This window comes from Chelonia mydas, chromosome 1 (assembly GCF_015237465.2).
Source record: "Chelonia mydas isolate rCheMyd1 chromosome 1, rCheMyd1.pri.v2, whole genome shotgun sequence".
NCBI lineage: Eukaryota > Metazoa > Chordata > Testudines > Cheloniidae > Chelonia > Chelonia mydas.
In genome coordinates this window covers 345,511,583-345,572,450 of record NC_057849.1, presented here as the reverse complement: position 1 = coordinate 345,572,450, position 60,868 = coordinate 345,511,583, and the positions used below count along the sequence as shown (strand labels likewise).

At 55.3% G+C, this 60,868-nt stretch overlaps 1 protein-coding gene and 1 long non-coding RNA gene across 2 annotated transcripts; one reads left to right on the top strand and one right to left on the bottom strand.

Annotated features, from left to right (window-relative positions):
• Nucleotides 1-28,806: 28,806 nt before the first annotated feature.
• Nucleotides 28,807-31,114, bottom strand: LOC122462513. The gene is made up of 3 exons (XR_006285078.1): nt 31,104-31,114; nt 29,453-29,531; nt 28,807-28,865 (listed from the first exon to the last, which is right to left on the bottom strand). It is a non-coding gene; the product is annotated as an uncharacterized LOC122462513 (long non-coding RNA).
• Nucleotides 31,115-40,862: 9,748 nt separating this feature from the next.
• On the top strand, nt 40,863-58,640 carry PAX4 (paired box 4). The gene is made up of 10 exons (XM_043547403.1): nt 40,863-41,005; nt 41,522-41,608; nt 50,467-50,593; nt 51,251-51,466; nt 52,810-52,900; nt 53,812-53,976; nt 54,392-54,474; nt 56,978-57,047; nt 58,095-58,192; nt 58,515-58,640. Exons 1-10 carry the CDS (start codon nt 40,863-40,865, stop codon nt 58,638-58,640), a joined length of 1,206 nt encoding a protein of 401 aa, XP_043403338.1.
• Nucleotides 58,641-60,868: the final 2,228 nt, after the last annotated feature.

Genomic DNA, 60,868 nt, shown 5'->3' with positions numbered 1-60,868 from the left:
ATTGCAATAATAATAAAGCGGCTCTCCCTTCCTCCTTATCAGCGTACAATGCTCAGAGGCATTTTAAACCGGAGTTCAGTGGCTCCAGCCTCCAGCAAATGACCCCTAGTCCATTCCGTCCTTCAAGGACAAGCACATAGGCCCTTAGCTAATGTTTGTTAAATGCTGTGGAAGTTAGAAAGCGCTGTAGGAATGCCAAGCGTTGTTAACCCATTGGAGTTGTGAGCATTACTCCTTGCTGTTGACCAGCGCTGTGGCTTGGTTCTGTGACCGGTACAGAGTTGTCCCTCAGAGCAGTTAATAACATTTAATGCTTGATTTAAAGCATCCCACATCCCCTGCCACAGTGCTCGCGTGATGCGCCATGAAGGAGGAAAATGCATTCCTACAGTTAAATCAGTGGCTCAGATCAGCAATCGCATTCTCTTTTTAACAGATAGCAAGCCTTGGAAGCTGTCAGGCTAATACTGAATCGTGTCACTTGTGGGTGGTAGAAAACTATTATCTTTTCGCTGGTAAGTGGTCACACAGAAAACCTAGGCAATTTTACAGCTGAGCGTAATGCCGATGACACGTTCTTTCCTGCGGTAGCTAGGACAGAGTGACACCTACTCTAATGATCGGGGTGTCAAAGTGACTGATTACTGCCGCCATGATTACTTCCATGACAGGAGCAGCCAGAGTCTCCAGTCGGGATCAGAACCCCGTTCTGCTGGGTGTGGCCCAAACACCCTGGAAGGCTCCAGCCCTGTCCTGTGTCTGGGTTACTGAAGTAACAACAGTGGTAGGGCCTGGTTATTCCTGGATGCCACAGAGGACAGTTTGCTTCATCGAACAGCCACTGAACCAAGAGGCGATGCCTTCTTAGCGTCGGTTCTGTGGGGTGTGAGGACAGGGTCGAAGAGCTGGTTGTGTGATCATGAGTTAATTCAGTTTAAATTAAACAGAAGGATCATCAAACCCAGGTCACCAACTATGGGCAGGGCCGGCTCAAGGCACCAGCAAAGCAAGCAGGAGCTTGGGGTGACACATTTGCAGGGGCGCCATTGGGGCCATCTCTTTTTTTTTGGCTTGCTTGGGGGTGCCTGGGGTGCTGCCATGCAGGGCCCGTGTCCCACTCTCCGGGGCTCCGCTCCTTGCCGGCTGCTCCCTCTGGGGCTGCCGTGCCCCGGCTGCTCAGCCCCCTGCAGGGGCGGTCCCCCCGGTTCTGCCCTCCCGATTCCCGGACAGTCCTGGAGGCGGGAGTCCCGGCTGGAGGGACCTTGGGCTGAGGCGAGGCCCGAGAGCCCCGCTGCTTACCCCGACCTTGCCAGCACTGGACCGGCTGGAGGCGAGGGGGGAGCGGGTGGAGGCAGGGCCCCCTGGGTACTGGGAAGGAGTCGGGTGGATGCAGCCTCCGCCCCTGCTAGTGTCATGAGCGGGATGCTGATGACCCGCCCTGGGAGTGAGTTACCAGTGACCCAGGGCTGGGGCGGCAGGGCATGTGGGTGTGGGGGAGGGCACTGGTGGGGGGGAAGTGTGGAACCCAGAGCTGGGGCGGCAGGGGGTGCAGGTGGAGGGGGAGAGCCCAGGGCTGGGGCAGCAGGGAAGAAGGGGGGGAGTCTAGGGCTGGGGTGGGGGACAGTCAAAAAATTTTTTGCTTGGGGCGGCAAAAAACCTAGAGCCAACCCTGACTATGGGGTTTTATTACAAAGGAAAATGAAGGGAATTAGTTATCAAAGTCAACTGGACTGAAGAGCTCAAGGACATAAATGTGGAGGAGGCTTGGAACGTCTTTAAATTGATAGTACAAAAACTATCTGCAACTTGCATCCCTACTAAAGGAGGAACTTGTAGGGAAAGGCTCCTGACCCAGATGCCTGAATAACCACTTCAGAAGGGTTATTACAAATAAGCAGAGAGCCTATGAGAAATGAGAAACGGGATTGATCAGCAAAGAAAGCTACATTTTAGAGGTCAGAAAATGTTGGAATAAAGTGAGAATTGCTAACAGTCATGTTGGATTAGCTCTTGCCAAGGGAATTAAAATAAATAATAAAAGTGTTTTAGCTATATAAATAAAAAGAGAATTTGGAAGGATGAGTTTGGGCCACCAAGCGGTGTGGATGGAGAGGAGCTTAAAGATAATCTAGGTATGGCTCAAAAACTAAATGAGTATTTTGTCTTGGTTTTCAGCAGGGACGACAATATAGAACATGGGCGAGTGCAGAGAAATAGAAATGACCATGTCTGAAGTGAAAGAACTTTTGCAGACAAAATACTTCCAGCCCCACGAGCGACGGTAGCTTTGTCGGCAGGCAGAGCTGCGTTCACACTGCCACTTCTGTCAGCAAAACTTTTGTCTTTCCCGGGGGGCTTTTTAAAGTACCCGTGAAATACAAAAGTTTTGTTGACAACGTCCCAGTGTAGACAAGCCCTTTAAGGTTAATGTGATTAAATCATGGGGACTAGATAATTTCCAGCCCAGAGTACTGAAGGAACTGGCACATGAGATTGCTAGTCCAGTAGCAAGGAGTTTTAATACATTTACCTATTCAAGGGTAATACCATATGACTGGGGACTAGCTAACATTGCATCTATATATAAGAAAGGGGAAAAAGGGGGTCTGGGCAATTGCAGACCTGTTAGTCTGACCTTGTTCATATGAAAGGCTTTAGAACAAACACTGAGGGAAAGAAGTAAATTCCTGGAGGTAAACAGGAAAGGGGATGTAATGCAGCATGGGTTTACCAAAGATAAATTCTGCCAGACTAACCTGCTTTCCTTCTTTGAGAAGACAACTGATTTCTTTAGATGGGGAAATGCAGTAGATTTAATATACTTGGACTTCAGTAAAGCTTTTGAGATGATAATACATGGAAGCTGTTAGTTAAATGAGAGAAGATGGGGATTAGTACCAGCATTGTAAGGTGGGTAGACAACTGGTTAAAAAGGAAGACGGCGGCAATCGGTTGTGCTGAAAGGGGAACTATCAGATGGCCGGGAGGTCGCCAGTGGCATTCCTCAAAGATCAGTCTTGGGACCAATCTTATTTAACATTTTTATTAATGATCTTGGCACAAGCAGGAGTGCGCTAACAAAACGTGTTCACGACCCCATGTTGGGAGACATCGTCGATACAGAGGAGGATCAGAATGTTGTACAGGAAGGGCTGGCTGACCTTGAAAACTGGAGTAACAGAAATGGGATGAAGTTTTATAGTACAAAGTCCAAGGTCCTGTACTTGGCATGGGAGCAGTGGGGGGCCAGCACCCCCACAATGGAAATATTGCTGGAGCTGATCTGTGTTTCCATCCACAGCGCATCATTCCCTGTAACCTGCGCATGAATGCTGGGGGGGAGGGAGGAGAGGGGAGAGTGGAACCCAGAGGGCTAGAAATGCTGCCACACTGCATGTAGGAACTGCTCCCCCTTCGGTCCCTGACCCCCAACTGTCCCCTGCAGAGCATCTCCAGCCCCCCATTCATAGCGAGCTTCCGCCGCCTCTGCATTTAGGGGCTGACAGTAAGAATTTCTGCTATGAGCTGGGGGCTCATCAGTTAGTAATGACAAAGGAGGAGAGAGACATGGGTGTGCGGGTCAATCAGAGAAGGATGGTAAGCCACAGGTGCGATGTGGCTGTGAAAAAGGCAAAGAAGATCCCAGGATACATCAGGCAAGGCATTGTCCAGTACAATATTAATGCCATTGTTACAAAGCATTGCTCAGACCCCTCTGGAATGCCGGGTGCAATTCTGGTCACCCATGTTCCAGGAAGATGAGTTCAAACTGGAACATGGGCAGAGAAGAGCAGGAGAAGGGAGGCTGATCATACGAGAGGAGACAAAGAGCTTCGCTCATCTAGCTTGGCAAAACCCAGGCTGGGAGGGGATCTGATAGCCAGGGAGAAAGCCCCGGGAGAGGGAACACCAATTTAAGCTGAAGGACAATGTTGGCACAAGAGCCTATGGGGATAAACTGGCCATGGCCACATTTAGGATGGAAGTGAGAAGCAGGTTTCTATCCATCACAGGAAGGAGGCTCTGGAACAGCCTCCATTAGGAGTTGTGGGGCTGTCAAGGCTGATTCCCCGCTCTGGCACTCCGAATGCAGAAGGGGAGGGCCTGCAAGGATTCTAAAAATGAATACTGGCCACTCCAGGCTTGTATTAAACTTCCAAGGTTACAGTTTCTCTCTGGCCTTGAATGGGTAGATGCTGCCACCACCCAAATACAAAAAAACCCTTTGAAACCAGAAAAGGGCACTTGGGAATTCCTTCCTGTGGGGTACCCTCAAGCCCTTTCACACACACACCCACACAAACACACACCCACCCCCCGGGGAAAAGCTGAGAAAATAAAAACAAAGGAAATCAGCTGTTGTCACCAGCTAATTTAACAACATGCACAAATCTCTTAGGACACCAAAAATCCAATCCTGTTCTTAAGAAAGGTAAATTTTATTAAAAACAAAAAGAAAGAAAATACATCTGGAACTTTGGCTTTTGCTAGATTTTAAAAGAGCAATTCCAAAAATTTTGCACCCAAAATAGCTTTCTTGGGGTTCAGCTTAAAGGTTACAAGCAAACAAAAACATCTGGAGTTAGCACAGAGGAGTCCACTAGCCATAAGAAATAAACAGAAATAAACCTAATTGCATCTTTCTAAACATTCCTGATCTACTTACACATCTGGAGGTTCCAAATAAGTAATTCTAGGTATGATCTGATGATCTACGATCAAATCTGTCTTAAAGCTTCTCATAGCATAACTGCTCCCTGTTCCCTTCTTTCCCGGAGAACAACACCCAGACAAAGGGAAGTTTTTTCCCAATTTTAAGAAGTTCTAGCCCTCCCATGGGCTCTTTTGGTCAGGTGCCCACTCCTTTCCTTTTACCTGTGTGCTTGTTAACCCTTTACAGGTCAAGCAAGTAGAGAACAACCACCAAGAGGGATTCCATAGCCAACTGGCTGTCTGGGAGTCCACAAAAGGGAGCTATCCCCCCATCTCATTTATCACACGCCCCCCAAATTACAGATGGTGTTGGCCAGCCTGGTTCAGGTCGGGTCCACACCAGCTAGGATTTCTTCCTGGAGGTTTAGGAAAACAGAGTTAATAAGATACCTGCACCTCTAATTTTATTGCTAATTACATGAAGAACTAAACAGTATTTTTCACATTTCAAGGACTACAATGACTTCGAATGAAGGGACATTTTCACCCAGCTGATTCTGGGAAACCTTCCCGGGAGAGTGGGTCAGCCACTTTGTTAGAGGCTCCTGAAATGTGTTGTATTTCAAAATCAAAGTCTTGAAGAGCTAAACTCCACCGAAGAAGTTTTTTCTTTGTCTGTTTAACTGTATGAAGTCACTTCAGTGCAGCATGGTCAGACCGCCATCCCCAAACGTATGGGCGTAGCTTGTCCAGAGCATACACAATGGCATAACATTCTTTTTCTCAGACTGACCAGTGGCTTTCTCTCAGAAAGTTTTTTGCTGAGAAACACGACAGGATGGAATTGTTGATTTAGTCCTTCCTGCATTAAAACTGCTCCTACACCATGCTTGGATGCCTCGGTGGTTACAACGAACCGTTGGTTGAAGTCCAGGGCCCTTAGTACAGGGTTAGACGTAAGGGCCGCCTTAAGCTGGTTAAAGGCTGCCTGACACGTCTGAGTCCACTGAACGGCATTTGGTTGTTTTTTCCTGGTCAGGTCTGCCAGTGGGGTGGCAATTTCGCTCTTCCACGCCACTGTTGCTTTTTCCGTCCTAGTAGACTCCTTCAGGCCACTCAGCGTCGTCTCTCTCCTGGGCTGTGAACTGGAGAACCTTGATTTCTCAGGAATAAAAGGGCTTTAGAGAATTAACATGTGTGACGGGGCAAGGCCAGATGGCTATAGAAAAGTAGTGGGAGATAGATATATTAGCTCCAGGCTAAACAAATCCCTGGTACCAGGTTAAGTGAAATGGAAGCGGCTCCAGGTCAATTAAGATACCTGGGGCCAATTAAGAACTTTTCAGAAGGCAGGGAGAATGCTAGGTTGATTGGGACACCTGAAGCCAATCAGGGGCTGGCTGAAACTAGTTAAAAGCCTCCCGGTTGGTCAGGTGGGTGTGCATGTCAGGAGCTGTGGGAGGAAGTTGCGCTGTTGGAGAGACTGAGTAGTACACACCATATCTGGCACAAGGAAGGAGGCCCTGAGGTAAGGGGGAAGTGGAGCTTGAGGAAGTGAGGGCTGCTGTGGGGGAAGTAGCCCAGGGAATTGTACATGTCATGTTTCTAAAAGGTCAGCTACCATAGCTGACACTATTAGGGTCCCTGGCCTGGAGCCCGGAGTAGAGGGTGGGCCCGGGCTCCCCCCACACCTTTGCCCCCTGATTAATCACTGAGACTGGGAGACAACAGAGACTGTGCAAGGAAGGCTAACTTCTCCTCACCTCCCTCGCTGGCTTGTGATGAAAATGGCTCAGTAGACTGTGACCCTTGTCTCTAGAAAAAGAAGGGTTACGTGGAGGGTCAGAGTGAGCTTCTGAGGCTAGCAAAATCCGCCAGGAAACGCGGGACCCACAGAGACAAGGACAGAGCTTTGTCACACATGGTATACTTTAGGTTTTAGGGTAGGGTCTGGGAATGATATGAGGTAATTAACAGCTCTCAGGTGCCCTCGGACCATAACTGACCCCTCCCATGATGCTTCCTTCTTATTGGCCTGGAGCGCTTTCAGGACCATGACTTGGTCACCTACTCTGAAGGAACGCTCTCTGGCATGTTTACCATACCAGGCCTTTTGCTCTTGTTGAGCATTCTGTAGCTTCTCTCGAGCAAGGACTAGAGAGTCTTTGAGGGTGTTTTATAGGTTGGTTACAAAGTCCAAAATGTTCAAGTTCCTGGAGAAGATGTAACTCCCTCCCACTCCTGTAATGGCCCCTTAACTTCATGGCCATAAACTAGTTCAAAAGGGTGAAAATCCCAAACTGGGATGTGGTACAGTCCTGTAGGCAAAGAGCAACTGCTGCAACACTAGGTCCCCATCATTGGAGTTCTCATTCACGAATTTACGTAGTATGGCCCCCAAAGTTCCATTAAACTTCTCCACTAGGCCATTTGTTTGATGGTGGTAAGGGGTGGCAACCGAGTGGTTCACCCCATGAGCTTCCCAAAGATGTTTCATGCTCCCTGCCTGGAATTTAGTTCCCGAATCCATAAGGATGTCTGAGGGCCAACCTACCCTGGCAAAAATGTCTGTCAATGCCTGGCTCACGCTTTTAGCCCTGGTGTTGCTGAGAGCTACTGTTTCCAGCCATCGGGTGGCAAAATCCATTAAAGTTAGTATGTACTGCTTTCCTCTGGGTGTCTTCTTAGGGGAAGGACCCAGAATATCCACAGCTACACGCTGAAAGGAAACCTCATTGATGGGGAGTGGCTGGAGAGGGGCCTTGACCTGGTCTTGGGGCTTTCCAACCCTCTGGCACACCTCACAAGACCGGACATAGGTAGAAACATCCTTGCCCATTCCCTCCCAGTGGAATGACTTCCCCAAATGGCCTTTGGTCCTGTTAACCCCAGCATGACCACTAGGGTGATCGTGGGCTAAACTCAAGAGCTTATCCCTATACTTAGTTGGAACTACCAACTGTCTCTGAGGATGCCAGTCCTCCTTGTGTCCGCCAGAGAGTGTTTCCTTGTATAAGAGTCATCCTTCTACACCAACCCTGGACCTATTGGAAGAGCTGAGAGGCGGTGGGTCACTCCGTGCCGCTATCCAAACTCCCTTGAGGCTTTCATCTGCTCCCTGCTCAGCCTGGAACTGTTCCCTTGATGCTGGAGACATTAGTTCCTCGCTGGGTTGTGGACTTGGGCTTGGTCCCACTGGAAGCGACGTAGGTGATGGGGTTGTCTCCGTTGACTGTGAACCGCTCTCTGCTGGGGCACTAGGTTGTATTTCAGGCTCCAGTTGAGCCTCTTGCACTGGTTTAGCTGCTGGTGCAGGCTCTGTGGTGCCCTTTGGCGCTGGCTCCCCTGACTCTGGTGGGGTTGCAAGCATGGGCTCTGGTGCTGACTGCTGCGCCAGTTCCAATCCTCAGGTTGGTTCTGGCTGGGTCCCAGGAACTGGATCTACAACTGCTGCCATAGACTCTGGTCTGGGGTCTTGTTTCCCCACCTCTGGCTGGGTCTCTGTAGGAGGCTCAGGAATGGAGTTAGGTGTGGAGGCCTGTTTAGCCTGGCTGCGGGTGACCATCCCCACCCTTTCTGTTAGCCTCATGTGGTTGGCTAAGTCTTCTCCCAGCAGCTTGGGAATGGGATAATCGTCATAGACTGCAAAAGTCCACATTCCTGACCAGCCCTTGTACTGGACAGGCAACCTGGCTGTAGGCAAGTTAAAAGAGTTGGCCTTAAAGGGTTGCACTGTCACTTGGGCCTCTGCGTCGATGAATTTGGGGTCCACCAGGGATTGGTGGATAGCTGACACCTGTGCTCCAGTGTCTCTCCATGCAGTAATCTTCCTCCCGCCCACACTCACAGTTTCCCTTCGCTCTGGGGGTATTGGCGAGGCATCTGGGTCTGAAGGCTCTTGTTGGGACCCAGGGTGATGAGTTGCAGTTGGCTGGTGCTCTTGGGGTGGTTGGCCTTCACATGTCACAACTCATTACATTTAAAGCATCGCCCAGTTGACTGTGGGCTGGGGCGAGGTGGGTGGTTGGAGAATGGGGTGGTGGGACGAGAGGGCATCAGGGGTCTCCCTGGCTGTGTGGAGGGCTCCTCCTTGCGAGGTGGGGCTTTGGGCTGTTTGTCTCGGGTTGTCCCTTCTGGTATCCTCACCGACTGCTACTAGCTTTTTTCTTCTCCGCCACCTCCACCCATTTGGCTCCGATCTCCCCTGCGTCAATTGCAGGTTTGGGCTTCCCATCGAGGATGTACCTTTCTATTTCCTCAGGAACACCGTCTAGGAACAGCTCCATTTGCATTAGGAGAGACCGATCCTCCAGAGACTCAACATGTGCTCCTGATATCCAGGCACTCCAATGTTTCACAATGTGGTCGGCATGTCGGGAAAATGCCACGTCTGGTTTCCACCGTAGGGCTCTGACCCGCTGACGGGCCTGCTCGGGGGTTAGCCCCATTCTGACTCCGGCCTTTTGTTTAAAAAGGTCGTACTCGTTCATGTGTTCTTTAGGCATTTCAGCTGCCACCTCTGCTAAGGGTCCACTGAGTTGCAGCCTCAGCTCCACCATATACTGGTCTGCAGGGGTGTTGTACCCAAGGCAGGCCCTTTCGAAATTTTCTAAGAAGGCCTCTGTATCATCACCTAGCTTGTATGTGGGGAATTTCTTGGAATGGGGAGCGGTACCTGGAGAAGGACCGTGAGGGCTACCTGGTTGACCCAGCTTAGCCTTTTCCAGCTCTAAGCGCTTCATCTCTAACTCCACCTCCAAGCGCTTCGCCTGTCTCCTCTCCTCCGCTTCCAACTCCAAGCACATCGCCTGTAGGACAAAATTCCTGTCTTCTGCAGTCAGAAGTTGGTCTGGGTTAAGGGCATCCCTCCATCTTGGCACCTGGATCTCAGGTTGGGGAGGGCTGATCATTCCCTCTGGGGAAATCTCCGGTCCCCCATCCCCTTCCTACACTTCCCTCACGGAACTGGATGTTTGGGCTTGATCCGGGTCTGTCTTCTCCGTGATGTGCCGCTTTAGGAAGACTGGTTTCTCTAGGGTTTCAGTGCCTGATCTCAACCTCATGCATAGGTTGCCCACTGTAGCCTAACTATTTTGTTACCACGAAGCTAGGGAAAAAAAACAAACAAACAGCTTGTTGGACTCCCTGGCTTTGCAGGCCAAATCCTTTGTGTGCCTGTTCCACCTCAGGCAGCAAAGGAAAAACAAGAAAGAGAAAAATCTCCCTGGCTTTGCAGGCTGCCAAAAGGAAAAATGTTTCCTTTTAAAATCCTGAGGTCTGTGCTTCTGGTTCAAAATGATCCCACTGCTTTGTTACCATGTCAAGGCTGATTCCCCACTCTGGCACTTTGAGCGCAGAAGGTGGGGGCCCGCAAGGATTCTAAAAATGAATACTGGCCACTCCAGGCTTGTATTAAACTTCCAAGGTTACAGTTTCTCTCTGACCTTGGATGGGTAGATGCTGCGACCACCCAAATACAAAAAAACCCTTTGAAACCAGAAAGGGGCACTTGGGAATTCCTTCCTGTGGGGTACCCTCAAGCCCTTTCAAACCCCCCTCCAGGGAAGAGCTGCGAAAGGAAAAACAAAGGAAATCAGCCGTTGTCACCAGTTAATTCAACAATATGCACAAATCTCTTAGAACACCAAAAATCCAATTCTGTTCTTAAAAAAGGTAAATTTTATTAAAAACAAAAAGAAAATACATCTGGAACTTTGGCTTTTGCTAGATTTTAAAAGAGCAATTCCAAAAATTTAGCACCCAAAATAGCTTTCTTGAGGTTCAGCTTAAAGGTTACAAGCAAAGAAAAACATCTGGAGTTAGCACAGAGGAGTCCACTAGCCATAAGAAATAAACAGAAATAACTCTTATAGCATCTTTCTAAACATTTCTGATCTACTTACGCGTCTGGAGGTTCCAAATAAGTAGTTCTAGATATGATCTGATGCTCTATGATTAAACCTGGCTTATAGCTTCTCATAACTGCTCCCTGTTCCCCTCTTTTCCAGAGAACCACAACACTCAAACAAAGGGAAGTTTTTTCCCAATTTTAAGAAGTTCTAGCCCTCCCATTGGCTGTTTTGGTCAGGTGCCCACTCCTTTCCTTTTACCTGTGTGCTTGTTAACCCTTTACAGGTAAAGCAAGTAGAGAACCACCACCAAGAGGGATCCCATAGCCAATTGCTTGGTGTCCACAAAAGGGAGCTATCCCCCCTCTCATTTATCACAGGGGCTAATGACCCAGCTAGATTTAAAATGGAGCTTGATCAATTTATGAAGAGGATTGCATGATGGGGTTGCTTGTGATGATGGGGGCAGCCCAGAGGGTCCCTCCTGGTTCATGTCAGATGTTCCTAAAAAAATCTCATGTTTCAAGGCTTCTGCTGGTCACCTGCAGGGGCTGGGAAGGGTTCCCCCCACAGTGCATTCTGGGGTTGGGGTTTTTGTTTCCTTCCTCTGAAGCATGAGGGATGGCCATGGCTGGAGATGGGACAATGGGCGAGGTAGGGCAGGGATCTGAGGGGGCACGGAGCATTCTCTCTCTCAGGGCTTGGCTGGCTGGTTCTTGCTCACAGGCTCAGGGTCTAACGGATCATTACATGTGGGATAGGAAGGAATTTTCCCCCAGGTCAGATTGCCCCTGGGGACGGGTTTCACCTTCCTCTGCAATGTGGGGCACAGGGCACCTACCAGGATCATCTGGGCATATCTCATTTAATCAATTTCCTGCCATTGCAGGGGCCATGGGCACTGGGGCCCCTCGGTCCCTCCTTCTCCGACTGTGGCACATGCTAGTTTAGCCTCCTGAGGGCTGCAATACCTTGGTCTGTTTCAGTTGTTGAGTTTAGTGTGCGGGTGCTGGGGTCCTGGATAGACTGCATGTAAGGGGACTGTTGCCCCCTTACTAACATTCAGTGGGGGTGTTTTAGTTGCTGGCTCCCAGTACTCAAAGGGGAAGGGTCGATAGGGAATCAGGACCCTGAGACTGACAGCCCCCAGGAACAATGGGGAGAGGCCAATGCTCCAGGTCAGCCTGAATGACAGGGCGGGCAGGCTAATCAGGGAGTCAGGAGGCCAGGGAGGTGCCATCCTCCGTGTGAGCTGGATTTGCCTGGGTGAGACAGAGTGGGGCTGAGCTAAGGAGAAAGCAGGGGCCCGAGCTGAGCTGGGGAGCAGAGCTGGGCCAGATCCCGAGAGAGCAGACCTGTCCTGGGAGCAGAGCTGCAGCCCCAAAGCCAGAGGCACAGCCCAGCGAGAGCAGACCTGCCCTGGGAGCAGAGCTGCAGCAACCAGAGCCAGAGGGGCCAGAAAAGCAGCCCAGGAAGCAGGTCAGTGCTGGAAGCAGAGTCACAGAAGCAGCCGGCAGAGCAGACCTGCCCTGGGAGCAGAGCTGCAGCAACCAGAGCCAGAGGGGCCAGAAAAGCAGCCCAGGAAGCAGGTCAGTGCTGGGAGCAGAGTCACAGAAGCAGCCTGCAGAGCAGACCTGCCCTGGGAGCAGAGCTGCAGCAACCAGAGCCAGAGGGGCCAGAAAAGCAGCCCAGGAAGCAGGTCAGTGCTGGGAGCAGAGTCACAGAAGCAGCCGGCAGAGCAGACCTGTCCTGGGAGCAGAGCTGCAGCAACCAGAGGCAGAGGGGTCAGCAAAGCAGCCCAGGGAGCTGGAGGCAGAGCAGCAGCCGTGCTGAGGCAGAGTGGAGCTGGAGCTGAGACCGAGTGGGGCTGGGGCTGGAGCTGGAGCTGTCCGGAGCTGGATGCGGTGAGCAGCTGGGAAGGGCGAGGGGGACCCTGGGCAGTGGGCCCAGCACAGGGGGATGCCTCAGCCAAGGGGCTCTGCAGGCCAGGCTTGGATCGTAACCCCGACAGTGCGGGGGTGACGCTGGGAAGAAGAGTCCTACCACTTAGAGCGTGTGGCCACCACCAGAGTGAGTGTCCGACCCACAGAATCCCTGCAGCACGGCCAGGGCCGGAGCAGGGGGCCTGGGACTTACAGGGAACAGACTGTGAACTGCCCTGATGTTCCAGAGACACTGTTTGTGACGTTCCCTGCCACAGAGCGGGCTGATGTGTTTCCTTTAACCTTTCCCATTTTTCCTTATTCTTTTTAAAATTAATTGTTGATTAATTAACTTGCATTTGCTACAAATTGTATGTAATAATCAGTGGGTCAGAGAAGTGCCCAGTGCAGAGAGAGTACCCCGGAGTGGGGACACCCTAGCCCCTATCCTAGGTGACGGCAGCAGGGTTGGGGGTCAAGCCCCCCAGGAATCCTGGGCCCAGCCTTGTTGGGGTTACAAGGACTCTGCCACACAGGAGAGTGGAAGGGGAGTCCTCAAGGGCAGGGGGGCCACTGGGTAAAGGAAGTGGGAGCGAGGACTCAGATCCTTTCGCTACCCACTTCACCGGGGTAGTGCAGAAGCCAGGAAAGTTCCCCACAATAGTGGGATTATTCCCCTGCTTACATGTAGGTCAGACTGGACCTGGTCCCTTCTGGCCTTTAAATTCTATGAGATGGCAACAAAAAACTTGTCAACCTTTGGGCTGTTGTGTTATGAACCGGGATGTAGGCAGTCTGGCCTAGTAGTCAGAGCAGGAGTCTGGTCTAGTGGGCAGAGCAGGCATCCAGGTTGGAGAACGAAGCCAAGTGTCCGCTCCAGAATCAACTGCCAGTTAGCAGAGCCAGAGCCAGAACCAGGCATCGCAGCTGAGGGTCAAAGCTGAGGTCAGATGCAAATGCCAGAGCCAGGGGTCAAGCCTGAGGCAAGGTCAGAGGCTGGGGTGGGAGCCAGGATTGGAGATGAGGCATAAAGGCAGGAGGAGAGGCAGGCTCAAGCACAGAACAGGAGCGAAGGCGGGAGTAGGGCAGGATCCGAGCAGGAACAGGGCTGGGTGCCGCAGAGGCACAAGCAGGGTCCGATGCAGCCACAACAGGAAACCACCCAGTTACTCAGACAAACGTCCTGTTCCAGCCGCCTCCTGGCTTAAATAGCAGAGTTGGACCAATCGGTGGAGCCAGGCAATCCTCCAATCAGAGCTCCCATGAGTGGGGTCTTGGCTGGGGCAGCTTCCCAGTCCCCTGGTTTCACTAGCCATTGGGTGGTGCTCAGGATGTAGCAGCTGTCTAGGGACTCCCAGGCCTGGGTTCAAGAACCAGGCCATCACCTCTTGCTGTGGGGAGCCCAGTGCTGATCGTGCTAACCAGCAGAGTCTCATTGTTTACTTCTTGCCCCCGGACTGCCCTGGGTTTTGATTTTGAAAACACGGTCACCTTAAATTAGAGAATCACCAGGAGCTGCCCTTGTCTTTCCAGGGAGTTTTGTTCACTGTCTCTGCTCTGTTGTCCTGGGTCCTTCTATTAGTTTCTTCTTTTGAACCATCCCTTTTTATTTCTTCACCTCCCTTTGCTGTCCTGCACAGTGTTCTTCTCAGATACTACCTGGCTTCCTTGTAACTCCCCGCTGCCACGGATCTGTTCCCTCCACAAAGGGGCTCCTGCTGACCACCACTGTCTCCTTCTCTTGCCACTCCTACCCAGTTCCCAAATTCCCCCGTCCCCAGACACTCCATCTCCTCTTCTGGTCAACGGATACCATCCAAAGCACTCAGTGCACGTTGGGCGAAAGTCACCTCTTGGCAGAGAGCCAATACAGGGCCTAGGCCCTGCTATAATCTCACAAGGTCCATGCACATCTTAAGAGGTGCATAGACCTTATGCTAGACCTATGGATGAGGAATGAATCTCCGTCCCCCCCCATCCCCCCCCAAATCTGAATAGCCATCGAGCAGGTATGACTGTTACCCTTCCTTGATGCAGGAACACAACAAACCATAGCGCATGGGGGAACCGCTGCTGAAATTCAAGGCCTGTTTGCCAGATAGAGGAAAGGACAAAAATTACTCCGGGAGGAAATCTTACATCTGAGCTCCTAAAGAGTGATCAGAGCCAGCGTCTGTCAGTGTCCCCTCGATACTGCGACCATGGTTCATTATGTGCATCGTCACTTTGTTATGAAGAGCGTGCCTCGAGGGCTGAATTCAGACAGGAGTGTAAGAGAGAGTGTTGATTTATACTGTCTCAGCAGCTCTCACCAATCTTAGACACCAACAGATTCATCTCAGCGTCTCTCTAGCTTAGCCGAGAGAAGGTCAAGAGGGGTCATAGATCCATAGGTTTTAAGGCCAGAAGGGGTCATTATGAGCACCTCATCTGACCTCCTGCACTGCACCACACAGGCCAGAGAATCTCACCCAGTAAATCCTGCATCAAGTCCATAATTGCTGTTTGACGTAGGAGGACATCCATCCTGGCTTTACAGACTACAATCCACTGTAGGCTCTAGATAGGTTGTGCCAGTGGTTAACTGGACAGTCTATAAGTACCTACGTGGGGAGGAGACTTCAGAGACCAGAGGGGGCTTCAATCTAGCAGAGAAAGGCAAAACGGCTGGGCGCTGAAGTTAGAGGGATTTAGACTAGGAACAAGGCACAGATTTTTAACAGTGAGGATGATTAACCACTGGAACAATTTACAGCCTTGGGATGTGGTGGATTCTCTCTCACTTGCTACCTTTAAATTAAGACTGGATGTCTCTTTCTAAACGACCTGCTCTAGCTCAGCCAGAAGTTCTGGGCTTGATACGGGAACCCCAGGGTGAAATTCTCTGGCCTGTGCAAGGCAGGATGTCGGACGAGATGATCAGAATGGTCCTTTCTCACCTTAAAATCCAACAATCTGGCTCATGCTCTCTAAACCCGATGACTTCTAAACCATGGGTATTCAGGACCCAGACTGCCAGCGTCTTCTGCCTAGAGAGGGGTGCGCTAGAAATACACAGGCAGGGCCAGATGTTCAGAAGAGCTGAAGACCAGATTTCCAGTCGCTCAGCGCTCACCATTGGAGCTGTATTGTCACAAGAGCCCAGCTCCTGTTTAGACACCTAAATAAGGCCTGGATTTTCAAAAGGGCTCAGCAGCCAACATGACGAGCTCTTTGGATGGTCTGGCCATAGAAACGCAGACTGGATACATAGAGAATAGTGTACTTATTAGCATGGACACAGAGCTGCCTGCCCCAGCCCATGCAGTGAGTAATCAGGTCCTCCCAGCTCACTCCTTGCCAGCCTGGTGCCTGGCACAGATGTCACACTTCCGAATCACGCACACACACAGCCCTGTAGGGTTTAATACACTTTACTTTGTATCCGTGCAACCTCTTGCATCCAAGTATCTCAGAGCACTCCCTGCTACCCCAGGAGGTACAACAGTCACAGTATTTCCATACTACATCCAGGGGAACTGAGGCACAGAGAGGGTGAAGGAACTTGCCCAAGGCCACATTCAATGGCAGAGTGAATAATAGAAGCTAGCAGTCCTGACTTTCAGCTTGTCCCCGCCTGGGATAGAACCCAGAAGTCCTGAGCCCCCAGCCCTGTGCGCTGACCTCTGGACATCACTTGTCTCCCAGAGCTGGGTCCAGAACGCAGCAGTCCTGACTCCCAGCCCTGTGCTTTGACCACTAGACATCACTCTCCTCCCACATAATTGTATAGTGGGATTTTTCAGTGATGTGCACCCCTGTTCACCAGGGATTTCGCTGAAGGACAGCCTGGTTCTCCCCCACTTGTGAGCCAGTCTGGATTTGAACTGAGGCCCCCAGACAGAGAAAGCTTTCTGTGTTAACCCCCCATACTTATCCTCTTCCCCATGTCCCTGCAGCCCCCACTAGCCCCTGGCTTGCCCTATGGGCTACAGAACTCACCTGCCCCGAATGCCCACCCCAGTGGCAGGTCGAGCCCTTGTAGACGTCACCGTGGACAAGAACATTCTTCTTCATGGAACCTTGCAGAGCTGGAGGTGAGCTGTCGCTGCGTCCAGCATCCTTTATATGCTGGGTAATACATGAAGCTTGTTTATGAGGCTTCATTTCAGCACATTACTAAACCAGGGGGCATAAATATGATTGAGGTCTATAAAATCATTACTGGTGTGGAGAAAATAAATAAGGAAGTGTTATTTACTCCTTCTCGTAACACAAGAACTAGGGGTCACCCAATGAAATTAATAGGTAATAGGTTTAAAACAAACAAAAGGAAATATTTCTTCATACAACGCACAGTCAACCTGTGGAACTCTTTGCCAGAGGATGTTGTGTAGGCATAGACTATAACAGCCTTCAAAAAAGATAAATTCATGGAGGATTGGTCCATCAATGGCTATTAGCCAGGACGGACAGGGATGGTGTTCCTAGCCTCTGTTTGCCAGAAGCTGGGAATGGGCAACATTCTCTCTGGTCACTTGGTGATTACCTGTTCTGTTCATTCCCTTTGCAGCACCTGGCATGGCCATTGTTGGAAAACAGCATAAGGGGCTAGATGGACCATTGGTCTGGCCCAGTGTGGCCGTTCTTATGAGAATCTGGATTTCTGTTGGGCAGAAAACTGGCATCTTTTCCTGAGATCTGCCAAGGATCCTGGCAGAAACAAAGATGCATCTTCAGGTCTTTATAGTGGAAAGAGGGGTGAGCTCTGTGGTGACTGGGGATAGGAGTGAGGGGGTGGAGCCGAGCAATGGACATGAATATCAGGTCAGGTGAATATCGCGAACCATTTCCTAATGGTGAGACCTGTTGGGCTGTGGCTTCACATCCAGGGGTATGATGGGACCCCTATTGCTAGAGTAACTGCAGTGCACTGGGGAAGGAGGTGCTGTAAATACACCTGCACTGGTTTTGGGGGATGGGTGGGGAAGGACTCTAGATCTGATTCACAGATGCCCTGCACCTTGCACCATCATTTACACCTGTATAAAGTGGGTGTGAAACTATCAAATCAGAACGGTAGCATTTTACATACTTTGCTCTGCTGCAAATAATGCAAAGCAATAGGGCATCAGATTTGCATCCCCACCGCCACGCCCCCAACACACTTCATCTCTGATCCATGCGCCTGCGGGGTGTGCCAAGCAGGGATGATACGGTTTTGAAAAGGCTATTTGTTCTCTTCTGGAAAGTGAAGCTTTGAATTCCTGATCATATCCCCATTCAGAAGCACCAGAGACTGCTCTGGGGAGAATTCTTCCTGCAGGGCAAGGAGGAAGCTTTAGGACTACAGAAGCATCTCCTGTTTGCAAGAGAATTCAGAAAATCCCTCTAAAATTACTCCCCATCCCCTCTCCAGTGCAAAGGAGAGGAGACTGCAGTGATTGGTAACAGCACCCAAGGGAGCTAAAGAAATAGCTGCTCACCCTGAATTCAGCCAGTGCCCTGGGATGGTGGCTTGGAGCGGTCAGACTCCTGTGGGCTCCCCCCCGTGCAGGTGCAATTTGTCATGGAAAAGCTCTCCCCAGGAATCAAGTCCCATTCCACAAACACAGAGCCAGTGACCCCTTTGGTGGCTTTTTCAAAGAAACTCAATTAAAAGGAGCAGATGCTCTCTTCCTGGGCCCATGCGTATCAGAGGCCCTGGATTCTGTTATTGTGTCTGGCACGATGGAGTCTGAATAGCCAGCAATCTGTAACAGGGGGAAGAGTTGTACCATCTGCACTCAAGTGCCCTGCATCAGAGCAGCCGACCCTGGAGCTCTGAGCTTGCAGAATTGCTACATCGAACAAGCTTCTTGCCCAAGCAGGATGCATAGGGCTGGACTGCACTGACCTCGCTCACGCGGAATACTACCCTGAACCTGGAGTCAAATCCCATGGAAGTAGACGGACATGCAGGAGCAAGGCCTTATCCCACACGAGGATCGCCATCTGCCCTGCAGTGAAGGAGGTGGGCCAGATGTACTGCGGGTGCATTCCAGCACAGCTGCAGGCAAATCGGTGGAGCTCCGCCAGTTTGCACCAGGGGAGGGTCTGGGCCTGGGTTCTAATTTTTCCCTTTCGAATTGCAGCAGCCACCTCTGGCCTGAGGAAGGGGTCGCCTGTGTTGTTCTTGCTGGTTACCGCTGTTACCGTTCTGCGCCTGGCATCTCGGGTTCTGACCCACAGCCTGTCACGGAGTGTGGGGGAGTCCAGGCCCTGCACCCCTCTTCCTGGGATTCACTGAGACTCTCAGCCAGCCAGTAAAACAGAAGGTTTATTGGACAACAGGAACACAGTCCAAAACAGAGCTTGTGGGTACACCCAGGACCCCTCAGTGAAGTCCTTCTGGGGGAGCAGGGAGCTTAGACCCCAGCCCTGGGGTTCCCTGTGTTCCTCCACCCAGCCCCAAACTGAAACTAAACCCCCCCAGCAGGCTCCCTCCTGCAGCCTCTGTCCACATTCCTGGGCAGAGGTGTTACCTCCCCCTCCCCCTCCTGGCTCAGGTAACAGGCTCTCAGGTCTCCCGTCCCCAGGGCACATTCCCAGGGCAACACTCCCCCCTCCCTGCTGCGTCACATCCTCACACAGCCACAGTACAAATATTCCATACTAACAACTGTGTAGTTCACGTGCCCTCCTTTGATTGTTGAACGAATGCCCAGGTGCCCGGCTCATCCTGTTCCCGCGCTCACTGAGCGGAGGCATCATTCACCTTTTCTCCAACCCCGTCAAACTGTGGATGGGTTGTGGGGGGGAAGAGCAGGATTCCTTATCTCTCTGTTCACGCCAGGACCCTGGGCTAGCTGGACCGCTGTTCGGACCCAGTGTGGCCATTCTTATGTCTTTGTGTTCCTGATTCAGTGCATTGCAAAAAGGCTCTGCACCTACACAACTTCAATGTAGGCAATGCTCATGGACCACAGAGGTTGTTGTGGTGCGGAAAGGTTTGTGGGGAAGGGAACGGGGGCGGGGCTGGGGGTTATATGGAGGCAGAGGGGGAAGGGCTGTGAGGGGGCAGGGCAGGGGGTTATATGGAGGCAGAGGGGGAAGGGCTGTGAGGGGGCAGGGCAGGGGGTTATATGGAGGCAGAGGGGGAAGGGCTATGAGGAGGTGCGGGGGGTTATATGGAGGCAGAGGGGGAAGGGCTGTGAGGAGGTGCGGGGGGTTATATGGAGGCAGAGGGGGAAGGGCTGAGAGGAGGTGCGGGGGGTTACATGGAGGCAGAGGGGGAAGGGCTGAGAGGGGGTGTGGGGCAGGGCGTTATATGGAGGCAGAGGGGGAAGGGCTGTGAGGAGGCAGGGCAGGGCGTTATATGGAGGCAGAGGGGGAAGGGCCGTGAGGGGGCGGGGCAGGGGGTTACATGGAGGCAGAGGGAGAAGGGCTGTGAGGGGGTATGGGGGGTTATATGGAGGCAGAGGGAAGGGGCTGTGAGGGGGCAGGGCAGGGCGTTATATGGAGGCAGAGGGGGAAGGGCTGTGAGGGGGCGGGGCAGGGGGTTATATGGAGGCAGAGGGGGAAGGGCTGTGAGGAGGTGCGGGGGGGTTTATGGAGGCAGAGGGGGAAGGTCTGTGAGGGGGCGGGGCAGGGGGTTTTATGGAGGCAGAGGGGGAAGGGCTGTGAGGGGGTATGGGGGGTTATATGGAGGCAGAGGGAAGGGGCTGTGAGGGGGCAGGGCAGGGGGTTATATGGAAGCAGAGGGGGAAGGGCTGTGAGGGGGCAGGGCAGGGGGTTATATGGAGGCAGAGGAGGAAGGGCCGTGAGGAGGTGCGGGGGGTTATATGGAGGCAGAGGGGGAAGGGCTGAGAGGAGGTGCGGGGGGTTACATGGAGGCAGAGGGGGAAGGGCTGAGAGGGGGTGTGGGGCAGGGCGTTATATGGAGGCAGAGGGGGAAGGGCTATGAGGAGGTGCGGGGGGGTTTTATGGAGGCAGAGGGAGAAGGGCTGTGAGGGGGTATGGGGGGTTATATGGAGGCAGAGGGGGAAGGGCTAAGAGGAGGTGCGGGGGGTTATATGGAGGCAGAGGGGGAAGGGCTGAGAGGGGGTGTGGGACAAGGCGTTATATGGAGGCAGAGGGGGAAGGGCTGTGAGGGGGCGGGGCAGGGGGTTATATGAGGCAGAGGGGGAAGGGCTGTGAGGGGCTATGGGGGGTTATATGGAAGCAGAAGGGGAAGGGCTGTGAGGGGGCAGGGCAGGGGGTTATATGGAGGCAGAGGGGGAAGGGCTATGAGGAGGTGCGGGGGGTTTTATGGAGGCAGAGGGGAAAGGGCTGTGAGGAGATGCGGGGGGGTTACATGGAGGTAGAGGGGGAAGGGCTGAGAGGGGGTGTGGGGCAGGGCGTTATATGGAGGCAGAGGGGGAAGGGCCGTGAGGGGGTGGGGCAGGGGGTTATATGGAGGCAGAGGGGGAAGGGCTGTGAGGGGGCAGGGCAGGGGGTTTTATGGAGGCAGAGGGGGAAGGGCTGTGAGGGGGTATGGGGGGTTATATGGAGGCAGAGGGAAGGGGCTGTGAGGGGGCAGGGCAGGGGGTTATATGGAAGCAGAGGGGGAAGGGCTGTGAGGGGGCAGGGCAGGGGGTTATATGGAGGCAGAGGGGGAAGGGCCGTGAGGAGGTGCGGGGGGTTATATGGAGGCAGAGGGGGAAGAGCTGAGAGGAGGTGCGGGGGGTTACATGGAGGCAGAGGGGGAAGGGCTGAGAGGGGGTGTGGGGCAGGGCGTTATATGGAGGCAGAGGGGGAAGGGCTGTGAGGAGGTGCGGGGGGTTATATGGAGGCAGAGGGGGAAGGGCTGTGAGGAGGTGCGGGGGGTTATATGGAGGCAGAGGGGGAAGGGCTGAGAGGGGGTGTGGGGCAGGGCGTTATATGGAGGCAGAGGGGGAAGGGCTGTGAGGAGGCAGGGCAGGGCGTTATATGGAGGCAGAGGGGGAAGGGCCATGAGGGGGCGGGGCAGGGGGTTATATGAGGCAGAGGGGGAAGGGCTGTGAGGGGGCAGGGCAGGGGGTTATATGGAGGCAGAGGGGGAAGGGCTGTGAGGAGGTGCGGGGGGTTACATGGAGGCAGAGGGGGAAGGGCTGAGAGGGGGTGTGGGGCAGGGCGTTATATGGAGGCAGAGGGGGAAGGGCTGTGAGGAGGTGCGGGGGGTTATATGGAGGCAGAGGGGGAAGGGCTGTGAGGAGGTGCGGGGGGTTATATGGAGGCAGAGGGGGAAGGGCTGAGAGGGGGTGTGGGGCAGGGCGTTATATGGAGGCAGAGGGGGAAGGGCTGTGAGGAGGCAGGGCAGGGCGTTATATGGAGGCAGAGGGGGAAGGGCTGTGAGGAGGCAGGGCAGGGCGTTATATGGAGGCAGAGGGGGAAGGGCCATGAGGGGGCGGGGCAGGGGGTTATATGAGGCAGAGGGGGAAGGGCTGTGAGGGGCTATGGGGGGTTATATGGAAGCAGAAGGGGAAGGGCTGTGAGGGGGCAGAGCAGGGGGTTATATGGAGGCAGAGGGGGAAGGGCTATGAGGAGGTGTGGGGGGGTTACATGGAGGTAGAGGGGGAAGGGCTGAGAGGGGGTGCGGGGCAGGGCGTTATATGGAGGCAGAGGGGGAAGGGCCGTGAGGGGGCGGGGCAGGGCGTTATATGGAGGCAGAGGGGGAAGGGCTGTGAGGGGGCAGGGCAGGGGGTTATATGGAGGCAGAGGGGGAAGGGCTATGAGGAGGTGCGGGGGGTTATATGGAGGCAGAGGGGGAAGGGCTGTGAGGAGGTGCGGGGGGTTTTATGGAGGCAGAGGGGGAAGGGCTGTGAGGAGGTGTGGGGGGTTATATGGAGGCAGAGGGAAGGGGCTGTGAGGGGGCAGGGCAGGGGGTTATATGGAAGCAGAGGGGGAAGGGCTGTGAGAGGGGGTGCAGGGGGTTATATGGAGGCAGAGGGGGAAGGGCTGTGAGGGGGCAGGGCAGGGGGTTATATGGAGGCAGAGGGAAGGGGCTGTGAGGAGGTGCGGGGGGTTACATGGAGGCAGAGGGGGAAGGGCTGTGAGGAGGTGCGGGGGGTTACATGGAGGCAGAGGGGAAAGGGCTGTGAGGAGGTGCGGGGGGTTACATGGAGGCAGAGGGGGAAGGGCTGTGAGGGGATGCGGGGGGGTTTTATGGAGGCAGAGGGGGAAGGGCTGTGAGGAGGTGCGGGGGGTTTTATGGAAGCAGAGGGGGAAGGGCTGTGAGGAGGTGCGGGGGGTTTTATGGAGGCAGAGGGGGAAGGGCTGTGAGGAGGTGCGGGGGGTTACATGGAGGCAGAGGGGGAAGGGCTGTGAGGAGGTTCGGGGGGGTTTATGGAGGCAGAGGGGGAAGGGCTGTGAGGGGGCAGGGCAGGGGGTTATATGGAAGCAGAGGGGGAAGGGCTGTGAGGGGGCAGGGCAGGGGGTTATATGGAGGCAGAGGGGGAAGGGCTGTGAGGAGGTGCGGGGGGGTTTATGGAGGCAGAGGGGGAAGGGCTGTGAGGGGGCAGGGCAGGGGGTTATATGGAGGCAGAGGGGAAAGGGCTGTGAGGAGGTGCGGGGGGTTACATGGAGGCAGAGGGGGAAGGGCTGTGAGGGGCTATGGGGGGTTATATGGAAGCAGAAGGGGAAGGGCTGTGAGGGGGCAGGGCAGGGGGTTATATGGAGGCAGAGGGGAAGGGCTATGAGGGGATGCGGGGGGTTTTATGGAGGCAGAGGGGGAAGGGCTGTGAGGAGGTGCGGGGGGTTTTATGGAGGCAGAGGGGGAAGGGCTGTGAGGAGGTGCGGGGGGTTATATGGAGGCAGAGCGGGAAGGGCTGTGAGGGGGCGGGGCAGGGGGTTATATGGAGGCAGAGGGGGAAGGGCTGTGAGGGGGCAGGGCCGGGGGTTATATGGAAGCAGAGGGGGAAGGGCTGTGAGGAGGTGCGGGGGGTTATATGGAGGCAGAGGGGAAAGGACTATGAGGAGGTGCGGGGGGTTTTATGGAGGCAGAGCGGGAAGGCCTGAGAGGGGGTGCGGGGGGTTACATGGAGGTAGAGGGGGAAGGGCTGAGAGGGGGTGCGGGGCAAGGCGTTATATGGAGGCAGAGGGGGAAGGGCCGTGAGGGGGCGGGGCAGGGCGTTATATGGAGGCAGAGGGGGAAGGGCCGTGAGGGGGCGGGGCAGGGGGTTATATGGAGGCAGAGCGGGAAGGGCCGTGAGGGGGCAGGGCAGGGGGTTATATGGAGGCAGAGGGGGAAGGGCCGTGAGGGGGCGGGGCAGGGGGTTATATGGAAGCAGAAGGGGAAGGGCTGTGAGGGGGCAGGGCAGGGGGTTATATGGAGGCAGAGGGGAAGGGCTATGAGGGGATGCGGGGGGGTTTTATGGAGGCAGAGGGGGAAGGGCTGTGAGGAGGCAGGGCAGGGCGTTATATGGAGGCAGAGCGGGAAGGGCCATGAGGGGGCAGGGCAGGGGGTTATATGAGGCAGAGGGGGAAGGGCTGTGAGGAGGTGCGGGGGGTTACATGGAGGCAGAGGGGAAAGGGCTGTGAGGAGGTGCGGGGGGTTACATGGAGGTAGAGGGGGAAGGGCTCTGAGGAGGTGCGGGGGGTTACATGGAGGCAGAGGGGGAAGGGCTGTGAGGGGATGCGGGGGGGTTTTATGGAGGCAGAGGGGGAAGGGCTGTGAGGAGGTGCGGGGGGTTTTATGGAGGCAGAGGGGGAAGGGCTGTGAGGAGGTGCGGGGGGTTACATGGAGGTAGAGGGGGAAGGGCTGTGAGGAGGTTCGGGGGCGTTTATGGAGGCAGAGGGGGAAGGGCTGTGAGGAGGTGCGGGGGGGTTTATGGAGGCAGAGGGGGAAGGGCTGTGAGGGGGCAGGGCAGGGGGTTATATGGAGGCAGAGGGAAGGGGCTGTGAGGAGGTGCGGGGGGTTTTATGGAGGCAGAGGGGGAAGGGCTGTGAGGAGGTGCGGGGGGTTTTATGGAGGCAGAGGGGGAAGGGCTGTGAGGAGGTGCGGGGGGTTACATGGAGGTAGAGGGGGAAGGGCTGTGAGGGGGTATGGGGGGTTATATGGAGGCAGAGGGAAGGGGCTGTGAGGGGGCAGGGCAGGGGGTTATATGGAAGCAGAGGGGGAAGGGCTGTGAGGGGGCAGGGCAGGGGGTTATATGGAGGCAGAGGGGGAAGGGCTGTGAGGAGGTGCGGGGGGGTTTATGGAGGCAGAGGGGGAAGGGCTGTGAGGGGGCAGGGCAGGGGGTTATATGGAGGCAGAGGGGAAAGGGCTGTGAGGAGGTGCGGGGGGTTACATGGAGGCAGAGGGGGAAGGGCTGTGAGGAGGTGCGGGGGGGTTTATGGAGGCAGAGGGGGAAGGGCTGTGAGGGGCTATGGGGGGTTATATGGAAGCAGAAGGGGAAGGGCTGTGAGGGGGCAGGGCAGGGGGTTATATGGAGGCAGAGGGGAAGGGCTATGAGGGGATGCGGGGGGTTTTATGGAGGCAGAGGGGGAAGGGCTGTGAGGAGGTGCGGGGGGTTTTATGGAGGCAGAGGGGGAAGGGCTGTGAGGAGGTGCGGGGGGTTATATGGAGGCAGAGGGGGAAGGGCTGTGAGGGGGCGGGGCAGGGGGTTATATGGAGGCAGAGGGGGAAGGGCTGTGAGGGGGCAGGGCAGGGGGTTATATGGAAGCAGAGGGGGAAGGGCTGTGAGGAGGTGCGGGGGGTTATATAGAGGCAGAGGGGGAAGGGCTATGAGGAGGTGCGGGGGGGTTTTATGGAGGCAGAGGGGGAAGGGCCGTGAGGGGGCAGGGCAGGGGGTTATATGGAGGCAGAGGGGAAGGGCTATGAGGGGATGCGGGGGGGTTTTATGGAGGCAGAGGGGGAAGGGCTGTGAGGAGGTGCGGGGGGTTTTATGGAGGCAGAGGGGGAAGGGCTGTGAGGGGGCGGGGCAGGGGGTTATATGGAGGCAGAGGGGGAAGGGCTGTGAGGGGGCAGGGCAGGGGGTTATATGGAAGCAGAGGGGGAAGGGCTGTGAGGAGGTGCGGGGGGTTATATGGAGGCAGAAGGGGAAGGGCTATGAGGAGGTGCGGGGGGTTTTATGGAGGCAGAGCGGGAAGGCCTGAGAGGGGGTGCGGGGGGTTACATGGAGGTAGAGGGGGAAGGGCTGAGAGGGGGTGCGGGGCAAGGCGTTATATGGAGGCAGAGGGGGAAGGGCCGTGAGGGGGCGGGGCAGGGCGTTATATGGAGGCAGAGGGGGAAGGGCCGTGAGGGGGCAGGGCAGGGGGTTATATGGAGGCAGAGCGGGAAGGGCCGTGAGGGGGCAGGGCAGGGGGTTATATGGAGAAAGAGGGGGAAGGGCTGTGAGGAGGTGCGGGGGGTTATATGGAGGCAGAGCGGGAAGGCCCGAGAGGGGGTGCGGGGGGTTACATGGAGGTAGAGGGGGAAGGCCTGAGAGGGGGTGCGGGGCAGGGCGTTATATGGAGGCAGAGGGGGAAGGGCCGTGAGGGGGCGGGGCAGGGCGTTATATGGAGGCAGAGGGGGAAGGGCCGTGAGGGGGCAGGGCAGGGGGTTATATGGAGAAAGAGGGGGAAGGGCTGTGAGGAGGTGCGGGGGGTTATATGGAGGCAGAGCGGGAAGGCCCGAGAGGGGGTGCGGGGGGTTACATGGAGGTAGAGGGGGAAGGCCTGAGAGGGGGTGCGGGGCAGGGCGTTATATGGAGGCAGAGGGGGAAGGGCCGTGAGGGGGCGGGGCAGGGCGTTATATGGAGGCAGAGGGGAGGAAGAAGAGGATTCCACGCAGGTAGAGAGGTGGGGGGTGGTAGGAGTCGGGGAGGAAGCCAGGCAGAGGGGAAAGCGGGTTGCCTAGTGGGGTGGGGTGGGGAGGGGAGGGGAGGGGAGGGGAGGGGACCCTGCAGTGTGCCCGGGGCTCTGGCTTGGTCCAATGCTTGGCTGGCGGCAGGGCGCGATGCACGTGGAGGAGGAGGCTGGTGAGCTCATGGACTGACTGTTCCTGTCTCCAGAGACATGGGTCCTCCAGGCACCGTACAACACCGAGGCTTTGACAGCCCGGGCGGGCTGGGCCTGCATGTCGTAGGGAAGGCAGCATCATCAGGAGAATTACATTTTCTGCTCCACACTGACATATTCCCGAAGTCTGGAGAAGGCATCTTGGGAAGTGGGGGGGCTCCCCCGAGCGTGGGGATACCCTGGAGGGGTGGGGACAACAGCAGCTGCCTGGTACTTCCGTGGCCCCCATCCCCGCAATAATGGAGCGCCTCACAACCATCAGTGCCTTAATCCTCCCCCCGCCCCCAAAACCCCACGAGGCAGGGCAGTGCTATTAAGCCCATTACACAGATGGGGAGCTCAGGCCCACTGAGCCTCTGGCCCTGATCTACAAAGGTGGCTGGGCTCCTCATTCCGCTGATGTCCATGGAGCCGAGATCCCCTGGAGGGGCCGGGCCTATGGGACTTGGTCACATGGGGGTTCAGCAGCAGAGCGGGGCTCAAATATTGATTTCCCAAGTCTGAGGCAAGTGCCCGGCCCCGGACCCTCAAGGCAGCCCTGTCCCCCGTCTTCAGGGCGGATGCGCGAAGGAGCGGAGTACAGCACAGAGTGGCTCCTTAGCCCTAGGGAAGGGACGGGGCAGGGACAGAGGCTCCCATCGGAAGTTCATGTGAATTCACCCAGTTCCTTTCCCACGCCCACCAAGATCCTCCCCATCTGACTCAGCATCCGCTCCCCGGGGACTTCCATGCGGCCGGGCACTGGGGGGTGAGCTGCGGGGGCACTGGGACGGCTCAGGGAGGAGAGGGTGTGGCTGGCCAAGGGAGCCGATCTGGCACATTCCGTCCAGTAGGGGGCGGTGTGGGTGTGCATGTGTTTGTGAGAGAGACACACACGGATGCCGTGTGTGACGCTCTCACGCAGATTTTTCCCAAGGGCCCCAGGCTCGTTCCTCTGAGCAGCGCCCTGTGGCAGGCCAGCCTTCCCGCTTCATTGCTGCAGGACCTGCCCCTTCTCCCCGCTGCCTGAAGGCCGTCACAGCGGGGTAGAGTGAAGCTAATGACACCCAGAGACCCCAGGCCTCCTGCCCTGGCTGAGAGCTGGGAAGAAGCCCCTCAGGATTGATCCCTGGAAGGCCCACGGGGCGGGCTGGTTTCCATACCTGGGGATGAAGAGTCTGTAGGTAGAACCCAAAATATTGGCCTCCAGGAAAATTAACCTGAGCTTGCGGCTCTGACAGGCTCGAGACGGGACAGAGTCAAAGCCTGCGATGGCCAAGGGAAGGATCCTCACAGCAGCTGAGAAATGAGGCCCTGCCCTTCCACACCAGGGGTGCATCCCTGCAGGAGACTCTTAGCAGAGCGGTCTGTCCATGTGACACCGAGGTCGGGCCCAGAGATCAGGGTATGGGAGCTGCCGCTGCAGGGCCTTGCCATCAGGGTTCTTCCTGTGCCCACGCAGCCCCTATGGGTACCATCAGCATCGCGGTGCAGGGAGCACCTTCGCCTACGTGACACGGGAGCATGTCACCAGGGTAGGGAACAGACAGAGCGCCACAGGAATGGCTGCGCATCAGACCAGTGGTGTGTATAGTCCAGTATCTCTGCTTCCTGCCGTACCAAATCAAACTATTGGTCCACATAGTCCAGCGTCCCCACCTCCCACTATACCAGATCAGACCATTGGTCCATATAGTCCAGCATCCTCACCTCCCGCTATACCAGATCAGACCATTGGTCCATATAGTCCAGCGTCCCCACCTCCCACTATACCAGATCAGACCATTGGTCCATATACTCCAGCGTCCCCACCTCCCGCTATACCAGATCAGACCATTGGTCCATATAGTCCAGCGTCCTCACCTCCCACTGTTTCGGACCAGACCATTGGTCATTATAATCTGGTATCCCTGCCTTTACATATGACCACACCACCACCACCTAGATGGCCCAGTGCTTGGATGAGAGCAGCTCTGGGATGAAGAGCAGCTGGCTGAACCTGAACAAGGCAGAGGGGATGCTGGTGGGCAGAGGACAGTGTCTTGAAGAGTTCCCAGCCATGGAGCCTCCGTTGGTTGACGCTACACACCCCCAGTCAATCAATTCAGTCCATAGTCTCGGAGTTCTCTTGGATTCCTTGCTGATGCTGAGCTCTCACATCGCAAGTGCTGCTTGCTGCCAGCTCTGGTCGGCAAGGGGACTCCATCCCATCCTGGCAGATGAAGGCCTGGCCTCAGTTAGTCATGGCTTCATCACCTCGCAGCTGGCCTACAGCAACGCTGGGCAGGAGAACTTCCACGCTCACTCGGTCAGAACGCTGCAGGGCCTCTCTTCAGCAACACAGGCTACCGTGAACATATCAAACGGCTCTCTGCTCGCTACACCAGCTTTGAATAGATTTTTGAAGCAAGTCCAAGGTCTCGGTCCTTATCTTCAAAGCTCTCCCTGGCCTGAGCCCAGGACATCTGAAAGACCATCTAAAGCTCTGGGGTGAAGACAGGAGTCAACTTCACTCCTCTGGCCCATGGAATTCTCAACAGTAAGAGTGAGGCTTGTCTGGGCTGGAGACAACCTGCTCCGGGAGCAGTCCCAGACTGTGGAATAAACGCCCCCAGGAACTAAGAGCCCTCACAAACCTCATCCCCTGCCACTCCACGTACAAGGCAAGTTTGTTTGCCCTGACTTCTCTAACAGAAACACAGAGCAACAGGTACATGTATATGAAATCACACACACACGACACTCCTGCACACGCTTCTCCCGGTGGGGAGAGGATGGGCAAACAAACGCCATGTGGCAGACAAGTGGTCACATTACCTTCCAGCAGCGGGTTTATCACTCAGATGCGGTGGTAACGAGTGCAGTATGGAAACCGATCTGGACTAGACTATCCCTGCCTTATGCCATATCAGATCAGACTACTGGTCCATGTAGTAAATCATCATAAAATTATGCTTGGCACTTACATTACACCTTCCGGCCCAGGATCTCAAGCGGTTTTACAGAAGTGGGTAAGGAACACCTATGGGTTACAGAGGGGAAACTGAGGCACAGGGAGGGAAAAGTACTTACCTAGAATCACATAGTGAGTCAGTGGCAGAGCCAGATAAGGACCCCGGCATCCTGATCCTGCATCCTCTCCCCTAGACACCTATTCCCAGATACAAGAATGAAACTTATGTTCCCAGGTCCTGCTGATCTAACCACCAGACCTCGTTCCCTCCAGAAGGGACCCATGCTCTGACCACTAGAAAACACTCCCCTCCAAGACATAGAACCCAGGAATGCTGGCTGCCAGTGCCCTAGGCTAAGTATAGACCCACCTCCTCCCATGCCAATGGAACTCATGCCTCCTGACACAAAGTGCCATGAACTAACCACTAGTCTACACCATCTCCCCTGGCAGGGGATGCTTTTTCCTTTCTGTTCCGATCCAGTCTCAGGGAAGTGGGGGCGGGGGTTCATTTATCTTGGCCATGTTTCCCTGAGTCTGCAAATGGGAGCTGCTGTTGCCAGGCCGAGTTCCCCCCTGCAGGCCTGATGGAGCCCAGGAAGTCATCTGTCACGGTGCAGGATGGCAGGGGATTGATGGTGGCTTGCAGCAGGTGAAAGACATGGGGGAGAGGGGCAGTTTGCAGAGAGAAAAGAGGCCCCAACACTCAGCCCTGGGGCTGCTTGAGCCCCTAAAGGAGTCCATTGTGCAGCGGGAATGAGCGGCACAGAGGTTTTCCTGAGCAGACACCAGAGTGTCACCCAGAGCGCCACAGAAAGGCTCTAATGGTCATGGACCCAGACGTATCACCCAGGGCACCCTCAGAACCCTCTGCTGGCACATGGCCCTTGGCTGAAGTCTGGGCAAAAGCCCAAAGCAGAAATGTTGTCAATTTTTGCTGGAGGGGGAAAAAAAAATCTATTCCTGGCAAAATGATGTTAATCACGTGTCGCTGGGTAAGGAAAATAAAAATGGGGCCTGACTGAAGAATGCGTGATTTGAGATTTATATAATGTTTTGCCGGGGGAACTAATTATTTCCCTCCAAGCTCTTCTGGGTCCCCTCGACTTTCCTGCGTGTGCCAGGATGACGGAGACGTTGGACCGGGGAGGCGGCCTTCGAGAGTCTGCTGCCAGGCAAGAACCCAGCTCCGGCAGAGATGGGGTGGGTGACTCGGTAGGAGGCGTTCTGCCTCCTGAGTCCCTTCTAATGCCAGTGCCCCGAGCAGGGCTGGGCGTGGGCAGCCTGGCACCAGAGGGTGCTGTGCTGTGCTGGGGGAGCGACTCATTCTTAGAGGAGATGTAAAACCGAGGTTCTGGCCATGTGCACCTGTAATGGTCCTCACGTGGAGTCTGATAGGGAAGTATGGCCGAGGGGTCACAGCCACAACCCCAGACTGCCAAGGGGGTTGGGGGGGAGCCTGGGCCCTCCCACTCCACCAGGCTCCAACCCAGGGCCCTTCAGGCTACCAGTAACCTGGCAACCAAGGCTGTCCTCCCTGGGCCTCTTCCTCTCGTACCCCCCAGGATCAGCTCAGTCCAAGGCCTTCACCTGGTGGGGAAATCCAAACCAAACTAAATAAGAGGAGGTGACCAATGTCCAAGGTCACAGGATACTTCCCTCTCCGCAATGGGTCCTCCCTTCCCACAAGGAGGGCCCCTTTGAGCCGCGGTGTCAGAGCCTTTAGGTTTCCCTCTGCTCTGCTGGAGCTGTGGGTGCAGATCTGCTCACCTCCAGCTCTGCCACCTAGATGAGCTAATTCCCTGTCTTAATTCCTCCAGCAGAGGGAGCATTTGCTGCAGGTGTGGCGGGGCGGGGCTGGCTGAGCCCAAAATGATCCTTTAACCCCCTGTTGCCTAGTGTGGGGTTTGTACACCTCATCACAGTGCCCATTTCAGGCTCTGTTTGTAAACCCTGGGGTCCAGGCTTGCTGGCAATCGGGGATGTGCTTCTGCATTGCAGCACAGGGCGGTCTCAGAGACAGCTCTGGGCCTGCCCAAGAAGAGGCTGTATTATCAGGCACTCCACCTTCTCTGCCTTTTTCTCCCCCTTACGTGGTGTTTCAGCTTTCCTCCTTGGCCTTCTCTCCCCAACCTCCTCCCTGTGGCTTGGCCTGGGGTGGGGTTAGGGAAAGGAGATGCTGCACTTACGTCTCAGCACAGCCAGGCTTGGCTCCATCGACTCCCCTCTGGAGGAAGGTGGTCTGCAGCCAGGGCTCTGCCTCCAGGGGTGCTCTAACCCTTGGGGGGCTGTGGTCTCCCCATGCAGCATGGCTGTCTCAGTGCTTCGTGGCCAGGCCGGTGGCGTATGAGCTCACCTGGTCGGCGCCCGTCTTTGGCTATATGCCATTGGAACCAGGGCTTTGTATTTGCTCTGGGAATGGAGAGACAGCCAGAGAGGTCAGCAGGCCACTGGGAACCGTGACGGGCTCAGCCAGCCGCCTGCCTTGTGCTAGAAGAGATGTTGTTTCAGGCTCGTGGTCACAGTCACCCCAAAACAGCAGGAGTTGTAGTGGGAGGAGAAAACCCCCCCAGAGCCTAATTCTGTTCTCGTTTACACCAGTTTCACTCCATAGACTTTAATGGAGTAGCTCCTGATTTACCCTGAGATCCGGAGCGGGGACTCAGATCCATGGATTGCAATGGCAGGATCCTCACTGCAGAGGCCAGTAGCCTCCCAGAGAGATGACCACAGTATACAGCCTGTGTGTCCAGGAGCAGCAAGGAGACCAGCAAGTCCCTGCCCCTTTATCCCTCATTGACAGTCAGCAGGCGGAGACCCAGAATTGAGGGAGGCACCAAGTTCCCACAGGCATCTCCATTTTCCCTTCTACTCCTAGCAGCGTCAGTTCTGTCTTGCCTGTTTCTTCTGGGCACTGGGCCACCTTGGACAGCAGAGGCTGCAGAGTGGAGCAGACACGGAGCCGGATTCTGGGCTGGGGTACACTGGCAGCCGAACACTGGTCTACACCTGCAGAGAGTGTGGCCCATAGCATTGCCATTGTCATGCTCTTGACACTGGAGTCCAAGGGACCTTGTTCCCTCTTTGATGGTTCTCTGTGCTGACGAGACGGGGCGACAATCAGGCGTCTAGCTGGACGGCTTTGGAGTTGGAGGGCTTTTGACCTCCAAGCTGATCGGTCAGTGCTGTCTGTGAATGGCAAGCATTTTGGGTGGGGACATGGGGGGGGAGATCTGAGTGTGTGCCTTCACATCTCTATCAACTGCTACTCTCTTCACCCTCTCTAATCCATCTGCCTGGGAAATAAGGAGAGGTCAATAAAGTATGTTCCAGGCAAAACGCCCTGGAAGTGTCATCCTGCGATAAAAGTCCTGAACCCGCTCAGGCTGAACTGAACTGTAGTTTGCTCAAATATAAAGTTCCCACTTGGAGAAACAATAATTATGTGAGAATAAATGGCCGAGCCTCTGACACAGCTGAAGCCACGAGGAATAACAATTATTTATCCCACTGCATGCTGGAAATATAAAAGTAAATGCCATCTTCATGTTTCGAGGGCTCTGTGGGATTTTCAACCAATGCAATAATGCTGCATTACACTGTCACACCAAAGGATCCCAGCACAAGAGGCTGAAATCACGACTCCACACTCTGCTGGAATGCAGGGGGAGAAACAGGGCCTGATCCAGAGCTCGGGGAAGCAGGTGGGAGTCATTGGCTGTGGAGCTGGTCCACAGAGAATGCAGCCCTGGACTGGACAGCAGCAGTGGAGAGGTTGGTGTGATGGCAAATGCAGCACTGATTCTGGGCAGGGCAACAGAGAATGTGGCGCTCGCTGAGGGGGTGGACTTTGGTGCAACAGAGAATGAAACACTGGTTCTGACCTGGGCATTTTGTAGTGCTAAACTGGAGTCCTGGTCAGATTCTAATCTGGTGGATTGTAGTCAGCCTAGTTACACTCTCCTGCAGTTACAATTAACTGACACATTCTTCTCCAGCTGCTGTAGCTCACGAAAGCTTATGCTCAAATAAATGTGTTAGTCTCTAAGGTGCCACAAGTCCTCCTTTTCTTTTTGCGAATACAGACGAACACGGCTGCAACTCTGAAACCTGTTCCAGACTGTTCCACAGTGTTGCTGTTCACTGCATATCTCACCAAGAACCACAGGAATTGTATTGCATGGAAGCACTAAGACCCTGGTCCTGCAAGAGGATCCACATGAGTGCAAAGGTTATCTGACATGAATCTGAGTTTGGGGTTGGCTAGTCAGGGTTGTGGGGCGTCTGTAAATGTGTCTCCTGTGTTTTGGGTCCATAACTGGCAGGCTCAAGCGTCAATTCAAGGATATTTCACAGCTCGGTGGAGCGGCGCCCTTGCTTAGTTTAGTGTTTGTATGGTGCCGAGCATGTTGTGAGCCCTGTAGTAAATAATCACCACAATGCAGTGTGGTTATTCTGTTTTTATGTAGGGCCATGGGAGTGTGTGGCACTCTCCCAGGGAGTGTCTGCAGGAGAGAGCTCCATTCATGGAGCTACCATGGTGTAGATAGGGTTAAACATTCTTTGTTTTTAAAATCCCCCTGTTTGTTGGGCAGGCTGTGAACTTGGGCAGAGAGGTTCTAACTGCTCAGGTAACCCTTGCTGTCGTCCCATGTTAGTCCGACAGGCTGTATAATGTCCCAGGGCTGGGAGAGCAGGGGGCTGGGGGCCAGGACTGAGGTGCATCGGCAGAGCTGGCAGAGTGTGGGGCCGGGGGGGAATGCTCAGGACAAACATAACAGGAGGAGACTCCGGGAAGGGACTGAGGGGCATTGGCAGAGCTGGGGGAGGCTTCGAATAGTGGGATGGGGGAATGCAGGTCAAATCTGAGGAGCTGTTAGGGGTGGGGAGCCCAGAGCTGGGAGAGCAGGGGGCTGCAGGTCAGGAGCGAGGGGCACGGCCACAGCTGGGTGTGGGGAGCCCAGGGCTGGGATAGCAGGGGGCTGCGGGTCGGGATTGAGGGGCACCAGCAGAGCCGGGGGAGTGGGGAGCCCAGGGCTGGGAGAGCAGGGGGCTGCGGTTCGGGAATGAGGGGCACCAGCAGAGCCGGGGGAGTGGGGGGCCTCTATGAGAGGAGTAGTGGCAGAGGCTAGGGGAGGACTGCACAGTGCCTGCCCTCTCCTTGCCTGACTCCAGCACTACGGCTCACTCCCTTTGGAGGGCATGACTATGGTTGCCAACCCTCCAGGATTTTCCTGGATTCTCCAGGAATCAAGGACCAATCTTTAATCAAAGATTATGTCATGTGGTGAAACCTCCAGGAATATGTCCAAGCTAAATTGGCAACCCCAAGTCTGACACTCCCTCCCTCCCTGAGAAGCATTTTGGATTTATTAGTTGTTAACCCCCCTTCTTGATCATGCCCAATAACAGCAGGCTTTGCTATCCTCTAAGAGGCGCCTGGTGCTGACTCTGCCAGTGGGCTCCAGGGAGCAGTGGACCCAGGGAAATTGGATGTTTACATAAGAACGGCCCTACTGAGTCAGGCCAGTAGCCCAAATAGCCCAGGATCCTGTCCTCTGACCGTGGCTGGTCCCAGCTGCTTCAGAGGGAATGAACAGAACAGGGCAACTTATCGAGTGATCCAGCCTATCAGCCAGTCCCAGCTTCTGGCAGTCGGAGCTTTAGGGACACCCAGAGCACAGGGTTGTGTCCCTATCTTGGCTGACAGCTATCGATGGACACTAACCTGCAGGAACCTTTCCAAACCCAGTTATAATTATGGCCTTCACAGCATCCCCTGGCAGTGAGTTCCACAGGTTGACTGTGTGTTGTGTGAAGAAGTACTTCCTTCTGTTTGTTTTAAACCTGCTGCCAATTAATTTAATTGGGGGAACAGATGAACAGGTCCAATCTTTTTAATTTCTCCTCATACGGAAGCCGTGCCAGACCCCTAATAATTTCTGTTGCCCTTCTCTGTACTTTTTCCAATTCTAATGTATCTTTTGTGAGATGGGGCGATCAGAGCTGCATGGTGTGTTCAGAGTATAGGTGTCACATGGATTTATATAGAGGCATTATGATATATTCTATTTTATTATCTATCCCTTTCCTAATAGTCCCTAACATGCTGTTAGCTCTTTTTACAGCCACGGCACATTGAGCAGATGTTTGCAGATAACTCTCCATGGTGACTCCAAGATTTTTCTAGAATGGTAACAGCTAGTTTAGATCCCATCATTTTGTATGTAGAGTTGGGATTGTGTTTTCTAATGTGCATTACTTTGCACTGATCAACATGGAATTTCATCTGCCATTTTGTTGCCCAGTCACCCAGTTTAATGAGCTCTCTTTGTAACTCGGATCGCTACCCCTTCCTGCTTCTCCACGTGGGCACCAATGATACTGCCAAGAATGACCTTGAGTGGATCACTGCAGGCTAAGTGGCTCTGGGAAGAAGGATAAAGGAGTTTGAAGAGCAAGTGGTGTTCTCATCCATCCCCCCTGTGGAGGGAAAAGGCCCGGGTAGAGACCGTTGAATCGTGGAAGTCAACAAATGGCTACGCAGGTGGTGTTGGAGAGAAGGCTTTGGATTCTTTGACCATGGGATGGTGTTCCAAGAAGGAGGAGTGCTAGGCAGAGACAGGCTCCACCTAATGAAGAGAGGGAAGAGCATCTTCGCAAGCAGGCTGGCTAACCTAGTGAGGGGGGCTTTAAACTAGGCTCACCGGGGGAAGGAGACCAAAGCCTTGAGGTAAGTGGGGATGTGAAATACTGGGAGGAAGCATGAGCAGGAGAGTGTGAGAGGGGAAGGCTCCTGCCTCATATTAGAAAAGCAGGACAAACAGCAAGTTATCTCAAGTGCCTATACACAAATGCAAGAAGCCTGAGAAACAAGCAGGGAGAACTGGAAGTCCTGGCACAGTCAAGGAATTAGGATGTGATTGGAATAACAGAGACTTGGTGGGGTAACTCACATGACTGGAGCACTGTCATGGATGGATATAAACTGTTCAGGAAGGACAGGCAGGGCAGAAAAGGTGGGGCAGAAAAGAAAAGAACTATATGTAAGAGAGCAGTACGACTGTTCAGAGCTCCGGTATGAAACTGCAGAAAAACCTGAGAGTCTCTGGATTAAGTTTAGAAGTGTGAGCAACAAGGGTGATGTCGTGGTGGGAGTCTGCTATAGACCACCGGACCAGGGGGATGAGGTGGACGAGGCTTTCTTCATGCAACTGGGGGAAGTTACTAGATCGCAGGCCCTGGTTCTCATGGGAGACTTCAATCACCCTGATATCTGCTGGGAGAGCAATACAGCGGTGCACAGACAATCCAGGAAGTTTTTGAAAAGCATAGGGGACAATGTCCTGGTGCAAGTGCTGGAGGAACCAACTAGGGGCAGAGCTCTTCTTGACCTGCTGCTCACAAACTGGGAAGAATTAGTAGGGGAAGCAAAAGTGGATGGGAACCTGGGAGGCACTGACCATGAGATGGTCGAGTTCAGGATCCTAACACAAGGAAGAAAGGAGAGTAGCAGAATACGGACCCTGGACTTCAGAAAAGCAGACTTTGACAACCTCAGGGAACTGATGGGCAGGATCCCCTGGGAGAATAACATGAGGGGGAAAAAGAAAAGGAGTACTTGTGGCATCTTAGAGACTAACAAATTTATTTGAGCATAAGCTTTCGTGAGCTACAGCTGTATTTTAAAGAATCTTTATTGAGGTTACAGGGACAAACCATCCCGATGTGTCAAAAGAATAGTAAATATGGTAGGCGACCAGCTTGGCTAAACAGTGAAATCCTTGCTCATCTTAAACACAAAAAAGAAGCTTACAAGAAGTGGAAGATTGGACAAATGACCAGGGAAGAGTATAAAGATATTGCTCGGGCATGCAGGAGTGAAATCAGGAAGGCCAAATCACACCTGGAGGTGCAGCTAGCAAGAGATGTTAAGAGTAACAAGAAGGGTTTCTTTAGGTATGTTAGCAACAAGAAGAAAGTCAAGGAAAGTGTGGGCCCCTTACTGAATGAGGGAGGCAACCTAGTGACAGAGGATGTGGAAAAAGCTAATGTACTCAATGCTTTTTTTGCCTCTGTCTTCACGAACAAGGTCAGCTCCCAGACTACTGCACTGGGCAGCACAGCATGGGGAGGAGGTGACCAGCCCTCTGTGGAGAAAGAAGTGGTTTGGGACTATTTAGAAAAGCTGGACGAGCACAAGTCCATGGGGCCGGATGCGCTGCATCCGAGAGTGCTAAAGGAGTTGGCAGATGTGATTGCAGAGCCATTGGCCATTATCTTTGAAAACTCATGGCGATCGGGGGAAGTCCCGGACGACTGGAAAAAGGCTAATGTAGTGTCCATCTTTAAAAAAGGGAAGAAGGAGGATCCGGGGAACTACAGGCCAGTCAGCCTCACCTCAGTCCCTGGAAAAATCCTGGAGCAGGTCCCCAAGGAATCAATTTCGAAGCACTTAGAGGAGAGGAAAGTGATCAGGAACAGTCAGCATGGATTCACCAAGGGCAAGTCATGCCTGACTAACCTAATTGCCTTCTATGATGAGATAACTGGCTCTGTGGAGGAGGGGAAAGCAGTGGACGTGTTATTCCTTGACTTTAGCAAAGCTTTTGACACGGTCTCCCACAGTATTCTTGCCAGTAAGTTAAAGAAGTATGGGCTGGATGAATGGATGATAAGGTGGATAGAAAGCTGGCTAGATTGTCGGCTCAACGGGTAGTGATCAATGGCTCCATGTCTAGCTGGCAGCCGGTATCAAGCGGAGTGCCCCAAGGGTTGGTCCTCGGGCCAGTTTTGTTCAATATCTTCATCAATGATCTGGAGATGGTGTGGATTGCACCCTCAGCAAGTTTGCAGACACTAAACTGGGAGGAGAGATAGATATGCTGGAGGGTAGGGATAGGATACAGAGGGACCTAGACCAATTAGAGGATTGGGCCAAAAGAAATCTGATGAGGTTCAACAAGGACAAGTGCAAAGTCCTGCACTTCTGACGGAAGAATCTCATGCACCGCTACAGACTAGGGACCAAATGGCTAGGCAGCAGTTCTGCAGAAAAGGACCTAGGGGTTACAGTGGACGAGAAGCCGGATATGAGTCACCAGTGTGCCGTTGTTGCCAAGGCAGCCAATGGCATTTTGGGCTGTATAAGTAGGGGCATTGCCAGCAGATGGAGGGACATGATCATTCCCCTCTATTCGACATTGGTGAGGCCTCATCTGGAGTACTGTGTCCAGTTTTGGGCCCCACACTACAAGAAGGATGTGGAAAAATTGGAAAGAGTCCAGCAGAGGGCAACAAAAATGATTAGGGGACTGGAACACATGACTTATGAGGAGAGGCTGAGGGAACTGGGATTGTTTAGTCTGTGGAAGAGAAGAATGAGGGGGGATTTGATAGCTGCTTTCAACTACCTGAAAGAGGGTTCCAAAGAGGATGGCTCTAGACTGTTCTCAGTGGTAGCAGATGACAGAATGAGGAGTAATGGTCTCAAGTTGCAGTGGGGGAGGTTTCGGTTGGATATTAGGAAAAACTTTTTCACTAGGAGGGTGGTGAAACACTGGAATGCGTTACCTAGGGAGGTGGTGGAATCTCCTTCCTTAGAAGTTTTTAAGGTCAGGCTTGACAAAGCCCTGGCTGGGATGCTTTAGTTGGGGATTGGTCCTGCTTTGAGCAGGGGGTTGGACTAGGTGACCTCCTGAGGTCCCTTCCAACCCTGATATTCTATGATTCTATGAACTCTTCACAGTCAGCTTTGGACTTAGAATCATAGAATCATAGACCTGTAGGGTTAGAAGGGACCTCAAGGGTCATCTAGTCCAATTCTCTGCCAAGATGCAGGATTTGTTGTGTCTAAACCATCCAAGACAGATGGCTCCAGCCTGCTTTTGAAATCCTCCAGTGAAAGAGCTTCCCCGACCTCCCAAGGCATCTGTTCCATTGTCCTGCTGGTCTTACAGTTAGGAAGTTTTTCCTGAGATTTAATCTAAATCTGGTCTGCTGTAGTTTGAACCCATCGAGAGAACAACTTTTCTCCATCTTTTTATGGCAGCGTTTCAAGTATCTGAAGACGGCTATCCCCTCCCACCTTCATCTCCTCTTTTCCAAACTAAATATACCCTGTTTCTTCAGCCTTTGCTCATATGGCTGGTGTTCCATCCCTCTGATCAACTTGACTTAACTAACTTGAGTATTTTGTGTCATCTGCAAACTTTGCCACCTCACTGTTTACCCCTTTTTCCAGATCATTTATGAATATGTTGAACAGCACTGGGCCCAGTAAAGACCCCTGGGGAACACTACTATTTACCTCTCTCGATTCTGAAAACTGACCATTTATTCCTACCCTTTGTTCCCTATCTTTTAACCAGTTACCGATCCATGAGAGAACCTTCCCTCTTATCCCATGACAGCTTATTTTGCTTAAGAGCCTTTGGTGAGGGACCTTGTCAAAGACTTTCTGAAAATCTAAATACACTGTATCCACTGGATCTCCTTTGTCCACGTGCTTGTTCACCCCCTCAAAGAATTCTAGTAGATTGGTGAGGCATGATTTCCCTTTACAAAACCTGTTTTGACTCTTCCCTAACAAATTGTGTTCATCTGTGTCTGATAATTCTGTTCTTTACTAGAGTTTCAAGCAGTTTTCCTGGTACTGAAGTTAGGCTCACTGGCCTGTAATTGCCAGGATCACCTCTGGAGCCTTTTTTTAAAAATTGGTTTCACATTCGCTGTTCTTCAGTCAGGTGCAGAGGCTGATTTAAATGATAAGTTTCATACCACGGTTAGTAGTTCTGCAGTTTCATATTTGAGTTCCTTCAGAACTCTTGGGTGAATCCCATCTGGTCCTGGAGACTTATTACTGTTTAGTTTAGCAGTTGGTGCCCAAAGCCCCTCTACTGACACCTCAATCTGGGAAAGTTCCTCAGATTTGTCACCTAAAAAGAATGTCTGAGGTGGGTGAATCTCCCTCACTTTCTCCGCAGTGAAAACCAGTGCAAAGAATTCCTTTAGCTTCTCTGCAACAGCCTTGTCTTCCCTGAGTGCTCCTGTGCACCTCAATCATCCAGTGGCCCCACTGACTGACTGGCAGGCTTCCTGCTTCTGACCTACTGAAACAAATATTGCAGATAGTTTTTGTGTCTTTAGCTAGTTGCTCTTCAAATTCTTTTTGGCCTGCCTAATTGTATTTTTACACTTGACTTGCCAGGGTTTATGCTCCTTTCTATTCTCTTCAGCAGGATTTGACTTCTCACTCTGAAATGATGCTTCCCCCCTCCCTCCAACAGCATCCTGTGCTCTGTTTAGAGATGGTGGTGGATTTCTGGTCCTCTTTCTGTGTTGTTGTTTTTTTATTATTTTTGTTTAGAGGATACATTTACTTTGAGCCTCTCACCTTCTCACCCCATTCTTGGCTTTTCCCTCCTTTGTATTTGTCTGAAGCCAGCATTGTAAATAAACCCTGCCCTCCTCCCCACAGGCTGCCCCAGCGAGGGCCCCAGCCCATCTCATTCTGGATCTGGGGAAGAGATGCAACTGGATCTGATTCCCATGGGTACACGAGTCAAGACACCCACTGATGCCAGCACTAAGATGCCCATAGATACTAGGGCCAAGGTAGCCATCGGTGCCAATGCCAAGACGCCCCTGCCTCCTTCCAGTGCCAGAGGATGGTAAATTGTGACCCGCACACACCACAGGATTTGCCCATAAAGCAACCCCGGCTTCCTTAGAGGCAAACCCAGGGGGCTGTTCCCAGACCACTGCCGAGACAAGGGGGCGGGGGACACTAATCCGCCGCTGGAGACCTGGAATGAGGCGCCCAGCCCTGGCAGCCCGGGTGGGAACGGGACGCAGGGCCCAGGGGAAGGCAGCTGCTCCACGGGGCCAGCCCTGGAGCCGGAGCAGCGGGCAGTGCTCTCCCGCAGCGGGGGTACAGGGCTCCGCAGCGGTCAGCAGGCAGCCCCTGGCCCCGGCCCCATCGGACTGAGGGCGAGCGCTGGCCCCAGGGGGCCCCTCTCCGCAGCACCGCCAGCTGCTGCCGGGCGGGAGCTCCAGCCCCTGCGCACCGCATCCTCCAGCTGCTGGGCCCGGGGGCTGGGCCCGGGCGGGGCTGGGGAAGGGACCGAGCCCTCTTGGCTCTGGGGGTGCCGGGTGGCAGGGGAGGGCAGAGCCCGGGGACCGCGCAGGAGAGCTGCTCCTGTGCGCTCCCCCCGGCTCCGGGCCCTGGAGTCCGCGGAGGCGGCGCCCCCCTGGGCAGCTGGGCACCCTGGGCAGCAGGAGGCTAGTCTGGGGCAGCGCGGCCCGGGGACCCCCCGGCTGCTCCAGGGGAGGGAGGCAGGGAAGCAGGGTGGGCAGCCTCCTCCATCACCCAGCCCCAACCTCCCGTCTCCCCTGCCTTACGCACGGGTCTCCCTCGGCGGCGGGGGCCCCCCCGGCTCCCCATTGCAGGGGGCAGCTCAGGGGGGCCCTTGGCTTGCAGAGCTGCCCGCGCCAGACGTGGGGTCGGGGCTCCCCCCTCTGCCCCTGCCTGTGGGGTGCCCGGGGAGACGCTCAGGCCCGGAGGCGGGGGAGGGGAAGGGGGGGCGCGGTGGCTGCTCAGGGCTGGGGCTGGGGAGCGAAGGGCCGTGGTTAATGTATAATTGGGAGCATATGGTATTGAGAAGGCAGCCTGTTCTCTCGGGAGCGCTCGGGGCTGGGAGGGCTCCGCTAATGATGGTCAATTACTCACCAGGCTGGGCCAGCAGGGTTGCCACTCCGGGCTCCTGGCGGGCTAATATTTGCTCTTCAAATATTTTACTTGAAAGGTTTACAGCGTGTTTTTATCTGTAGCCCCCGGCATAGGGGGCCATCTGCGCCGGGGCCTCGGGGTTTGTAGAGACATCGCCCCCCCCCCCGCCCCAGGGTCCTCCAGCCGGGCCTGTCTTCTATTTGTTCAATGCAGGAAGGAAGGGGGCGGGGGGGCACAACAACCCCGTAATAAAACAGAACCCGAGCTGGGTTTATGATTGAATCCGAAGCACTTTGCCATCTGGCAGGTGCCTGCCACCCCGCCTGCCCTGTTTGCTCAAAAAGCGCCAGAAAGCCGGGCACCCGGCGAGCCTGCGGGCCCAGCTCGGAGAGGGATGCTCCGCACACGTGGCCGGCCGGCCCCGCCACCCCCGGGATGCAGGAACCCACGGGGGAGGCCGAGAAAGACCCCCTGCCCCGCCCCCAGCCAGCCACCCGCCGGGGATGCTCCGGGCTCGGGATGCTGCGGCTGCTGCCGCTGGGAGGATGCAGGCGGGATGCAGGCGAGGCGGCGGGGCAGGCGCTGGGATGTGCTGTCCATCCCGAGCTAGTGCTGAAATCCCTCTTCCCACAGGCGCTGCCTTCGGGGAGCGGCTCCTCCCGAGGCGGGTGTCAGCTCCGGGCCAGGCTCCGCTTCCCACGGCCGCCCCCCGGGGAGGGCCCGGAGCCCAGGGAGCGGGGAGAGGGACAATCAGAGCCATGGGGTGGCCTCCCGGCCCGGGAGTTGGGCCACTGCACCCTCCATTCAGGGCCAGTGTCCCCTGCAAAGCTACAGATCACGGCGCAGGGCCCCGCTCCCGCAAACCCGGGAGTCCCTCTGCTTCCCAGGGGACAGGGCCAGCTGACAGCAGCCCCTGCCTGGCCCAGAGCCAGCCCGGCCCGGCCACGACCCCGGAACGGCCCCAGGAGAGCGAGTGCGCCCAGTCCGCGGGTTCAGCCCCCTCGCCCCGGCGCTGGGTGAGTCACTTCGCCCCCCGCCCGCAGCCACCGGACCCCAGCGCCCGCCCGGCCTAGGCGTGTCCGGGGAGCCTCTGTCCCAGGAGCAAGGGCTGGAGAATCCCCCTCAGCGGGGCTGGGGCTGCCCTGGGCAGAGGGGAGGCAGCCCGGCGCTGGCGGGGAGGCGGGGGCGGGACATTTCGGGGGGTGGAAAGCAGCCTTTGGTGGGGGGGTGGGGGGACGAGTTCAGATGAATTTATCCTGCACAAGAGTGTGCATGTGAGTGTGAGTGCGAGTGTGCATGTGAGTGTGAGTGCGAGTGTGCGTGCGCGGGTGAGTGTGCGTGTGTGTTATAACCCTGCCTGTCTGGACGCTCTGCGCACAACCCAGGTGCCTTCTCTCCTCCTCCGCCGGCCCCTGCCCTGTGACATCACCGCCTGCCACCCCCGTGCGCCTCTGCCGGGAGCCGCGCTCGCCCTGGGCTCCCCGGGAAGGGACTCCAGCTGCTCCAGGGCCCGGAGCCGGCCAGGGCGGCTGAGCTCTCCCGGGCGCAGCTGACACCCCAGGAGGGCAGAGAAAGTTCCCCGCGGCTTCCAGCAGGAGACGTCGCCTCCAGGGCCGGCCCCCCTCTTTGCTCCGGTCAGGTAGCTGGACTTTACAGGCTGCTTTAACCCTGGGGGGGCGGGGGGGGGGCTAGTTTCTATTTGGCTTCACTTTGCTGCTCCTGCTTCTTTGTAACACGCAGCCCAAGGCACCTGTGCCCCCCTCTGGCCTCCTTCCTACCCGCCCGAACAGCAGGGGAAGCAGCCTTTGCGCCGGGCGGAGGCTTCGGGGTTTATTCCTTCGCCAGACAGATCCCCTGGTCCTCCCTGAGCTGCGCCGGAACAGCGATTCTCCAGCGAACGGGGAAGTTTCAGGCTCCTCCCTGACCCTCTTCCAGCCTGTTCTAATCTGCCCCTGCGCCCAGCGCTCTCCTACGCGAACCCAGGGCCAGACCCTGCCGTCCTTCCTCAGGCAAAACGCCCACTGGCTGCAGCAGGGGCTCGAGGTCTGGAGGTGTATTCGCCCCCCCTCCCCAGCATGGCAGGTGAAGTCACAGGGAAGGGCCCCCTGCCCATCGAGGAGCCGGTTCTCCAGCCACTGGAAATCAGTGCGGCTCGGTTCGCGTCCCCTCTGATGGCGCCAGCTGACGCTCTGGCCCAGGGCCGGCGGTGGTAGGGGCTACGACGCCCCGTACCCAGTGAGTTACACCCCCAGGCAATCCGCAAGGAGTGGGGGGGGGGGGAATTGCCATTGTTCAGCTCCAGGAAATGCGCGGGACCCTTTCCCCTTTGTTTAGTTCCTTGGGCGTCAATGAGCACAGTCCACCCCCCCAGACAACTTCCCCAAGCTGTGGGGTGGGTGGGCCACGGGGAGGGAAATCGGCCCACGCCTCCGAGCGAGCCAGCAAGTCACAAGACATCGGTGAGCTTTCTTGGGTGGCCGCTTGCACCGGGAGATCGAAACCTCTATGTCAAAAATCCCGGGCAGGATTCTGCAGGCCGGCGATTCTGGGGAGGCCTCTGGGAATCAGGCTGCCGGCAGCGGTAAGGGGGAGCCTGCAGGAGGGGGCAGGGCCGAGCTAGGAGCTGTACAAACACAACAAAGAGATGAAACCAGCCCGGCAGCTGCCTCCAGGTGGATTTAGGGTGGAATTTTAGGCACACAAGTTGGAAAAGTTGAGTTTATTCATTTCAGGCGGACTTTTCAAAACCACCCAAAGAAGTTAGGCACTCCTCTTCCATTGACTTCCCAAGGGAACTGGGGGCCTGTCTCCTCTCTAAAATCTCTGAAAATCTTCCCCTCCTTCTTTCAACAGTTTTTGATTGTGTGGTTTTTATATGTGTGTGTGGGCGAGGGGAGAGAAGGTGGCAACAAATATACAATATTGTGTTGGCTGTTGCCGTTGGTTGTTATGAAGATGCAGAAGTATATACGCCTTATTTTAGGCTCTCAGTTACAAGTGAAGAAAGAAAGAAAGAAAGAAAGAAAGAAAGAAAGAAAGAAAGAAAGAAAGAAAGAAACTGTTTGGGGATAGATGGGGTGTGTGTAGATCGATAGACAGAGAGACTGATGGGGTGTAGATAGATAGATAGAGGCGGTGTATGGGGATAGATAGATAGATAGATAGATAGATAGATAGATAGATAGATAGATAGATAGATAGATAGGGTGTGTGGGGATAGATAGATAGATAGATAGATAAATAGATAGATAGATAGATAGATAGATAGTGGGGGTGGATGGGGATAGGTAGATAGATAGATAGATAGATAGATAGATAGATAGATAGATAGATAGAGGGGGTGGATAGGGATGGATAGATAGATAGATAGATAGATAGATAGATAGATAGATAGATAGATAGATAGATAGTGAGGGTGGATGGGGATAGATAGATAGATAGATAGATAGTGGGGGTGGATGAGGATAGATAGATAGATAGATAGATAGATAGATAGATAGATAGATAGATAGATGGGTGGATGGGGATAGATAGATAGATAGATAGATAGATAGATAGATAGATAGATAGATAGATAGATAGATAGATAGTGGGGGTGGATGGGGATAGATAGATAGATAGATAGTGGGGGTGGATGGGGATAGATAGATAGATAGATAGATAGATAGATAGATAGATAGATAGATAGATAGATAGTGGGGGTGGATGGGGATAGATAGATAGATAGATAGATAGATAGATAGATAGATAGATAGATAGTGGGGGTGGATAGGGATGGATAGATAGATAGTGGGGGTGGATGGGGATAGATAGATAGATAGATAGATAGATAGATAGATAGATAGATAGATAGATAGATAGATAGATAGAAGGGGTGGATGGGGATAGATAGATAGATAGATAGATAGATAGATGGGATGTATGAGGATAGATAGCTAAATAGCCAGCCATTTTCATATAAGACCTGAAAAACTAAGGTCCACACAGAGGTTAAGCTCACATGCCATTTTTCCTAAGAGCAAGGCTGGCCTCAGTGGCCTCGGCCAAAGTTTCTTCTTGCCCTATGCAGAGTGATGTCTGGTAGTTGCTCGCCCTCCCAGCGATGGCTGCATATTCGTGGGGCCGGGTGTCTGTACTTGCAAAGCACCGTCGGATCCCTTCCGTCTCCCCAAAGATGAGACATTCGTTGTTATTCGATACCGCATTAAACCGGGCACGATGAGCGCGTCTTTAGTTCTCTCTCCGCGTAAGCTGCCGGGACGTTGGCAGGTGGTAACTTCCGGTCATTAACACTCCGAGGGAGAGTCCGGCCGTAACCTAGCAGTGAAAGGCTCCGTGTCCTGGCAGGACCCCCCCCCCCCCGATGCCAAAACTTGCCCCGGCGTTTCAGAGGCCTTCTGGCTGGGACGGGACTGGGCTTCGCGAGCCGCCGCTCTGCGGAGACCCGGACAGGCAGGACCTGCTTTGGGTCGCAGTGCAGGCGTGGAGGGAATCTCTGGGGCTGGGGAGGGTGGCATCCGTCCAGCACCAAACAGGAACGCTGGGAATTGATTGGAAAGTTGTCCGGGTCTTCTCTCCATGGCATAATTATCCAGCCTAAACAATTCAGTCTCTGACACACAATGCGCAAGGGGACGGGGGCGGCTTGCGGGACTGGAGCCTGGCCCCAGGGATGCTGTGCTCGCCCTCTGTGCCAAAGGCCAGGGGTTGCGGCCGCGGCATTGGAAGCCGGTTGGCTGGAACATGCAGCTCCCAGGGGGCAGGGGCGGGGGGTGCGGCGCGGGCCGGAGGGCAGGAACAGCCCGGGCCCAGGAGGAGTCTTCTCTTGGAACAAGAGCGGCACCTGGAAGAACACAGTTCGCACTTTCGAAGTGTAAGACAGGGCAGGGAAGAAGCAGCGCTGGGCCCTGGGGTCACGGTGCACTAGCCAGATCCGGGGGTGAGCCAGAGAGACTCTGACTCAGCCCCCAAAAGCTGCCACACGAAAGGCAGCGTAGCCTGTCGCTGCTCTTCCGTGCGCTGCGATGAACCTGGAGCGGTTCCGCCGACGGGCGTGCGGGGCCCGTCAGACCTTGCGCGTTCGGAGTCGGGCTCTCCAGGCCAAAGGCTGGTCTCGTGTGTCGTGGTGTAAACCTGCAGTGAGTGTGCTGAAGTCATCGGAGTGACTCGGGAGTGCCGGCAGGACCGGGGCTGCCCCGCGGTTTAAAACGAGCAGACGATTGAGCGGCGGGCACAGAAACGGAGAAACGGTTTGGAAAATAAGCCCCGTAGGGAACAGCTGGAGAAGAGGGCTGGGCAGAGCCGGGAGAAGCAGAGGAGTTAGATGGGCGAGGGGCCAGGCGGGCGCCCAGCTGCTAAGGATGGGGCTGTCGGGGCAGGCTGACACCCCCCGCAGGACGCCAAATACCTAACGCGCCAGTGACTTCCAGGGGCCGGGTGACCCAGCGCCGAGCCTCGCCATGGGAGCCGCCCCAGAATCAACGGCGCCCCCAAGCCCCCTGGAGCAGAGGCACCCAAGGCCACGGACTGACCTCCAGCCTCTGCCAAGCGACGAGCCACTCCGCACCTTTTCCCCGGGCAGTCGGTTCCAAGTCTGCCGGTTCAAATCCCTGGCATGGGGCAGGGGATACGAGTGACCTCGGTTAGACCTCGGCAGGGAATCCCCCGGTGAGAGGGCGGGGGAAGGAGTCTGAAAGCCCCCTGCCAGGCCCCCCAGCTTGGGCGGCGCAGCAAGACCTCAAGGGAGGCTGAGGAATTGCTATCAGGAGAGAAATTCACGGACACGGAAGATATCAAGTGTGGTCCAGGGATCATGGGACCATCCTGCCAAAGGAGAGAACCAGACAACCTAGGAGATCTCCCACCCCAGCCAAGCCAAAGTGCCCGTGATTATCGTCACATGCGCAGGGCTGACCCATAGTGTCTGGGCTGGCGTTTCCCAGGTCACCCCCGCCCAGGCCCCTCTCCTCCTGCTCCTGTCTGGTGCGGTGCCTTTCCGCTGCCTTCCCAGCGTCCCACTTGCTGCCGTCTGTGGTAGCCAGAGCCTCCAGCAACCCCTGGGAGCGGACCCCACGGGGATGGGCAGCCGCAGAGCGCCCGAGCAGAGCGATGTCCTTGCCAAGGGATCGGATTCATTCAGGAGCAGCTGTGTTCTCTCACCCCTAGTGGGGCGCCTCTAACACTCTGGGCATGGCAAGCAGCTGCCGGCACACCTGTCTCCGGCCCCCTAACCGCCGACTATAACCCAAGGGGGGGTGAGTACCTTCCGTGTGCGCAGCGCCGAGCGCAGTGGGTGCACGGGGGGAGCAGGCGGTGCGCCGTCGAGGGGCTATGGCGGTACAGGTGAATGGATACTACGAGGACGGCCCGTATTCTGGCCTGGGGTCGTGGGCTCTCCTGGCCGGGGTCCGCAGCCCGAGAACATCCTGTGCGGGACACCTGGGCTCACCATGTGGCAAGGGGGAGGGACAGCATTTTCAGAAGCTTCCAAGTGACTGGGGGGCCTAAGTCCTATTTCCAAAAGTGACTTAGGCACCCAGAAGTCTAAAGTCCCATTGACTTTCCATGAGATGGAGGCTCCTAAGTCACTTGGGTGCTTTTGAAAATGTGACCCTATCGTTGTATGTCTCTGACCCTCTGGTCTCAGGTCCCCCCTGCAGCAGGGGAGGTGTCTGGAATTGCCTCCCCATCAGTCACGTATCCTGGCCTGATCGGAACGACCCTCTGGAGGAGGCCCAGGCACGGAGACGCAGCCAGCTGAAGCCTGAGACATGCAGCACCAAGGTAAGAGATGCTTCCACACCGGGGCAGCCACCAGCCAGTGCTGCTCCAGCTTGCAGCCCCCCAGGGCAATTCGGGGTTTGCTGCAGCAAGCCGCAGGGCTGGTATTACGGCTGATGTGAGTTGTTGCAAAGAGGGTGAAAGAGGCGCGAAGGAGGGAATCCAGTCGACTCGCTTTGGTTCGAGAGGGTGGGCGAGTTCTTAGCGCACAGGAGACCCCAGCTCTGCCACTGGTTCTCTGAGCCAGGCCCCGCGCTGGGGGCAAAGGGTCTCCTTGGGCTGAGAACAGAGCAGGATTCGACACGGCCCACAGAGGCCCTCAGAGGAGCCGGGGGGGGGGGGGCATCCCCTTGGCTCCCCCAGGTGTAGACAGGATGTATCCCGGGGTGGCGGATCCCATGGTTAGGGTCACCCCTAATGCCACTCTCCACCTACATCAGGCTGCTGCTTCCCTCAGCACAGGGCAAGGCCAACCCTTTCGTTGTGGTAAACAATTATCCAGGCCCCAGCCATCTCCCCCTCTGTTACCGCAGTCACGCTAACACCCACGTCGCTCCCCTCCAGTCCATCCAGCACTGTCTTCCTTCCCCACCAGCCACACACCCTCCCTCCCCGTCGCACCGAGTGTCAACAACGCCTCATTGCCCTGCCCTGCCCTGCTGGCACGGGAGGGCTCGTTTCCTGCCAGGGTCCCGCTCGCCCTTTTCTCAGAGAGGCCGTAACCCGCACACCCCACCCTCTCCCTGTTCAGCCCCTTCTGCCACGATGCGCACGTACACCGGCTCTAGCCCATCCCAGCTCTTCCCAAGCTGCGCTTACTCCCTTCACTGGGGCTCCCTGTATGCCCGCGCTCCTCTGGGCCTGTCTTCAGACAGGGACCTCGTCTGAGCGGGGGCTGTCTTTGGACTGGTGCCCTGTACAGCTCCTGGCATATTGCCTACACTACGCAAATAATGACAATGCAATTGGCACTCCTGCTCTCTCAGGGGCCGGAGACCGGCTCTTGGCCGTGAGCTAATTCCTGAGGTGGTTTTTTTAAAGCTGCATAGAAAGGCACCAGTGGGAACAGAACTGGACCTGCACCCTGCCTCAGTGGTCTGGGGTGCTGAGCAGAGTGAATTGAGATTACAAGGAGACACACACGTAGATTCATAGATCACTGAAATCATCCAGTCTGACCTCCGGCCTAGCACAAGCCAGAGAATGTCCCCTAGTGATTCCTGCACCAAGCCCATATCTTGTTGTTGGGCTAGAATTTAGGGGTTGGTTTAGAAAGCATCAGCCAAGCTAGGTTTGAGGACACCAAGTGGCAGAGAAGCCACCGTGTCCCTCGTTCCGTTGTTCCTCCTTATTAACACTTCACATCTTATTTCTAGCCTGAATTTACCTGGCCCATCATCCCCCCAACCCACCAGCAGAAACCTCCTCTCAATGGACCGGAGACAACATGCTCCTGAAATAGTCACGTAGACGTCCCACTGCACCGTCCTCTCCCCTTCCCCAGCCCTGCCCGGCACAAAAGCCCCCTTGTCTCCTGTTAGGCAGCCTGTGGGGGGGGTGGGGTCACCTCTCTGCCTGCAGGAGCCCCACATCACCCGCCTGCCCGGGCTTTTCCACAGGGGCTGGTGGCGTGAACCAGCTGGGGGGAATCTTTGTGAACGGCCGCCCCCTGCCCCCTTGCAAGAGGAAGCGGATCATCGAGCTGGCGGCGAGTGGGGTGCGCGCCTGTGACATCTCACGGAGCCTGAAGGTGGGAATCGGACCAGGGGGGAGGCTGAAGGGGGGGAGGAGGTGCGTTTATTACTGTTCCCAACACATGGGTGGAGGGTATAATAGGCCAGGGGAGGCTGAGCCTCCCCAAACAGCCAGGCTGTGGCCTGCCCATGCTCCATCCTGAGGCCTCGCTCTTCCCTCGTGGCCCCACTCATGCGGCTCCTCTTCCAGCCCTCGCTCCGCCTCTCCCCCGACGCCTGCAGGGGCTTGGGCTGGTCAGCCAGCAGGCCAGGGCTTGGAGTGGCTGGCGGGCTGGGGGTTGGGGCAGGTAGCTCAGCTGGGCTGGCCAGGGCTCCTTCTGCCACGGTTGGGGGCTCTGGTGGGTGAGGGGGGGCAGAAGGGGCAGGGCCTCAGGCAGAAGGGGCGGGACACCTCCCATGTCCCAGAAAATATACAGATACCAGCAAAAAGCAAGGGGTGGGCCTGGGTCAGCTGACAGGAGACAAGCAGAGGCCGAGGGGCAGAAGCCATGCAGGGAAGGGCCGGGGGGAGCCTGGGCAGCAGGCTGCCAAGGGAGGCTGGTAGGAAGGGTGCAGCTTTACGGTGCTTGATCCCCTATTTCTCCCATCTCCTTATGCCCCCGAGTCCCCACCCAGAGCCCGTGCCTCAGTGTCTCTCTCTCTCCGTACCGCAGGTATCCAATGGCTGCGTGAGCAAGATCCTGGGCCGCTACTACCAGACAGGCGCTGTGGAGCCGAAGGCCATCGGTGGCAGCAAGCCCCGCATGGTCACCCCAGAGGTGGTAGCCCGAATCTCGCAGCTGAAGCTGGAGCACCCGTCCATCTTCGCGTGGGAGATCAGGAGGAAGCTGCATTCTGAAGGCATCTGCGCCAGTGACCGGACGCCCAGTGTAAGCCACCGCTTGGAGAAGTCACAGAGCCAGTCCAGGGATCTACATCGATCTGCCACCACTGAGGGCCTGGCCTTCTGCTTCCATCCCAGACTATGCACAGCCCACGCACAGTCAGCCAGGAGCTGCTTTACTCTTGTTACTATCTCGGGCAAGCCAAGGGTGTGAGGAGGGGGCTATCACTACACTGACTGCCCATCTCCAGACTTGCCATCCATCGGCACTTTCTCACAGGCTCCATGGGTGAAGTGGGCCAGAGGAGGGGTTAGGAGGAGATGGGACATGGCCTGCCAGATGGTTCAGCGAGGGCCGCCCACGCAGAGGGGAAGGAAGCGTTGGGGCAGTGGGGGGAGAAGTGGACAGCGGGGGAACGATGGGGAGCTGCCCTGAGAGCAGCAGGGGGTTAGAGCTCATGCCAGGCGTGTCGTTACTGCGCCTGACAGACAGTGGGGATGGTTCTGTTGACGATCCAAGTGGAACCACCCATCTGCATTTCAGGTCAATGGAATCAACTGTGCAAAGACAGAGCCTGGCAGTTCCCAAGGCCAAGTCTCCACCTGGGACCCAGCGAGACCACTGCACTCAGTGGGAGCCCATGGTGAAAGCCAGGCTGTTTTCTGGAGAGGGTCCCCCACAATGGAGCAAATTCCCAGGGGAAATCAGAACGCACCTCACCTGAGTGTTCCCAGAGGGAGAGGCAAGACCTGCTCCTTCTCACGAGCTTTCCCTCAGTAACGTCCGGTACTATTCCCGGGGGCAGACCACAGCGCCGAATCCATTAGAAGGGCCCCGGACAGAAAGAAAGAGAGAATAAAACGTCACCTCCAATGTCACAGCATAGGGTTAGATTTTCTAATCACAGAGTCTCTGCTATAAATCTCCAGTTTCCATCTCTGATTTGCAGATTGTCTCACTGCAAATATTATTATTCCATTGAAATTAAAGGGCTTTCCAGCTCATCAGGCATTAGGAGCAGATGGGCGCCGTCCCTTGGAGTGGCCATGCCCCAGCATGAACACAAGAGCAGTCAGGGAAGGCTCAGGAGCATCGGTACTTCTGGAGGTTCGGCTCGGAGACTGGAGCTTCGAGACTTCCACAACTCCAGGCCTGCCTGCATCTCCACCCTAGCTGCCCCACTTCTCCATCTACATGCCCTGAGCCAAATCCTTCTCCGTCTACATGATCCAGAGCCAAATTAAGTCAATAGAGAGACTCCTGTTGACTTCACTCCCCACGCTCTGCTCATTCAGCTTGCAAGAGCCGCTTAGCTCCAGGGCTGTGGGTAAGTCTGCCTGGGTCACAGACTCTGTCCCCAAGCAACTCCCTGCATCTTCTTTGCCCAGGTGTCCTCCATCAACCGGGTGCTGAGGAACCTGCAAGGGGACTTGCAGCTCACAGCTGACTTCGGTTTCATGATGGAGCCGTCACCACCAGGTGAGACACGCCATGGAAAGTCCCCAGGAGCAAAGACCCTTGGCACAACTTCAGCCAGCATGTAACAGGAACATGCTCATAACATACATACATGGGGAGACACTCACGTGTACCCTACCTCCCAACCTCACGCAGATTGCTACCCCTGCAGACATCCCCTCCCGAGTCCTCAGTGCAGCGGTGATGCTGACGTGTCCCCCAGCGATAGCGTCCGTACAACCGGAGCCCGCTCCAAGGCCCCGCTAACACCAAGCTGCTGGGTAACAGCTCCCTCCACTATGGGAAATGCATCAGAACCACCCACTTCTTGCAGACCCCGATTTAAATCCTAACCCCACCAATTCCTTCTCTCCTGCCAAGGGAAACCCCGGAGAGCAGGCGCAGGTGGCGTGGGACAGTATCAGCTGCTCAGGGTCAGATCTTGGGGGTCTGAGACCTTCTCCCCCTGGGGCTGGCAAGCACAGCACACACACTCCCCGAGGGGCAGGGAGAATCTCCCGTCACTCGCCAGAGCCCCCTTCGGCTGGCTGGTCAGAGCGGCAGGACTTGGGGAATACCACGGCCAGCCCTTCGTGGGTGGAGAGAGAGGTGCTTCAAAGGGCAGGGATCAAAGCGGAGTAAAGAAGGGGGCAACTCCAAAGGGCCCCATTGTCCGTCCCCTCCAGAATGCTCCTACGGAGACATTTATTATTATTAGCACCATAAATGGGCATGCCGTTATATTAGTGAATAGCTAGGGGTTCTGCTTCTAGATACCAGCCCCATTGCTGGCTTCACCTGCCCCACCACCACCAAGGAGACTACCCCTCCCAGAATCCCTGGAGACAGTGTGAGTGGCCACCCTAAAGGAAAGTGCCTAGAATTTACCACTCCACCCAGCATGCTTCACTCCCCTCTCCCCCGCGCTGCAGGTTTCCCCTGGCCAGGAGAAGCTGGCAGCAAGGTCTCAGCAGAGGCACCCGCATCCCGATGGCACCCTGGGAGGAGCTCAGCATCGGCCAGGGGACCCCTGCCGGGCGTCCAGCACAGGAACAGAACAATCTTCTCAAGCCAGCAGTCAGTGGCCTTGGAGAAAGGTGATTGGCTCGAGGGCTGTGAGGATGAAGCCATGATCTGATTCTCAGACCCTCATGTACACTCAGGCCAGGCCTTGAGCGACACGTCACACCATTGACTTTCCAGCTTCAGAGCGTGACCCAAGCACAGATGGCCAGGGTCAGGAAGGAACTTCCCCTAGGGGCAGGTTATGCCATAATTGTCATTTAAATCGTCCTCTGAAGCAGCTGGTGCTAGTTACAGTGTGACCCCGGCTCTGAATCAGACGAGCCATTCTCATAATCCTAAATAGATTCCCTATTGAAATCAATGGGGAGTAAGCAATGATGGCAGGGTGTGGCCCTGTATTAGGGGGAGGTGTTGACCTAGCTGTTCATCTCTGGGGTGGTAGCTGTGGTCCAAGGCAGGATGACTTTTCTCCAAACTCCCTTCCAGAATTCCAGAGAGGGCAGTACCCCGACTCCGCTACCCGGGAGAAACTGGCCTCAGCCACCCAGCTCCCCGACACCACCATCAGGGTAAGTGGGAACAGCTGCTGACCCCCTACCCCCCATGCTGGCTCTGCACATGCAAACCCAGGCTGGTGGCAGCTGTGTTTGCACACCTGTGCAAGTGCAAAAGCACGTGTATGTGCCGAGCAGTGTCTGATAGTGAGCAGACCTGGGCAATGCCCTTTGGGTGAGACTTTTTTTCAGCAAAAGATGCAGATTTGGCGACACCAAAACTTTTCACAAATTCATGTCAGGGTCACCAAATAGTTCACTTCAAAAATGTAAAAAAAAAAACAAAAAAACCTCCCCAATTAAAATGTTTCATTTTGACATTTTCAAAACAAAATATTTGGATTGTTTGGTTGGCAATGACTTGTCGTCTCAAAATTTCCTTTACTGTTTTTTAAATTTCAAAAGCATGACAAATGGCCAAAATCAAAACAAAGCTGCTCGTTCCACCCAAAATTATTTTTTTCAACTTTTCTATTTGCCAAATATTTGGAATTTTTTTTTGTCAGTCTGACCCCAAATGATATTTTTTCCGACTTTTCGAAATCGCCAGTGAACCCAAACATCTGTAATTCATGCAGCTCTCTGAGGGGGAGCAATTGTCAATGAGCAAATGAGCGTGCGACGAGAGTGCAGCTGAGTCTGTCTATAAAGGGACCGTGCACGCACGCCTGTGAGCGGCCGTGTCTCGGCGTGTGCATGTGAGTCCGAGAGAGGGGTGCATTAGTGGCTGTGCAGCTGTGAGTGTGGCTAAATTAGTGAGTGTGCCCCAGTGTGGGTGTGTGAGAGCGGCCCAGCCGGTCGAGGAGCCAGAGGAAGGCTCTGTCCCTCTGTGCGTCTCCCCAGCACCTTGGCCAGCTACCAGGTGCACATTATGTGGGAGGCAGAGTCCCAGGGAGCTCAGATTTCATTGCCCTCTTTGTGTCACTTGCATTCAAGCCTATGCTGGTGTGTCTAGACCAGTGCCAGGGCGCCACCCAGAGGAGACTTTAGGTGACAGCAGCTAACTTCTGAGTCTGAAGCTCTGGATATTTTTGTCCTCCCCTTTGCTGAACCAACCAGCCCCAGGCTAGGGCTGGTTGCTCTCTTTGCTGGCATGAGGACGGTGGCTCTGCAGACACGTATTGGCCCTGCCATAGGGGTGTCAGATCATGAGACAACAGTCACACACACACGCACACTCACTCACAGACACACACCAGCAGGCACAGCCAGGTAGAGCACACCCTGGAAAAATAAAACCCACACACACATTCTCATATGTATTCTGGACACACTTTGTAATGCCAGCTATAAATCATGGTGTCGTTGGGAATATTGAGAAAGATGACCTCTCTGAGGACCAGGCACTGGGGCCTGCCGCTGCTCACTCGCCAAGCTACGAAGCATTGGCTTTGTCTGGAATAGCTCTGACAGATGACACCATCATCGTATTACACCAGCCTGCTAAGACAGCGTTGCCCCTACACACTGCCCAGGCTGCCATGTGACACACTCACAAACCCCTGGGACACACACACACACACACGCTGGGGCACGGTCTCCTGGGCCGTGTGCCTCCAACAGTCATTTACCGCTATGCAAAGTGGAGGCGAAGTGCTTCCAGTCTGGGTTTGTTGAGCACACGCTTTGCACCATGGTAAAAGGCCCCACCAGCGGCAAGGCAGAGAGGCCAGGCCCACCCTCTTGTTCTCTCTTTCACACGCAGCGAGACGCGTCTCATCTATGCCCCACTGTGGAAGGTGAGCAGCCAGCCCTGGCTTAGGAAAGACGTTCCAAAGGGGCAGAGTTTTGCCCTGGCACCCAGGTTCATGGACATTAATGCATTAGAGACAGAGCAGAACAAAGCTCAGGGGCGGGGTGTGAAGATTTCGGGCTGTCGTCTTGGGGATGCCCTATCTCCAGCCCCAAATGTTCCAAAAATCATGAGTATGGCTCCAAACAAAAGCAGGAGATAGAAAAAAGTAACTAGTTACGCCAGAGAATTCTTTCCCAGGTGTCTGGCTGCTGGGTCTTGCCCGCACGCTCAGGATCCAACTGATTGCCAGCTTTGGGGTTGAGAAGGAATTTTTCCCTGGGTCAGGTTGTCAGAGACCCTGGGAGGTTTTCGCCATCCTCTGCAGCATGGGGCACAGGTCACTTGCAGACGCAAACTAGTGTAAATGGGGGATTCTCTGTAACCTGATGTCTTTAAACCGTGGTTTGAGGACTGCAGCCAGAGGTTAGGGGTCTGTCACAGCAGAGGGTATGGCCTGCGATGTGCAGGGGGTAAGACTAAATGATCATGATGGTGCCTTCTGGCCTTAACGTCTGTGAGTCTATGAGAACAACAAGGAGTCCAGTGGCACCTTAAAGACTAGTCTATGAGTTTCCTTTTTTTGTCGCCTTCTGGGTTTGGAGCCTTTCGGGGTCACGTCGTCCAGCTTTTCATGAGTGTTTGGGTGCACCCCGCCAGGAAGGGTGCAGCAGATCACTGGGGGATTGGGGCAGGTCACTGACCGTCTCCCTTCTCCTGTGCTAGGTTTGGTTTTCAAACCGAAGAGCCAAATGGAGACGAGAGGCGAAGCTGAAGCTGGAGACTGATTGTGCAGGTGACAATCTACGTGCACCGCTGAGCCGTGATGCTCCCAAGGGAGCTTTGACAGTCCTGTCCCCTCAGTGCACCTTCTCTTTCCCCCAGCCAAATGCTCTGGCCCGTTGGCCAGCTGCTCCCAGCAGCCGTTTCCCTATAAGTAGGGTATATAGCAGCCTTGGACAGCTTCCCAGACACCCCAGACAGTCTCCGATGGGTGGCAATGTCGTTATAGCGTCTGTCCGTCCCATCTCCCTCTGCCCACGCAATTCAACCCTTCACTGCCCCTGGCATCCGGGACTGGTTCAGCGAACACACTGTCATTTCACTTTCAATCTCTAGGGAAACCTTCTCCCTTTCAAATTCTTGGGGAGCTGCATGGGCTGGGTTCAGTACAGATGCCACCTTCACAGAGGCCCTGGGGCTGCCAATACCAGCTCTCCACGGATGCCCAAGCCCTGTGTTAGACATTTGAGAAGACTTTCTAAGTACTCTAAGGCTAAATGAGCACAGGAATATCTCCCCGAGGGAGGCCGTGCAATCCCCATTTGTAGAACAGATCAGCCAAACACCTGTCAGGGATGAGCTAGGTTAATTTGGGGCTGCCTCAGTGTGTGGGGGGGAAAGGGGTGGACTTAATGATTCCTTAAGGTCCCTTCCAGCCATTTGTAGGATTCATACCTAGGAAGATTGTTCTGTGACGCTGTCTGAGATTCTTGCCCTGGAAGTTGTTAGAGAGATGCCAAGATCATTTTTAATAAGGAAGTCGGAGAAGGGATCCAGGAGTCAGGACGCTTGGATTCTATTCCCAGCTCCGGGAAGGAGTGTCAGCTAGTGGCCGAACAAGGGCCTGGGAGCCAGGACACCTGGGTTCTGTTCACTGTCCTGTGCGCTGCTGTGTGACCTTGGGCAAGTCCCTTCACCTCTCTGTGCCCCAGTTATAAGATGGAGGTGATGACTTTCTCCGGTGGACTGGTGGCTGTGAGGCTTGTGAATGTTTGTAAAGCACCTGGTGGCCGTCGCTAGAGAAGCGTCCATACGATTTTCTCTTCCTTGCCTCACCCAGGGTCGTGGTGTGACCGGATTCTATCCCCGCTTGCGCCAGCTCTGCAGGCCTTTGCTGCTTTCCATCCGTCCTCAATGACCGACACCATCTCCACACAGGTAGGCAGTGTGCCCAGGTCTCCCCTGGGCCGGCTCTGTCGGGGAGGCTTACCCTAAACCCAGGGTTTTTCCTGTTTCAACTGTAATCCCCAGGCTGCCCCTCTGCCTGCCAGATCCACCCTGTCAGCCAGCAATGGGGCGCTGGCCCTTCTCCATGGGGATGATCCCGGCTGGATCCACCCCCCATCAAGCCGGTGGATTAAAGCATAGCAAACTAAGGCTCCTTGACTTCTGAACGGGCACGTCCACACAGGGGTTTAATGCACTTCAACATCACAGCATTAGTTAATGCCTTGTAACTCTTCAGAGTGTTCCCATGTAGACGAGTCCTGAAGGAGCAAAGCAGCTGGATTCCTGTGGGAGAGGCGCTGGCCTGGAGCAGATTGGGGCCCTGAGTCTGGAGTGTCCCATCAAGCGTGGCCTTGCTCCTAGTGGGATGTCTGGGTGACCTTCCCAGTGGGTGACATCTCTCTCCTTTCTGCTCCCCTCACAGCACCTGGCTGCCTCCCCGGCACCCTTATCATGCCCAGACGCCCCCAGCTTCACTGTCTACCTCGGGACCTCCCAGCCACTGCATCTGAGCTCCTCTCTGCCCTGTGCCTGGGAAGAGCCTTGCTGTGGTAAGTGGGGCTGGACAACTGCAGGTCTGGCTCGCCCACTGCTTGGTTTCCACAGCATCCCCAGACTCAGCCCATGGGGTAATAGGGCCAGGGACATGTGTCCTCCACTGCTCCGTGGAGGGTGGGGAGGAGGGTAGCCCAGAGAGGGCACAGATGAGTAACCCGGAGGGAGAGCACCCTATGCCTCTGCCCCCAACAAGGCTCCAGTGACAGGGGAGGAGGAGGGAAGTCCCCCCTCTTTCCCTCCCCTGGAGACTCCATCTCAGGCAGAAAGGAGACCTCAGGGGTGGGGAGGAGACAGGCAGGGTCCCTGGGGGAGGGGACCCCAGGACAGCCCCCACCCATCACTGCCACGCGCGTTGAGCTCTGAAGGCCTCTCCTCCAGGGATGCCCCCAGCTCCAGGCCCGCTGAGCATTCACCCCCTCCGCCCCCAGATAGAAGGGGAGGAACCAAATCATATGACCCTGGTTGATCCTTTGTTCTTTCACTGCAGGCCTGGCTCCCAGGGGCACTTTGCCTCCAGCTTCTTGGAGGCCAGCTCTGGCACTCCCCCACTTGGACGCCTCGCCCTTTGCTCTCCCCGGCGGTACCCCGCAAGTCTTCTCTCTGCCGCCCAGTGCCACAGCAATGCCCCCCTTGCACCCTTCTACTCCCCCTCTGCTGTCCAGAGCCCAGTTCCTCGCTGAGGATCAGACTCCTGGGTTCCATCCCCGCAACCCCGGCTCAGCAGCAGCCTTTGGACACTTCCACTCCAGGCTTCAGTGCTTATGATGTTTCCCTGGAGTGCCGGGAAGGCAGGAGGCTGCCCTGCCCCTTGTTCACTCCCAGCCGGGCTGGAGCCCAAATAACCCCATTGTCTAAACCATTCTCTAAGGGGAAATCTGGCGCTGAACCCTGGGCTCAAGGCGACAAAGCAAGTTCATGGCCCCGATGCTGCAGATTAGCATTAGAGATGGACCTCCCCATTGCTGAGTGGGTGAACAGAGCTGCCCGCTACCCCGGAGAACACTCAGATGTTAGACCTCTCCCCGTCAGCACGCACTCCCGCAGGCATGGGAGGGTGGGCTGCAGCCCCTGGGGCTCTAGGCCTGGCTCTCCGATGGTGCCCAAGCACAGAGATAGGGTTATTCTAAATGAACCACGTGCCTCGGGAGCAGCCCGTGAGGCAGTCATGAAATGGGGAAGAGAGCGCCCATGGCACATGCTGGGCCATAGCAAGCGGGACTTGATTTCTCACAAAGCTCTCTCAGAGTGGGGGAAAAGTGGGACCCAGAGCAAGGCAGCCCGCACTCAGTGGGACTTGGGGGTGCAGGAGAACAGCAGGATGAGGACCCTGGTCTGCATTTTCTGCCGGTGCATGGGGTGTGGGTGGTTTGTGTATTCAGTCTCCTCTTCACCACTTCCCTGACCTTGGGCACAGCTTCCACAACGGGGCCAGAAGGGCAAAAAACCAACAGTCTCCTGAAGGGGGGGCGAGGCAGCTCATCACCTCCTAGCGCCCTCCCGCTCCTCAGCCATGATGCCTCCCCATCCTCACCAGTCCTCGTAGCTATTGCCTTGGGAGTCTGTCAGCCAGGCATACCCCAGGGCCTCGTCAGCTGGTTCTCTAAAGCTACCAGCCCCCCAGCCACAAGCTGCAGTGTGCCCCAGGGCGGCTGAGGTGGAATACATTAGGGGACAGACGCCTGCTCTCCTCCCTGGCTTCACAGGCCCTTGCTCCTTAGCTTGTGATGTGCTGGGGGGACCCAATGAACGTCTCGGAGACACCTAGACACACAGCTAATGAGCTGGCTCTTTGATACCTCCGGACACCCTGGCTTGAGTTTTCCCTCCCACTCTCTGAGCAGATCCACACTTGTCCTCTTTCAAACCACAGGAAGGTAGGAATCTCCACACCAGATCCAGCCCGCCTGTACCCTCGCTCTGCCAGAGACCAGCACCAGCTGCTTCAGAGGAAGGTGCAAAGATCCCAGTGGGCCGTGAGGCTGGGATTTCCAATTTGTTTATCCGTACCTCACCTCTGTGCGGTAGGGCAGCGCTATTATCCCCATGGCA

What these genes read in the sequence shown, in the direction of transcription:
- PAX4 (XM_043547403.1), top strand. Translation starts at nt 40,863, where the DNA reads ATGCAACTGGATCTGATTCCCATGGGTACACGAGTCAAGACACCCACT. An exon ending in CCTTCCAGTGCCAGAGGATG is followed by an intron (nt 41,006 to 41,521) that starts GTAAATTGTGAC and finishes GGGACCGCGCAG; the next exon opens with GAGAGCTGCTCCTGTGCGCT. An exon ending in GCTGGAGACTGATTGTGCAG is followed by an intron (nt 57,048 to 58,094) that starts GTGACAATCTAC and finishes TGCCTCACCCAG; the next exon opens with GGTCGTGGTGTGACCGGATT.